This window comes from Oncorhynchus mykiss, chromosome 24 (assembly GCF_013265735.2).
Source record: "Oncorhynchus mykiss isolate Arlee chromosome 24, USDA_OmykA_1.1, whole genome shotgun sequence".
Classification (NCBI taxonomy): Eukaryota; Metazoa; Chordata; class Actinopteri; order Salmoniformes; family Salmonidae; genus Oncorhynchus; species Oncorhynchus mykiss.
In genome coordinates this window covers 2,543,369-2,614,829 of record NC_048588.1, presented here as the reverse complement: position 1 = coordinate 2,614,829, position 71,461 = coordinate 2,543,369, and the positions used below count along the sequence as shown (strand labels likewise).

Sequence of the window (71,461 nt, the reverse complement as noted above, 5' to 3'; positions counted from 1 at the left end):
TGAGCTCCTTGTTCCGACTGGGAAGAATGGACCCGTGATCAGACCTGATGTGGGTGAGGAGTAGTAGTCTCACACTCACAATGCTAAGACTGTGTTTAGAACTCTCTTTCTCAGAGAGCAAAGCTATAGCATTAAGCGGAAAAGCTAGTGTTATTTACAATGTATTTGTCGCATGAATTGTGCACATTACTGTTAACACAAAATGACCGATTTGGACCTTGTTTTCACAGGTATTGGCTGTTACATCCCAGAACCAAATGACCACATCATCCTGAATTTTACAAAATGGTGAACAGTCAGAAGAAGCGCCTGACTGATACTGGTTCATGATTTGAAAAAGTGCTGTTGTCATAAATTGGCCATTACTACCTTACTTTTTTCCTGTTATGGCACATCTTAAGACTGTTTAGAATGGAAAAATAGAGTTTCACCATGATACTGTTATATACCCAAACTACTGTAAAATAACATTCCATTTGTAATTACTGTGTCAAAGGTTAATAAAGTACAAGTAGCTTTGGAGTACCACTTGTATGGGGAAATAAAATGACTGCAACAGTAAACCTGTACGCACGCGCACACAATTATTTCAGAAATGACTACATATTCTTTACTCACGTGTGCGCGTGTATATATATTTTCACCCCAAAAAGTTGCTATCTAGAACCTAAAAAGGTTTTTTGTCTGTCCCCATAGTAGAACCCTTTTTGGTTCCACGTAGAACCCTTTCTGCAGAGGGTTCTACATGGAAATGCAGCGTGATTATTTGATAAACCAAGTTTGTTTTACAAAATGCACTTGGCGGTTTAAGGACTAGTAGTCCACTAAGGTTACAAGCTGAATTGCCTGTGACCTTGGCTGATGGCTGGCAACATTTCAATATTATGTTTGACTGTTCAGTAAAGGGCTTAAAACATACTATGCATATGAGCTTAAATCAGTCTTATCAATCATTGACAGTGATTTCCCCGTGTTATTTCCTGCACACCCACTCTATGGATTGTGCACCTCCTCTGTTGGAATGTCGACAAGTCTAATACAAATACCAAAGAGTAGAAGCATGGGAATACATTTCCAGCTGGTCCTGGAGACAAGATGATTGAACAGGCCTCTGAGGTGGCATAACAAAAGCTTGTAAACACTGGTGCAATATCTGATAATGGAAACACAACAGGGATTTGTAGACAAGTGAAGCACACCATGGGGATATGACACTGACTGCTACTTTTCAAATTACCTGGACCCACTGTGCGTTCTCTGCGCCACCGCTGCCCCGCAGAAGAACTGGCCATGTCCAGCCACCAGCGACCAAAGATTACGAAATGTGTCTGGGTGACTACGACATGATGGGAGATTATGAAAATGTGTTATAGATTGGGTTATCTTTACTGTTGTCGGGACTTGGCACTACAAGTTCTGCTGCAAGGTCACATCACCAACCCGGATAGACCAGACAGCCTAAATAACAACCACACTCCAGACTGGTTGAAAATGCCAGCCCAGTCACCAGCCCCAATGGGGACAGCCTTTTGACAGCTGCAGGAAGTAGGTGTGGTGAGGGTGCTGCAGCACCCACTGAAAAATAATATATCTGTAGCACAGGCAAAATTATCAGTATCACTGCTTTGGCAAAAAAAAAGTAGTTGTATAATTAAGAATCAGATCTTGAAGGATACAATAGTTGGAATTGTAAGTTGTTGGCCTGTCCTTTTCTCTACAATCTTCATTGTAATGGAATCCATAAAGAACAAAACCTTATCCTCAAACATTATCAATTTGTGCGAAGTTATGGGCAAAGACTAAAAACTGGTCATATGGGTTTGTACCTGTAGACTTTCCATCACCACGAAGAAAAACAATGCACAATTGTCACACCCTGACCACAGGGAGCCCTTGTTTCTCGATGGTGTAGTAGGTAAGGGTGTGACTAGGGGGTGTTCTAGCTCTATATTTCCATGTTGGTGTTTTGTATGGTTCCCAATTAGAGGCAGCTGGTAATCGTTGCCTCTGGGGATCATATTTAGGGAGCCATTTTTCCCACCTGTGTTTGTGGGATATTGGTTTGTGTTTGTGTATGTACACCATGTAGTCACGTTTCGGTATTCATTGGTTTGTTTTGCTGAAGTTTCACTTTGTAATAAAGATGTGGAACTTTTACCTACGCTGCGCCTTGGTCCTGTGGATTGTGATGATGTGGCTCATTTGGTAGAGCATGGCGCTTGCAACGCTAGGGTTGTGGGTTCAATTCCCCCGTGCAAAAATGTATTCACTCACTACTGTAAGTTGCTCTTGATACGAGCATCAACTAAAATGTAAGAGGAATGACTTGACAATTTCCTTTTTCACATAAAAATAAGTTGCATTTTTAAAGTATTTCAAGAAACTGGAAAATATATCAAGCCCCGACATACAATATGTTACTAATTTTCAGAACTTACTATACGTAAAGAAAAAAATAATCTAAACGTATGATATGTTACGAATTCTAGCTAGGTGGCTAATGTTAGCTAGCTGGCTAACGTTAGCTAAACTAGGGGTTAAGGTTAGGGTTAAGTTTAGGAGCTAGGTTAAATGGTTAAGGTTAGGGGAAGGGTTTGATAAAAGGGTTAAGGTAAGTGTTGGGAAAGCTAACATGCTAAGTAGTTGCAAAGTAGCAAAAAAGTAGTAAGTTGTTGAACAGTTATCTTATAACACAAACAAACTCATGCACATCATACAAGAATACTCATGCATATAGACACTCACAAGCACACATTTGAAATGTACACACATGCACAGTTATATACCCACACACAAATACTTGGAACGGATCGTTGAACATAATTCTCGTCACTGGAGGTAGGGGATAACACACTATCACATTTCATAACAATTTTAAAACAATGACATGCACTCCAGATCGCCAAATTAGCCAGTAGACGGTATGGGCATACTTGTCTAGAACACATAACCCGTTTATATCGTCATGACAAAATATATATTTCGCTTAGATGTTCTCAATCTAAACAGCGTACCAAATTATTCAACTCCATTTCACCTTCAAGTACCATGTCGCAATGATGTTACAGAAAGGAGCCCATTATGGGCTATTAATTAGCAGGACAGTAGACGCTTGGCAACACTTCTCTGCATTTTGATACTTTGCGCAAGGCAATTGATCAGCATTGTGGATGGGGCCTCCTGAGTGGCGCAGGGGTCTAAGACACTGCATCTCAGTGCAAACTGCGTTGCTACAGATGCTGGTTCGATACCTGTGCCGGCAGCGACCGGGTGACCCATGAGCTGATTGTGGGCTTTTGGTTTCTCTCCCTCTAAAACCAGAAATAAATCATTCTAAATAACAAACTGGTTTTATTTACAAATTAGTAAGAATGTCTCACCCCATGTTCAAGAATGGCCTTTTTCTCGCTCACTTAGCTTATTTGAAAACGAAATCATCTCCAAAATAGTGTTCTTTTTTAAACAAAGCAATTATTATTATTATTAATTAATTTAGAATGATATAAAAGCCCCTTAGATATTCTCATAGATCAATCAGCTCATTTTGAACTGCGGCCTCATCCAGCAAGTGTATAGTTTTCTTAGCAAGTGAGGAGTATTCTCCACCTAGGCGGACTGGGAGAGGATCACGTACAAACGCAATGATATCCAAGAGGCTGATCCGTCTTCAAATCTGGTGGATAAGTTCCTAATTAAAGCCTCAAATTCTCCACGACTGTTTCCCTCTTCCTTGTAACTGCAGATTTAACCCGTACATTTTTTTTCTAATAATAATAATTTGGGAAAGAAATCTCAGATTTTATAGGGCCCCATTAGAGTTGTTTAACCATTATTTTACCAGATATATTGTCAGAAAGCAACATAGTTCACTACTTTCTCTTGTAGGCTACACTAAGGACCCAGGGTAGAGTTAGAGGAGAAGAATTTGCCTATTTGAAAGCTAGAAAAAAAAATGTTGCTCGCGACATGTTTCATTTTTTAAAGTTAGCTCTCATGCTAGAAAAGTTTGGAGACAACTACTCTAGGAGCTGATCCGTCATCAGTATTGGGAAATAATTATAATGTTAAGGAAAGATTTTAATGGAGAAAGCTGAGAGCAGCGCTCCCTTTCTTTTGATCCTATCAGTATCGACACATCCTCCAAAGACACACTTAGCAACCATTCTCTCAGTGTGGTGTTTTGGGAAAGGCATGTTACATCATCAGCCGTTGTAGCAAAGATGCATCGTTAAACACTCTTCAGCCTGAGTTCCATTGCTATCGGGAAACCGGGCCCTGGCTGCTAGCTAGCACTCAATCACGTGGCTAACGTTAACGCCATCATGAAAAGGGACATGAGTGAATCCCTACATCAGGGGTATCAATCCAACTACTATGTGAGAAGGTCCAGTGACACACTGGACCTTTTCCTAGGTGGCAAAGGTTCAGATTGATATCGGCGCTGTGGTACACCCACAATTCCACCTGCTAAATATGTGTGTGACCAATAAAATTTGATTTTGATTTGATTTTAGTAACAAACATAGTCGTCTACGACTTAGGAAACATGTTGCTATATAAAATGCACATTAAATACATTAAATGAGACTAAGATTTTGAATTGCAACTTATTTTGAATGTAAACGTGCAACATTGCATCAGCATTGCTGAAGAACAAAACTGGTTGCATAATTGTCTATGCAAAAAGTGCCTTGAATGACAAAAAAATATTTCAATAAAATAAAGTGCATGTTTTCTGGAAACAAAGGAGAATTGAACTAAAATAATCACCTGAATGCACAGAACGTCACTGTGGGCCATTAAATATGAATGTATAAGTCACTCTGGGCCTTGCCCTGCATTAATGAGAGAAATTACACTTTCTGTCTCCTGACAATAATTTGAACTTTGGCACAAATGGTGTGAGAGAAACAATGAGATTTATTGGTGAGCCACTCCTTTTGCCCCATCTCTTTTAACCATACAGTTTTTCAGGTCCTCATCAATCCATGAAGCCTTACCAGTTCTAACAGTCAGTTTCTTAACAGGTGCATGTTTATCAATAATTGGAAGAAGCAATTTCATAAATTCATCAAGTTCAGTGTCTGGATGCTCCTCACTAATCACATCAGACCAACAAATATTTTTTAACATCATCCACGTAAGTCACAGCAACATTTTTGCATGATCTCTTATACACTATTTTAGGCCCAGCTTTTGGAACTTTGACTTTCCTGGATATAGCCACTAAGTTGTGATCACTGCATCCAATGAGTACGGATACAGCTTTAGAACAAAGTTCTACAGTATTAGTACAAATTTGATCGATGTTCTTGTGCCTGTAGTGTTTGTAAACACCCTGGTAGGTTGATTAATAACCTAAACTAGATTACAGGCAGGTTACAGTAAGAAGCTTCCTCTTCAGTGTACAGCTTGATGAAAACCAGTCAATATTCAGGTCCCCAAGAAAGTAGACCTCTCTGTTTACATCACATACACTATCAAGCATTTCACACATATGATTTAGATACTGACTGTTAGCACTTGTTGGCCTATAGCAACACCCCAAAGAAAAGGCTTTATATGTGCCAAGTGAACCTGCGACCACAACACTTAAATAACACTTGACATAAAATCTTCTCTAAGCATTACAGGGACACGGCTCTGAATATATACAGCTACACCTCCCCCATAAGCATTTCTGTCTCTTCTATAGATGTTATATCCTTGTATTGCTACTGCTGTGTCATCAAAGGAATTATCTAAGTGAGTCTCAGAAATGGCTAATGTACAGTATGAAAGTTATCTGATGTTAGCAAGTTTGATTTAATGAAAAAAAATTCTAAGGCTACATATATTCATATGGGCTATTTTCAGCCCTTTCCTGGGTAGCTTATCAGTGTCATGGCTGGGCTGTGAGGATCAGGTTACCGTGGATCACAGTTCTACAGAGATATCTCTCCCTCCCGCAGAGAGGAAGCGGTATAGAGGGATTGATGGAGGGGGTTTATGATGCCTCATGCACATTGTAAATCTTAAGGCAGCAGACAAATCCTTTGTCCTGTTAGTGTTTGGGGCTGGAATGTCTGTGTGGGGCTTCTGGATAATCTACCTCAGAAAGGTAACATGCAATAAATGGACTTTGGGACATTATATTTAATCAGCCAAAATGGTGGTAACAATGATAGATGGAATAGGAAAATTAATGTAGTTTTTGATATGTTATTAAAAGTTAAATTATAACTTTGTAACGAAAATTTACACTTGAAGAATTTTCATAAAATGTATATAACGTTAACATTCTGTGCGTTGTTTAGAAAATATCCAGAGCAAAGATAATGTAATAGTAAAGATGAACTGTTTTCTAAATGAGTTTTCTAAACGAGATTCTGGTAAGTTCTAATAATGAGCTACACCCCAGGGAACCCAGAAAGCATGTCATAAAGACGGAAACACCCCTTGTGACCCAAGGGGATAAAACTTGCAAGTTAATAATTTACATGCAGTCTAAGTTTACCACGCGCTGCAGCCGAGGTTTACGACTAGTCGTGACCCTGAAACGCAACATGAGGAAGAGGACAAAGGAACCTCTTAACAATCAAGGCTACGGTTGATTACTGTATCTAAGAATACGAATTCAAAAAGAACCAACCAGATATTCTCTTCAGATCATCAGTTGTCTACACGGCCCTCCTACCCAAGCTGGGAGCGTCGACATGGCTAATTAGCCTCCTAAGTAGACTACTCTCACAGAACGAGTGCAAGGAAACAGACAACCAAGAGAAAGGACATTGTGACATTGTGTGGACAATCAGAGACTTACACCCGGCAATGAAGGAGACGCGGCCATCGAACGAAAAGGGCGTTCACCAAACTTATCCCACTAAGCGTACCTCGGGCCTCGAAGAGATACCCAACGGAGACCTTCAACAAGTAAATGCATTCATAATAATTCTGACCCATATGTGCAGCAGTTCGGGGCAAGGTGTTAGGGCTAAACTAAGCATAGTTTACAAATGTATCCCTGTGTGCTTTTCTCTCATGCACTTTCTCTCTCACTCTCTCCCTTTCTTTAAATCTCCATCTTGTGTAACACATATCATATTGTGTTAGTCCGCTAGGGACCTGTTGCCATTGTATTAAGTTCTAATCAATAACCTAGACTGTTTGTGTATGTGTATCTTATATTATAATTTAGCTTGTTAGTAAATAAATAATCAACTCAATTGGTGTGATAGGGAATGATTTACCTAGACCCGAGTTTGTGCAGATTTATGAATTATGCAACGTTCAGAATGAGACTGATGATGAAATTAATTAACTAATGACTGCTGTGAAATCGATATTCTGATATTCTTTGAGTCAATTCGGGAAATGGTAATTCATTAAACTTTTTCCTTGGTGCCCCAGGTTACTGAGTTAATGGTTACAGGATTAATTTAATCAATAAATAGCATGTCATCACATTAACCTCTCTGCGCACCGAACCCGTTAGTTAGCGGGATGAAATTCGACAACATATGGTGATCGCTACATAAATAGTCATATTAAACATTCATAAAAATACAAGTGTCTCACATGATTCGATAGCCTAGAATCTTGCTAATGCAACTGCGTTGTCAGATTTAAAAAAGGATTTACTGAGAAAGAATACGATGTGATTATCTGAGGATAGAGCCCCATAAAAAACAACTATTTAAACCAGCACAGGCGTAACAAAATCACAAACTGCAATAAAATAAATGGTTTACCTTTGATGATCTTCCTCTGTTTGCAATCCCAATGCTCATTGTTACACAATAAATGGTCTTTTGTTTGATAAAATCCATTTTTATAGCCTAACACGAAACATTTTGTGAACCGCTTGTGTCGTGAATTCCGTGAATTCCGCCCTATACCATCTGGACAAGAAGAATACCTATGTAAGAATTCCGACACATTCGATGTAAATACACACACTAAACGTGACTTTTCCAGTCATGTTTGGTTTCATTGCAATCAACTGGTTTGTTTGTAACACAACCGTGCGTTTGTTTGTAACACAACCAAACCTGATGGGTCATTTCGCGGGACGTATTGACTGAAAGAAACCGATTTGAAGACAACAAGTAATGACATCATTGTGCAGCAATGATATGACCGCTGTTTCGTTGATTGACTGTATTTTAACCCAATGACCACTGATCATCTTGAAATCTAGCTGGGTAGATAGCCAATGAGCTGAGGTAAATGGCAATATGTAATGTTTATGTGTTGGAAGACCAACCCATGTAGTAAACTCTGGCGTAAAGAGGTTCATTCGCCATTGAAGATTCATGCCGGAAGGAGCCACGCATGTTACGCACAGCATTGTTTTGGTAAAGCACATCTTCAGCTGTTTATATATCAATCAGTATGGCGACTAAGTCAGGGAAAGCTAAATCTAAGTCTAGATACACAGATGTACACACAATTTTAGAAGAAATTGATCGGGAAAGTGAGACAGAAATTGTTGGAGGGCGATTCATTTAGCTATTGCCAAATGGAGGAATATTTGTTGAAAGGAGAGGACATCGTTTTGGACTGGTAAGTTCTTCTCATGCTAATGCCGTTGTTGAAATTAATAATATAAAATATTATTTGTGAAATGAAATAGCCTATTTGAGGCTGTTGAGGGGAGGGCAGGTCCACAGCAATGGCCAAAGTGAAATGGAGACAGTAGATACAGCTGGTCTGTTGTAATATAATAAAGACGGATCTAGCTGGTCTGTCATAATATAAATGAGACAGTAGATCTAGCAGGTCTATAATAATATATTCAACCTTATGTTCCCTGTACTCTATATATATATGTTTATTATACCTGTTGATACAGGGCTCATATGTGAAACTATTCTAACTGAACATTTTATTTCACAGTGACACTGACTCCGAATGGGAGCCCCCAGTGCCAAGGTGTCCATCCCCCACTGAAGCTGGTTCATCCAGCTCCTGCCACAAGTGGTGTTCATCTGCCCAAATGTATTTCTGCAGGCATGGATGTGCCTCAGGGCCAAAAGGGCACAGCATGGAGGCATCGCTGTGTTTTTTGCAAAATTAAGTCCCCCATGACCTGCACCCCATGCTTGTATACCCTCTGCTTTACAGCAGAAAGAGACTGCTATGGCAGCTGGAATCAGCAGCACAATATTGTGTAGAGGACTGAGGGTCTTCCAAATATTGAAAGTGTTATTTTGTAAATTTATATATTTTTTGTTCATGTTTTTTCTCAATTTCTTTTTTTTTGGGGGGGGGGGGGGGGGGGTGTTAGAATACCATTTTGGTATTTTGTATATAGTTATTCCATTCAAAATGTATAACTTCACCAATTTGGCTACTTGGGTACATTTGGGCTACTTGTGTGGGACACCTGGGTGACTTCATGATAAATGTCATGTAGCACACTCATTTTGGAAGTTATCGTTCTGGAACTTTGCACAAGTACTGTTGCCCTCTTATGTTTTTCACTGAAATTGTCCCCATCATCCTATCTGAAATGTTTGTTTTGTCTTGTTCATTTTAAAGATGAGACAACAATAAAAATGAAAAAAACGTATCTATCGATCTATTGTGTTATATTCTCCTACATTCAATTCACATTTACACAAACTTCAGAGTGTTTTCTTTCAAATGAAACCAAGAATATGCATATCCTTGGTCCTGGGCCTGAGCTACAGGCAGTTAGATTTGGGTATGTCTTCAGGCGGAAATTGAAAAAAGTAGGGGGGTAGCTGTAAGAGGTTTAACAATAACAACGGCATGACATCAGATATAGACATAAAATGGAAAAGAACAAACAAAGCAAGAGAAATAATGTACATTCATCAGTCCATTAATCAATTGGTGTGTGTGTTTGTGCTGCAGGTTTGAAGCTACGTACCCATAGGCTTTGCTCTCTCACCCCTTCCAGGCTTCTGGGAGGGAGGGTGGACAATGAGCCTGTCATAGCGGATGTAAGCAATGTCCCCACACGCTCTGGCTGCTTTCACGGCTGGGATTCTTTCCTCTTCTGGCGCACAGCTTCAGGATAGTCCTCGTTGAGGAATATATACTTCCCTTTCAAGTTCTTGGCTCTCTCCAGAACAGCTACCTTGTCCTTGAACCTATTGGCCTGGGCTTGTCACCTGGGCCAGTGGTGGGTTTTTCAGTCCAATGGGCACGCTCCACCTCAATCTTCCTGTGGTCCATCTTCAATTTCTCAGAGATCATTTCCCTCACTTTGTCTTCAGACTCTGTCCAGGTCTCATGGAGATTCTGCAATTCCGTCCACAACCATTATTCCGCCTTGATTATCCCTTGAGATGTCATTGTTATCATGGATTCAAACACAGAACTGATGTCCTCTTTCAATGACTTACAGATTTCTGTAATCTTGCCATTCTCCTGTTTCAACTCATCGAGCTGACCCAGGGAGAACTGCAAGCTGTCCTTCAGGTCCTGGACCTCTCTGATCAAGTCGTCCATTATTTTATTAGTTGAAACCACCAATATTTGGACAAAACAACTGCCTGTAGAACACTTTTTGTTAATTTAAAAGATCCTTCACCTGTGATAGAGAGACACCACTATCCTCAACGGTACTCCCGCCGGCCTTGGTCTTTGTCATGGCAACGTAAGTTACACTGTTATTTCTAGCAGTTCCACATTTGTTTAACTGTCTTCAAAGAGGTGTTTTCATTTTCTTCATCCTCATCTTCAATCTTCATTCTTCTTAGTCTTTAGCAAGAAAGAACAAGGAGCACATTCCTTTGCAGCGTATTTACTATGATGTCCGGGTAAACCTTCAACATTAAATGTTTTTTATTTTTATATTTGAATTTATTTAACCTTTATTTAACTAGGCAAGTCAGTTAAGAACAAATTCTTATTTACAATGACGGCCTACACCGGCCAAACCCGGACGACGCTGGGCCAATTATGCGCCGCCCTAAGGGACTCCCAATCACGGCCGGTTGTGATATAGCCTGGATGTAATGTGTAATTCAAACAATGAGAGACTTATTTAATTAATATGTTTTTTTTTGTTGAAAAGCATAAATTGTAGCACAAACTGTGGCACATTTTCAAATCACAGAACTATATTTATCAGGAGCTACTGTCTGTTCCAACATGATCACACAAAATAACTTTTACAACTGGTTGAAAATCACTGTCCCAGAAACCAGCCAAAACCACGTATTAAGTGAGAGAACCTCCCTGCTAGCAATTTAGCTGTTAGTTAGTCACTTAGGGTTAGGTATGGGGTTAGTTACTGACTTAGGGTGTGGTATGGCAGTCACTGAGGCAAGGGTTAGGCTTAGATAAATCATTTTAAAAAACAAACACGATTCATATCGCTGCCACTCACAAATTGCAAGCTTGGCGTGTACCTTGTAAATCTCAGGATGATGTGGTCATTTCGTTCTGGGATGTAACAACCAGTACCTGTGAAAATAATGTCCAAATGGTGTGAATAGTTATACAGTATGTGCAAAATGTTTGTGACAGTTGTTGTTCAATTTTATGAAAGTAAATGATTGAAAATAGCTATTTTCTTCACTGTGACCGAAAGACATTACATCATTACTCACCGACATCAGGTCTGATTGTGGTCCCATTCCTCCCAGTCTATACAAGGATCTCCCAGAAAGTTCTCAGTATTGTTCCCAGCCACACCATTCACATTCACCAGGAAGGGGCCATAGTTGGGGTCCTCTGTATAGGGGAAACTGCAAAAACAACAGAGCAATGTATTTAATTTTAATTTGAGATGTGAAATGCCAGAATACCACAATTATTTTTGACAGTGAACAAGGTGCAAAATGCAGTATCACTCCATGCCATGCAATGAATGACACCTTGCACTACATAACATTGTCTGTACATGGTCACTGAAAGGTTCTACACAAGACAATTGCTCAAACATTAATGATTTGAATGCACTTCTAACGATCTACAGCATCTGACAATGACAAAATGACTATCACCCCGTAGCACTCACTTCTCTCAGACCCAATTTCAATTTGCATACCGCCCCAATAGGTTCACAGACGATTCAATCGCCATCACACCCACACTGCCCTATACCATCTGGACAAGAGGAATACCTATGTAAGAATGCTGTTCATTGACTACAGCTCAGAATTCAACACCACAGTACCCTCCAAGCTCATCATCAAGCTTGAGGCCCTGGGTCTCAACCCCGCCCTGTGCAATTGGGTCCTGGACTTCCTGACGGGCCGCCCCCAAGTGGTGATCCACTCCGCTGATCCTCAACGCTGTGGCCCCACAAGGGTGCGTGCTCAGCCCCTTCCTATACTCCCTGTTCACCCGTGACTGCGTGGCCATGCATGCCTCCAACTCAATCAAACCTACAGAGGAGGTGAGGGCACTCAGAGTGTGGTGTCAGGAAAACAACCGCTCACTCTTCGTCAACAAAACAAAGGAGATGATCGTGGACTTCAGGAAACAGCAGAGGGAACACCCCCCTATCCACATAAATGGGACAGCAGTGGAGAAGGTGGGAAGTTTTAAGTTCCTCGGCGTACACATCACAGACAAACTGAAATAGTCCACCCACATGGATAGTGTGGTGAAGAAGGCGCAACAGCGAACAGCGAAATTTGTCTTGTCACCTAAAACCCTCACAAACTTTTACAAATGCACAATTGAGAGCATCCTGTCGGGCTGTCAATCAATCAAATGTATTTATAAAGCCCTTCTTACATCACCTGATGTCACAAAGTGTTGTACAGAAACCCAGCCTAAAACCCCAAACAGCAAGCAAACAGCAAGCAATGCAGGTGTAGAAGCACGGCGGCTGGGAAAAACTCCTAGATCACCGCCTGTATCACCGCCTGGTACGGCAACTGCACCGGCCACAACCGCAAAGGCTCTCCAGAGGGTGGTGTGGTCTGCACAACGCCTCACCGGGGGCAAATTACCTGCCCTCTAGGACACCTACAGCATCCAATGTCACAGGAAGGCCAAAAAGATCATCAAGGACAACAACCACCCGAGCCACTGCCTGTTCACCCCGCTAACATCCAGATGGCGAGTTCAGTACAGGTGCATCAAAGCTGGGACCGAGAGACTGAAAAACAGCTTCTATCTCAAGGCTATCAGACTGTTAATTAAACAGCCATCACTAAAACAGAGAAGCTGCTGCCTACATGCAGACTTGAAATCATTGGCCACTTTAATAAATTGATTGGTCAATAATGTTTACATATCTTGCATTAATCATCTCACAACATACTGTATTTTATACCATCTATTGCATCTTGCCTTTGGTCATCACTCATCCATATATTTATATGTACAGTGCCTTGCGAAAGTATTCGGCCCCCTTGAACTTTGCGACCTTTTGCCACATTTCAGGCTTCAAACATAAAGATATAAAACTGTATTTTTTGTGAAGAATCAACAACAAGTGGGACACAATCATGAAGTGGAACGACATTTATTGGATATTTCAAACGTTTTGAACAAATCAAAAACTGAACAATTGGGGGCCAAAATTATTCAGCCCCTTTACTTTCAGTGCAGCAAACTCTCTCCAGAAGTTCAGTGAGGATCTCTGAATGATCCAATGTTGACCTAAATGACTAATGATGATAAATACAATCCACCTGTGTGTAATCAAGTCTCCGTATAAATGCACCTGCACTGTGATAGTCTCAGAGGTCCGTTAAAAGCGCAGAGAGCATCATGAAGAACAAGGAACAAACCAGGCAGGTCCGAGATACTGTTGTGAAGAAGTTTAAAGCCGGATTTGGATACAAAAAGATTTCCCAAGCTTTAAACATCCCAAGGAGCACTGTGCAAGCGATAATATTGAAATGGAAGGAGTATCAGACCACTGCAAATCTACCAAGACCTGGCCGTCCCTCTAAACTTTCAGCTCATACAAGGAGAAGACTGATCAGAGATGCAGCCAAGAGGCCCATGATCACTCTGGATGAACTGCAGAGATCTACAGCTGAGGTGGGAGACTCTGTCCATAGGACAACAATCAGTCATATATTGCACAAATCTGGCCTTTATGGAAGAGTGGCAAGAAGAAAGCCATTTCTTAAAGATATCCATGAAAAGTGTTGTTTAAAGTTTGCCACAAGCCACCTGGGAGACACACCAAACATGTGGAAGAAGGTGCTCTGGTCAGATGAAACCAAAATTGAACTTTTTGGCAACAATGCAAAACGTTATGTTTGGCGTAAAAGCAACACAGCTGAACACACCATCCCCACTGTCAAACATGGTGGTGGCAGCATCATGGTTTGGGCCTGCTTTTCTTCAGCAGGGACAGGGAAGATGGTTAAAATTGATGGGAAGATGGATGGAGCCAAATACAGGATCATTCTGGAAGAAACCCTGATGGAGTCTGCAAAAGACCTGAGACTGGGACGGAGATTTGTCTTCCAACAAGACAATGATCCAAAACATAAAGCAAAATCTACAATGGAATGGTTCAAAAATAAACATATCCAGGTGTTAGAATGGCCAAGTCAAAGTCCAGACCTGAATCCAATCGAGAATCTGTGGAAAGAACTGAAAACTGCTGTTCACAAATGCTCTCCATCCAACCTCACTGAGCTCGAGCTGTTTTGCAAGGAGGAATGGGAAAAAATGTCAGTTTCTCGATGTGCAAAACTGATATAGACATACCCCAAGCGACTTACAGCTGTAATCGCAGCAAAAGGTGGCGCTACAAAGTATTAACTTAAGGGGGGCTGAATAATTTTGCACGCCCAATTTTTCAGTTTTTGATTTGTTAAAAAAGTTTGAAATATCCAATAAATGTCGTTCCACTTCATGATTGTGTCTCACTTGTTGTTGATTCCTCACAAAAAAATACAGTTTTATATCTTTATGTTTGAAGCCTGAAATGTGGCAAAAGGTCGCAAAGTTCAAGGGGGCCGAATACTTTCGCAAGGCACTGTATATCTTATTATTCCATCCCTTTACTTAGATTTGTGTGTATGAGGTGTTTATGATTAACTTACAGGAGAGTGAGACCAAATCATGGACGCTGGACAGAGTGGATTTCAGTTGTAACAAAAAGGCAGTTTATTGAGTCAAAAGATATCTTGTCCTGCAGTTTTAACGTGCACGGACCTGATTCATATAGCTCAAATGGAGTTAGCTGAAAAAGGGACCTAAATAAAGGTTACAACAGTTTTTATACATAGAATAATGTAGGTGGAGTCTTGTCGTGGTGGTCTTCTGACTGGTCCCAAAGAGTTGGAGGCGGACCTGCTCTAGCCAGAGCAGGAGCCCCATTGATGCGCAGCAGAGTCTTCTGCTCTGGTCACCCAACCAGTAGAGGGGGGATGAAGTGTGTGTGTGTTTATGCAAGAAGGTATTTGTGTGTCAGGGGATCGTAAGATAAGAGAACTGAGAGGGGCAGTTTATGGCTGGGGGTAGGGTACTTCCTGTTTGGACAGGGGTGCGTGCAATGACTTGAGTCAGGCGGCTTAATATATGTGCTTGATATATGAGCCATGTATATGAATATGTGTATATATGACAAATCCCCCTCTTCACATCTATTAGACGTGAAAACTATATAGAAATAGAATATGGAGCAACCAAACAATTTGGTAGAAACCAAATTTTGGAGTCCCCCTCTTCACGTCTTTTAAGACGTGAAAACTATAGTAGAACCGAGAAGGACCCCCTCTATTATGCAGCGAAACTAGGCAATAAGGTGGTGCTCCTAACCTTGTATGGAGTGCATTGTTGGTCTGTAGGTGTAATTCTGCGTTTGGGACGGGAGTGATTGGAGTGAGTGATGTTAGGGACGGTGTCAGGGATAGGGGACTGGATAAGTGTACGTGATGTGGTAGGGTGTGATAGTTGTTCTATTAACCATGTGAAAGTGCCCAGGGACACCTCAAATATCAGTAGGAATATCACAAACAAAGGCCCAGATATTCCTAGCCTTGCCTAGGGAGAGAGAAATATCCCTCTAACTGGGCGAGGTTCCTTTGTCAGGGGAGATGGAGTTTGATACTCCATCACCTGAGTCAGGAGTGTTTTAATTTGGTATCGAATTAGGCTGCTCAAATCAGCTCTGACTTCAGTCAGTGTTCTGGAAGGAGTTGGGGCTGGGGTGCAATGTGTAAGGTGGTGCCAAGGTGCGCCTGATTTACCTTTGACCTGGACTGAGTGTGAAGTAACCTCCTTCACTTCGTACGGTCCAGTCCACCTGGGTTCCAGCCACTTTCTCTTGTGGACTTTAACCCTCACCCAGTCTCCAACTTTTACCTTCAGTGGTGGCGTGTCCCCCGGCAGCTCCCCCTCCTGGACCTTGTGAACCTGGGTAGAGAGTGCTGCAGAGAGAACCGTCAGTTTTTTCACATAATCATACATTACAATTTGTTGTACATCAAGAGCGGGCATATGACCTCCCTCCCTTGGTGGACCAGGCATGACTCTTCCAGTCATTTTCTCATGAGGAGAGAGATGGGTGCCTGCTCCTGGTGAGGCTCTCATAGCCATCAGTGCCAGAGGCAGGACTTCAACCCATGTCAACTTCGAACCTGCACACACTTTAGCTATCTTAGCTTTCAACTTTTGGTTTGACGTTCCACCAGACCTTGAGATTGGGGCCTATACACAGATCCAAATCTGTGGGTTATGCCAAATCTTTCTTCCACCTGTCTTAGGTGTTTGTTACTGAAATGTGAGCCACTGTCAATATACCTGGGTAGTAGTTTGGTTTGTAGCCACTTAATGACTGACCTAGCATCCTCTTTTGCTGTTGGTATTGCCTCTAACCATTTGGACACCTATCTACCTTAACTAAGAGATAGCGTTCTATGCTACTGTCCTGAAAACATGCATTAGGTACTGGGTATGAGCCCATTGGTGTTTGATATGGTTTCTTTGGGTTGTGGCTACCACAAATGTTGCATTCGTCACAAAATAAATCAGTCATTACGTCGCAAAATAAATCAGTCATTACTTTAATTTGAGGGTGCCACCAGATGTGCGAGACCTTTTGAAGGGTCTTTAGTTCCACCAGTCCTTTGTTCTTTGTTCTTTGTTCTTTGTTCTGCTTCCTTTCTGCTTCCTCCCCCTCTTGTTTCTGGAAAAGGACGGATGAGGTGAATTCGTCTTATACAGAAACATCCAACTGCAGATAGATCTGTTGTCAGTTGTGCAAAACCTGTTGATGATCCGGGTGGGAGGAGGTTCATTGGTATGGGTAAAAAAAATATATATATATTTTTTTAGAAAAATTAGATTCGGTTCATCTAACAATTAACTATAACCACACCTCCACAAGACCTATTCGATAATATACAACATATCAATAGGACATTTTACATGCAGATTCAGTTAATCAATTATTCAGCTTCACTTCATACACAACCTGCTCAACAGGACTGTTTTCTATGCAGATTTCAGCTCATCAATTATTCATTTGGTCAACACATTAACAAATCATAAAAAGTTCTATTATGCACAAGATATCTTCTGACCTATGCCTTCAACAGTTTAGTAGCAATTTTAGCAACGATTCATACTCACCCTCAGTACTACTGATCAAAATTTGGTTGTAGGCTAAGATACAATATGCAGATTTTGATTTAACAGGCTCTGCTTACCTTTTATGTCGAGCGCTCTGATCAGTTTCCTGAGGCAAGTTGAATGGCCGTCTCCTAGCGAGAGGTCACTCTTCCGTTTGGTTTGCACCCAATGATTTGTCTCCTCTCACATCAACTTGTCCTAGATCGAATTCAGATGTTGTAAACCATCCTCTGCTACCATTTTTGTTGATGATTAACTTACAGGAGAGTGAGACCAAATCATGGACGCTGGACAGAGTGGATTTCAGTTGTAACAAAAAGGCAGTTTATTGAGTCAAAAGATATCTTGTCCTGCAGTTTTAACGTGCACGTGATTCATATAGCTCAAATGGAGTTAGCTGAAAAAGGGACCTAAACAAAGGTTACAACAGTTTTTATACATAGAATAATGTAGGTGGAGTCTTGTCGTGGTGGTCTTCTGACTGGTCCCAAAGAGTTGGAGGCGGACCTGTTCTAGCCAGAGCAGGAGCCCCATTGGTGCGCAGCAGAGTCTTCTGCTCTGGTCACCCGACCAGTAGAGGGGGGATGAAGTGTGTGTGTTTATGCAAGAAGGTATTTGTGTGTCAGGGGATCGTAAGATAAGAGAACTGAGAGGGGCAGTTTATGGCTGGGGGTTTACTTCCTGTTTGGACAGGGGTGCGTGCTATGACTTGAGTCAGGCGGCTTAATATATGTGCTTGATATATGAGCTATGTGTGTATGAATATATACACATGAATATGTGTATAAGTAAGTAAGTAAGTAAGTAAGTGGCGCCCAAAGTTAAGGTAAGTTAAGGTCAATAGCATGTTTTTCCCTTTATTTGAATCGGATGATTATATGTTCAATGTTCAATGTGATTGCACTTGTCCCTCAGCAAACAAAGAACAAATGTTTTTAATTCTGTAGCATTACTCACCCACATCAGGTCGATGGTACTCCCAGTTTGAACAAGAATCTCATCAGAAATTGTTCTCATTATTATTATTTTTTAATTTTACCCCTTTTTCTCCCCAATTTCGTGGTATCCAATTGTTGTAGTAGCTACTACTTTTTCTTTTACTATCTTGTCTCATCGCTACAACTCCCGTACGGGCTCGGGAGAGACGAAGGTTGAAAGTCATGCGTCCTCCGATACACAACCCAACCAAGCCGCACTGCTTCTTAATACAGCGCACATCCAACCCGGAAGCCAGCCGCACCAATGTGTCAGAGGAAACACCGTGCACCTGGCCACCTTGGTTAGCGAACGGCCTGGCCTGGCACTGCCACAAGAGTCGCTGGTGCGCAATGAGACAAGGACACCTATACCAACCAAGCCCTCCCTAATCCGGGCGACGCTAGGCCAATTGTGTGTCGCCCCACGGACCTCCCGGTCGCGAAGACCGGCCCAGCACTCTGATGGCACAGCTTGCGCTGCAGTACAGCGCCCTTAACCACTGCGCCATCCGGGAGGCCCGAAAATGTTCTCATTATTGTTCCTAGCTACATTATTCACACTCACCAGGAAGTGACCATAGTTGCGGTCCTCTGTGTAGGTGATACTGCAAAAACAACAGGGCTCACCAATGACACCTGACTACATAACATAAATTCACTGACACACCAACTGCCGAGAATCTAACAATGAGACAATTTAACTTATTAATAATCTACTAACTTGAATCCTGCAGTGGTCTCCTGCAGTCTTCTCATGGCACCGATAAGGACCCCTCTGAATGCGACATCAGTACTGTAGGTTTTATTGGGTGTGTTTGAGATGCTGTTGACTACCACCAACTCAATGGAAGACTCTTTAAATTGTCATTTACAATGTCAACTATACTGTAGTGTATAGGTGATAGAGATGACATTACAAAGAGGTAAAGTAAATAAATATATTCTACATTACTTTCAGTCAGGATCCCAGGAACCAGCAACAGCAGAGCTGCTGAGAAAAGATGCCATGATCATACTCATCATGTATTCAGGTTCTGTTGGAAGTGTCCAGGACTCATTTCATACATTACGTTTTATGTTGAACTGGCATCCACTCCTTATCTGGGGAGTTTCTGACAAGGAAAGAAATGTATTTCCTCAAGTTATCATGCCAACTCATTGTCACCATTGTAATGCCAAATACTCAATTGTGATGCCTGCAGTGCCTGTAGAGCAGGGCTGTCCAACCCTCTTCCTGGAGATCTACCGTCCTGTGGGTTTTCAGTCCAACCCCAATATAACACACCTGATTCTATGAGTTAGCTGCTCAACAAGATCTTAACTAGATGAATCAGATATGCTAAATTAGGGTTGGATCGAAAACCTACAGGACAGTAGATCTCCAGGAAGAAGGTTGGGCAGCCTTGCTGTAGAGGATCTTTAGTTTCACTGTTTATCCACCAGGGGTAACCATTAAGTAATTATTTAGATTGAGGGCCACAAAAAAATGAAGGGAAAGTACAGTATTTATGGACACGCTTACGAACCAATCGAGATACGCTCAATAATATATTTTAAATTAGGAAACTGAACCTGTTGATTAAATAAAATATATGAATAATGTCAAACCTAACCTACCTGGATTAACTACCTTTAATTAAGGTAGTTAATCCATCCAAACAAGATCATGCTACCTGTGGTCCATTTGATGTAACCTGAATAGTGGCTCTGGTTATGTATACAAGCGATTGTTAGTAAATAGTGGCTATGGCCATAGAGGTTTCTCTGCAGTGGTGGTCAATTCCGTTTAATATGAGGGAGGACAATATTTTTTTAGGAGCATGGCCTTATTTCTATTACAGCATATTGGATGACTGTCATTCATAATCCATTCATCCAGTTCATAACTTCGTAACATCAATAGGTATAGACTACTACATGATGCTCGACACAGACACACCCACCCCTCCGCGTGCTGCTCCTGCAGCTTTTGCAGTTTGGAAGTGCAGGTAGGTCTTTTGCCAACATCTATTGTGGCATATTAAAACGCTTTCATAGCAGCCACATACAAACAGCATGAGCCCCGTTGATTTTTTGGTAATTCCTTTTCGCATCTAGGCTCTCTCCTCTCACCTTTTCCCTTTGTTTGTATACTCCAGTGCAAAACACATCAGCTGTCTGTGACAAGCTTGAAAAAAACATTCCAAGCCAAACCATCATATCATGACCGCTAACTGTTACACACAGCCTACATAGCCATATAAGCTAACTTCAAGTCAACATAGCTACTAGAATGAATGTGTTAGTAAACCACTACAATCATGCCCTTACAAAAAGTTTTGAAGCTGCAGTAAAAGTGCAGTATCTGCAGTTGACTATGATATTTTGGGTGCAGTGATTGCAGTGTAACTGCAGTGTACTGCATTTATACTGCACTGTAACTGCAGTTACACTGCAAAATTACTGCAGTAAAAAAAAGTGTTATTTTGGACGTAGTATTTGCAGCATAAGTGATCGTACATGTAACTACTGTGTAAGTCTATGGAAGGGGGTGTCAACCACAAGCTTCCTCGCTTTTGTATTGAAGTCAATGCACCAAGAGGAGGATGGAAACTAGCTGTCCTCCAGCTACACCATGGTGCTACCCTACAGAGTGCTGCTGAGGCTACTGTAGATCTTCATTGCAAAACAGTGTGTTTTGCTATGAATGATTTGGAAGCATGCCCTTATTTTATATAAAAATGGTTCTGGCCCCCAATTTAAGTTTTTACATACTGGAATGGGGACCCCTGGTGGAGAAGTTCATTTAAAGAGCCCACTCTATAGATTTATTTAGAATAATATTTGATGTAGGGACATATATGAGGACACAATGGTAGTCTACATAGGGGATTAGGCACAGGACCAGAAACATTGCATTTGAACTCTGGGGCTATCATTCTGGAGGATAATAATGTCTTTAGCTTCATAATGCCCAGTGTTGGGGAGTAGTGAACTACATGTTGGCTGGAGGAGGGAAATGTAAAGGGGGAGATTAAGGAGAGTTTGGATGGAGAGATGAAGGGGGACCTTGTGAAGGATCTGTATGCATGGCTGGAGAAGAGCTGGAGAGGATCGAGAAGGAGGGAGAGAAGATAGAAATAAAGGAGGGGGTGTTGGAGAAGGGAGTGGAGTTCGCAAAGGATGAAATGAAGAAGAGGAAGGAGGAGGTAAAGAGGAAGGAGAAGGAGGTGACAAAGCAGAGAGACGAGGTGGAGAAAGACAAACCGAGGGTGAGGAAGAAGGTCAATGAAGTGGAGAAGAAGAAGGAGGAGGAGGATATGAAAGACAAGGTATTGGATAGACAGAAAGAGAAACTGGAGAAGAGAAAGAAGCTGGACATTTTGGAGGAAGTTGGAAAGTTGAGGTTGGAAAAGAAGAGAAAAGTTAGAGTGGAGGAATAAGATTGTGGATGTGGATGAGAGATTGAAAAACATGACAAGAACAGGAGAGATGATTAAAGAGAAATAGGAGACAGAATTTAAATGGATATGGAAGAGAATGCAAGGGAGGAGGTGAAGAAAGTGAGAGAGGAGTTGGTGGGATTGAAGGAGAAGATAAAAAAGGGAAAAGAGGGGCAGCAAAGGGGAGGGAAAGAAGTGGAGGGAAAGAGGGAGTATGAGGAGAGGAAGGTGGAGGTGGAGCGTGTGAAGAAGGATATGGAGGAGAGGCTAAATATGGAAATAGAGGGGGTGAGGATAGAGACGGAGGACAAGAAAGAGAAAGAGGTGGAGTAGGTGAAGTTAGATATGGAGGAGAAGCTGAAGATGAAGGTAGAGAGGGTGATGGCAAAGATGGAGGAGAAGAAAGAGAAAGAGGTGGAGCTTGTGAAGGCGGGGACAGAGGAAATGTGGACCACCAAGATTAAGAAAGTGAGAGAGTTCCTTGAGGTTGTGGGAGAGAAGGTAAACAAGAAAGGAGCTGGGAAGGAAGGAAATAGAGGAGAAGAGAGAGAAGCAGGTGAAGCGGAAAAAGGTGGAGTTGGAAGAGAAGTGGAGGATAGAGATGAAGAGTCAGATAGTGTATTAAGAGAATGGAACAGAAGACAACAGAGAGAAAGGAAATCGAGAGAAAAGCGGAAGACATGAAGAGATTGATGGAGGAGTTGGAAGGGTCGAAGGAGAAGATGAAGGAGAGTGAGAAAGAGGTAGAGGGTTAAGGACATGGAAAGCAGGGTCAAGAAGGAAATGGAGTTGGTGAGAGAGAAGGTGGAGGGAGAAAATGAGAGAGTGAGAGAGATTACGGAAGGAGAGGAGAGACTGAATGAGGAGAAAAAGAAAGACAAGGAACCAGTGCTAGAGCTGAAAAAAAAGAAAAAAAGGACTGGAGAATGTAAAACAAAACCTGAGTCGTTGGGTGGATCAAGCTTTCCTTTTGATCCACCCAACTACTCAGTTTGACATCCAAATGAACATTCCTCCCGACATTGACAGTAAGTCGGGAAACCAGTGATACACAAGGAAGTTTGATAGTCTCTGACTCATTTTTAGAAAGATATCAGATATCGGATCTCTATTCCCACAATATTTTATTTGTGAGACTGAAGATTTGAAGGGGAAGTTCAGTATTTTACATAGATGGTTCCTCAACCTGACAGTAGTCTATGGGCATGGAGAAACTGTAATCCATGGTTTTGACAATACAAACTTCAGCTTACCTTTGCCTCTGCTAGCTAAAAATCAATGGAAGTGATAGAGGCATGCGTGCAATTTGTTGCAATTAGTTGTAAAGTACTGCATTTCATCTTTATTGACAGTGCAAGTATATATTGTTCCTGATCTGTGTTTTTCTCTGTGTGTGCCCTCTTCTGTTGTGTAAGAGTGGAACCGGTCTAAAACAATGGAGCTTCTATTGCAGTATAATGTCTGTGAATATTTTTGAAAACAAGAAAGGTTGATAGTGATTGTCTCATAGATCTCAGATGAATGTTCTCCATTCTCACAATATTTTCTGGTGTCCATGCCTACAAATATGAATTGTTCTATGAGTACAACCTAATTACCTTGAACTGAAAATATACCTTTTCGGCAAGTTAGAGGGATGAACTACCTTCATTCGTTGTATGTCTAATTAAATATATTTATTTGATTCCGAGTTCTTCATTTAACATTTGTTTAACAGTCTTCAAGAGGTGTTTTCATTTTCTTCATCCTCATCTTCCATCTTCATTCTTCTTAGTCTTTACCAAGAAAGAACAAGGAACCAGTGGTGTAAAGTACTTAAGGAAAAATACTTTAAAGTAGTACTTAAGTAGTTTTTTGGGTTATCTGTACTTTACTGTACTAATCATATGTTTGACAACATTTACTTCACTACATTCCTAAAGAAAATAATGTACTTTTTATGCCATACATTCCTGACACACAAAAGTACTCTTTACATTTTGAATGCTTAGCAGGACAGGCATATCGTCCAATTCATTCACTTATCAAGAGAACATCCCTGGTCATCTATACTGCCTCTGATCTGGCGGACTCAATAAACACAAATGCTTAGTTTGTAAATGATGTCTGAGATTTGCAGTGTACCCCTGGCTATCTGTAAATACAAATACAAGAACATGGTGCCGTCTGGTTTGCTTAATATAAGGAATTTCAAATCATTTTTACTTTCACTTTTAATACTTAAGTATATTTAAAACCAAATACTTTTAGACTTTTACTCAAGTAGTATTTTTCTCTGTGACTCACTTTTACTTGATTTAATTTTCTTTTAAGGTATCTTTACTTTTACTCAAGTATGACAATTGCATACTTTTCCAACACTTCAAGGAACACATGCCTTTGCAGCGTATTTGCTATGGTTTCAGGGTAAAGCCTCAAGCCTTTAAAAGGTAATTCAAACAATGAGAGAAATCTTTATTAACATGTTTTTTTATTTGAATGACAAATTGTATTAAAACAAAACTGTGGCACATTTTCAAATCACAAAACAGTATTGATCAGGAGCTACTGTCTATTCCAACATGATCACACAATAACTTTTACACTGGTTGAAAATCATACTCACAGAAAACAACAAAAACCCACATATTTATCTGCCGATTTAGATGTATTAAGCAAGTGAACTTCCCTGCTAATGAGTTAGTAAGTGACTTAGGGTTAGATATGGAGTTAATTAGTGACTTTATAAGGTGTGGTATGGTAGTGACTAAGGTATGGAGTTAATTAGTGACTTAATAAGGTGTGGTATAGTAGTGACGAAGGTATGGAGTTAATTAGTGACTTTATAAGGTGTGGTATAGTAGTGACGAAGGTATGGGGTTAGATAGTGTTTTAGGGTTATGTATGGTAGTCACTGAGGCAAGGGTTAAGCTTAGATTAGAAAACAAAAGAACAAACCCACCAAAAACAACAACACACCAGGATTCGTACCACTGCCACTTGCAGAGTTTGTGGTGAACTTTGTAAAATTCAGGATGATGCGGTCATTTTGTTTTGGGATGTAACAGCCAATACCTGCAGAAATAATATCAAAATAGGACAATGTGTGAATAATTATACAGTATGTGCAACCTTTTGGTGACAGTTGTTATATTTTATTAATGTAAATAATATAAAATAACTCCTGCATGCTTTTTTTCCTTACTGTATTTCTCTAGCTTTGCAGAGAAAGAGAAAGATGAAGACAGAGAGACGGTCCGACAGATCGTATTGACCGACCAAAAGACATTCCATCACTACTCACCCACATCAGGTCTGATTATGGTCCCATTCCCCCCAGTCTGAACAAGGAGCTCCCAGAAAGTCTTCTCAGTATTGTTCCCAGCCACACCATTCACACTCACCAGGAAGGGGCCATAGTTGGGGTCCTCTGTATAGGTGAAACTGCAAAAACAACAGAATAATGAATTTATTTTAATTTGAGTCATTGTGAAATGCCAGAATACCACAATTACGTTTGACAGTGAACAAGGTGCAAAATGCAGTATCACTCCATGCCATGCAATGAATGACACCTTGCACTACGATACATAATATTGTCTGTTCATGGTCACTGAAAGGTTCTACACAATTGCTCAAACTGTAATGATTTCAACGCACACCTAACAATCTACAGCATCTGACACTGACACAATGGAAGCTAATGATCTACTAACTTGAATCCTGAATTGGTCTGCAGTCTCCTCATGGCACCGATAAGGACCCCTCTGAATGCAATGTCAGTACTGTAGGTCTTGTTGGTGGTGTTTGAGATGTTGTTGACTACCACCAGCTCAATAGAATCTAGTCTGGAAGTGTCTGTTGAAAAACCATGTTGCCTGCAATGTCAATACTGTGGTGATGGCATTGCAAAGAGGTAAACATGTTCTAGAAGTAAACAAATGCTACATTACTTCCTGCTGTGAGGTTCCCAGGATTCGAACTGTTGCCACTCACGGAGTGCGAGCCCGAGACGAACACAGTAAATCTTAGGATGATGCGGTCATTTGGTTCAGGGATGTAACAGCCAATACCTGCAGAAATAATGTCCAAATAGGTCAATGTGTGAGTAGTTATACTGTACAGTATGTGCAACATTTGTGTGACAGAGGTGTTGTTATATATTATGAATGCCATTGTAAATAACATGCATGCTTTTCCCCTCATTTATATCGGGTGATTTGACCCTCAGCAAATACACCACAAAAAAATGAGTAAGAGAGAGAAGAGGTTTTCCATCATTACTCACCCACATCAGGTCTGATTGTGGTCCCATTCCCCCCAGTCTGAACAAGGAGCTCCCAGAAAGTGTTTTCAGTATTGTTCCCGGCTACACCATTCACACTCACCAGGAAGGGACCATAGTTGCGGTCCTCTGTGTAGGTGAAACTGCAAAAACAACAGTGCTCACCAATGACACCTGACAACATAACATACATTCACTGACACACCAACTGCCGAGAATCTAACGACACAGCACCTAACAATGAGCCAATTTAACTTAATAATCTACTAACTTGAATCCTGCAGTGGTCTCCTGCAGTCTTCTCATGGCACCGATAAGGACCCCTCTGAATGCGACATTAGTACTGTAGGTCTTATTGGGTGTGTTTGAGATGCTGTTGACTACCACCAACTCAATGGAAGACTCTGTTTAAATTGTAATTTACAATGTCAACTATACTGTAGTTTATAGGGGATAGAGATGACATTACAAAGAGGTAAAGTAAATAAATATATTCTACATTACTTTCAGTCAGGATCCCAGGAACCAGCAACAGCAGAGCTGCGGAGAGAAAAGATGCCATGAGCATACTCATCATGTATTCAGGTTCTGTTGGAAGTGTCCAGGACTCATTTCATACATTACGTTTTATGTTGAACCGATAGCCACTCCTTATCTGGGGAGTTTCTGACAAGGAAAGAAATGTATTTCCTCTTCCCTCTTTCTCAAGTTATTGTGTAATGTATGTGTAACACATGTTCTGAACTGGCATGTGGCATGAGTGCCAATCTGTTCACAAGTGCTATCATGCCAACTCATTGTCACCATTCTAATGCCAAATACGAAATTGTGAGATGCCTGCAGTGCCTGTAGAGCAGGACTGTCCAACCCTCTTCCTGGAGATCTACCGTCCTGTGGGTTTTCAGTCCAACCCTAATTTAACACACCTGATTCTATGAGTTAGCTGCTCAACAAGATCTTAACTAGATGAATCAGATATGCTAAATTAGGGTTGGACTGAAAACCTACAGGACAGTAGATCTCCAGGAAGAAGGTTGGGCAGCCTTGCTGTAGAGGATCTTTAGTTTCCCTGTTCATCCACCAGGGGTAACCATTAAGTATTTTTTTAGATTGAGGGCCACAAAAATATTAAGGGAAAGTACAGTATATATGGACACGCCTACAAACCAATCGAGATACGCTCAATAATATATTTTAAATTAGGAAACTGAACCTGTTGATTAATTAAAATATATGAATTTTGTCAAACCTAACCTACCTGGATTAACTACCTTTAATTAAGGTAGTTAATCCATCCAAACAAGATCATGCTACCTGTGGTCCATTTGATGTAACCTGAATAGTGGCTCTGGTTATGTATACAAGCGATTGTTAGTAAATAGTGGCTATGGCCATAGAGGTTTCTCTGCAGTGGTGGTCAATTCCGTTTAATATGAGGGAGGACAATATTTTTTTAGGAGCATGGCCTTATTTCTATTACAGCATATTGGATGACTGTCATTCATAATCCATTCATCCAGTTCAATGTAACATCAATAGGTATAGACTACTACATGATGCTCGACACAGACACACCCACCCCTCCGCGTGCTGCTCCTGCAGCTTTTGCAGTTTGGAAGTGCAGGTAGGTCTTTTGCCAACATCTATTGTGGCATATTAAAACGCTTTCATAGCAGCCACATACAAACAGCATGAGCCCCGTTGATTTTTTGGTAATTCCTTTTCGCATCTAGGCTCTCTCCTCTCACCTTTTCCCTTTGTTTGTATACTCCAGTGCAAAACACATCAGCTGTCTGTGACAAGCTTGAAAAAAACATTCCAAGCCAAACCATCATATCATGACCGCTAACTGTTACACACAGCCTACATAGCCATATAAGCTAACTTCAAGTCAACATAGCTACTAGAATGAATGTGTTAGTAAACCACTACAATCATGCCCTTACAAAAAGTTTTGAAGCTGCAGTAAAAGTGCAGTATCTGCAGTTGACTATGATATTTTGGGTGCAGTGATTGCAGTGTAACTGCAGTGTACTGCATTTATACTGCACTGTAACTGCAGTTACACTGCAAAATTACTGCAGTAAAAAAAAGTGTTATTTTGGACGTAGTATTTGCAGCATAAGTGATCGTACATGTAACTACTGTGTAAGTCTATGGAAGGGGGTGTCAACCACAAGCTTCCTCGCTTTTGTATTGAAGTCAATGCACCAAGAGGAGGATGGAAACTAGCTGTCCTCCAGCTACACCATGGTGCTACCCTACAGAGTGCTGCTGAGGCTACTGTAGATCTTTATTGCAAAACAGTGTGTTTTGCTATGAATGATTTGGAAGCATGCCCTTATTTTATATAAAAATGGTTCTGGCCCCCAATTTAAGTTTTTACATACTGGAATGGGGACCCCTGGTGGAGAAGTTCATTTAAAGAGCCCACTCTATAGATTTATTTAGAATAATATTTGATGTAGGGACATATATGAGGACACAATGGTAGTCTACATAGGGGATTAGGCACAGGACCAGAAACATTGCATTTGAACTCTGGGGCTATCATTCTGGAGGATAATAATGTCTTTAGCATCATAATGCCCAGTGTTGGGGAGTAGTGAACTACATGTTGGCTGGAGGAGGGAAATGTAAAGGGGGAGATTAAGGAGAGTTTGGATGGAGAGATGAAGGGGGACCTTGTGAAGGATCTGTATGCATGGCTGGAGAAGAGCTGGAGAGGATCGAGAAGGAGGGAGAGAAGATAGAAATAAAGGAGGGGGTGTTGGAGAAGGGAGTGGAGTTCGCAAAGGATGAAATGAAGAAGAGGAAGGAGGAGGTAAAGAGGAAGGAGAAGGAGGTGACAAAGCAGAGAGACGAGGTGGAGAAAGACAAACCGAGGGTGAGGAAGAAGGTCAATGAAGTGGAGAAGAAGAAGGAGGAGGAGGATATGAAAGACAAGGTATTGGATAGACAGAAAGAGAAACTGGAGAAGAGAAAGAAGCTGGACATTTTGGAGGAAGTTGGAAAGTTGAGGTTGGAAAAGAAGAGAAAAGTTAGAGTGGAGGAATAAGATTGTGGATGTGGATGAGAGATTGAAAAACATGACAAGAACAGGAGAGATGATTAAAGAGAAATAGGAGACAGAATTTAAATGGATATGGAAGAGAATGCAAGGGAGGAGGTGAAGAAAGTGAGAGAGGAGTTGGTGGGATTGAAGGAGAAGATAAAAAAGGGAAAAGAGGGGCAGCAAAGGGGAGGGAAAGAAGTGGAGGGAAAGAGGGAGTATGAGGAGAGGAAGGTGGAGGTGGAGCGTGTGAAGAAGGATATGGAGGAGAGGCTAAATATGGAAATAGAGGGGGTGAGGATAGAGACGGAGGACAAGAAAGAGAAAGAGGTGGAGTAGGTGAAGTTAGATATGGAGGAGAAGCTGAAGATGAAGGTAGAGAGGGTGATGGCAAAGATGGAGGAGAAGAAAGAGAAAGAGGTGGAGCTTGTGAAGGCGGGGACAGAGGAAATGTGGACCACCAAGATTAAGAAAGTGAGAGAGTTCATTGAGGTTGTGGGAGAGAAGGTAAACAAGAAAGGAGCTGGGAAGGAAGGAAATAGAGGAGAAGAGAGAGAAGCAGGTGAAGCGGAAAAAGGTGGAGTTGGAAGAGAAGTGGAGGATAGAGATGAAGAGTCAGATAGTGTATTAAGAGAATGGAACAGAAGACAACAGAGAGAAAGGAAATTGAGAGAAAAGCGGAAGACATGAAGAGATTGATGGAGGAGTTGGAAGGGTCGAAGGAGAAGATGAAGGAGAGTGAGAAAGAGGTAGAGGGTTAAGGACATGGAAAGCAGGGTCAAGAAGGAAATGGAGTTGGTGAGAGAGAAGGTGGAGGGAGAAAATGAGAGAGTGAGAGAGATTACGGAAGGAGAGGAGAGACTGAATGAGGAGAAAAAGAAAGACAAGGAACCAGTGCTAGAGCTGAAAAAAAAGAAAAAAAGGACTGGAGAATGTAAAACAAAACCTGAGTCGTTGGGTGGATCAAGCTTTCCTTTTGATCCACCCAACTACTCAGTTTGACATCCAAATGAACATTCCTCCCGACATTGACAGTAAGTCGGGAAACCAGTAATACACAAGGAAGTTTGATAGTCTCTGACTCATTTTTAGAAAGATATCAGATATCGGATCTCTATTCCCACAATATTTGATTTGTGAGACTGAAGATTTGAAGGGGAAGTTCAGTATTTTACATAGATGGTTCCTCAACCTGACGGTAGTCTATGGGCATGGAGAAACTGTAATCCATGGTTTTGACAATACAAACTTCAGCTTACCTTTGCCTCTGCTAGCTAAAAATCAATGGAAGTGATAGAGGCATGCGTGCAATTTGTTGCAATTAGTTGTAAAGTACTGAATTTCATCTTTATTGACAGTGCAAGTATATATTGTTCCTGATCTGTGTTTTTCTCTGTGTGTGCCCTCTTCTGTTGTGTAAGAGTGGAACCGGTCTAAAACAATGGAGCTTCTATTGCAGTATAATGTCTGTGAATATTTTTGAAAACAAGAAAGGTTGATAGTGATTGTCTCATAGATCTCAGATGAATGTTCTCCATTCTCACAATATTTTCTGGTGTCCATGCCTACAAATATGAATTGTTCTATGAGTACAACCTAATTACCTTGAACTGAAAATATACCTTTTCGGCAAGTTCAAGGGATGAACTACCTTCATTCGTTGTATGTCTAATTAAATATATTTATTTGATTCCGAGTTCTTCATTTAACATTTGTTTAACAGTCTTCAAGAGGTGTTTTCATTTTCTTCATCCTCATCTTCCATCTTCATTCTTCTTAGTCTTTACCAAGAAAGAACAAGGAACCAGTGGTGTAAAGTACTTAAGGAAAAATACTTTAAAGTAGTACTTAAGTAGTTTTTTGGGTTATCTGTACTTTACTGTACTAATCATATGTTTGACAACATTTACTTCACTACATTCCTAAAGAAAATAATGTACTTTTTATGCCATACATTCCTGACACACAAAAGTACTCTTTACATTTTGAATGCTTAGCAGGACAGGCATATCGTCCAATTCATTCACTTATCAAGAGAACATCCCTGGTCATCTATACTGCCTCTGATCTGGCGGACTCAATAAACACAAATGCTTAGTTTGTAAATGATGTCTGAGATTTGCAGTGTACCCCTGGCTATCTGTAAATACAAATACAAGAACATGGTGCCGTCTGGTTTGCTTAATATAAGGAATTTCAAATCATTTTTACTTTCACTTTTAATACTTAAGTATATTTAAAACCAAATACTTTTAGACTTTTACTCAAGTAGTATTTTTCTCTGTGACTCACTTTTACTTGATTTAATTTTCTTTTAAGGTATCTTTACTTTTACTCAAGTATGACAATTGCATACTTTTCCAACACTTCAAGGAACACATGCCTTTGCAGCGTATTTGCTATGGTTTCAGGGTAAAGCCTCAAGCCTTTTAAAGGTAATTCAAACAATGAGAGAATTCTTTATTAACATGTTTTTTTATTTGAATGACAAATTGTATTAAAACAAAACTGTGGCACATTTTCAAATCACAAAACAGTATTGATCAGGAGCTACTGTCTATTCCAACATGATCACACAATAACTTTTACACTGGTTGAAAATCATACTCACAGAAAACAACAAAAACCCACATATTTATCTGCCGATTTAGATGTATTAAGCAAGTGAACTTCCCTGCTAATGAGTTAGTAAGTGACTTAGGGTTAGATATGGAGTTAATTAGTGACTTTATAAGGTGTGGTATGGTAGTGACGAAGGTATGTGTCATGTACTGTCATGTTGTGTCTTGTCTCTGTCCTTTCCCTTCACCCTGTCTCCCTCTGCTGGTCGTTGTTAGGTTACCTTTTCTCCCCCTCTTTCCCCCAGCTGTGCCTTGTCTCCTCCTAACCACCTCGTCACCCCTTTTCCCACCTGTTCCCTTTTTCCCTCTGATTAGGTCCCTATATCTCTATCTGTTTCTGCTCCTGTCCTTGTCGGATTCTTGTTTGTTGTGTTTCATGCCTGAACCAGACTGTCGTCATGTTTGCTGTAACCTTGTCTTGTCCTGTCGGAATCTGCCGGTCCGTCTGAGCCTACCTATGTTTGGTAATTAAAGAAGCTCTGTTTAAGTTAATTCGCTTTTGGGTCCTCATTCACGCACCGTAACAGAAGAATCCGACCAAGAATGGACCCAGCGACTTCGGATCCTCTCCACTCAGCCGTCGGGATCCAGGGAGCGATGCTAGGCAGACACGAGCAGGAATTGTCTGCTGCTCGACATGCCGTTGAGACCCTGGCCACCCAAGTCTCCAACCTCATAGAACAGGTTCACCATCTCCGCCTCGATCCACCGGCCACTTCCAGGGCTTTCGAATCTCCGGAGCCCAGAATCAATAACCCGCCGTGTTACTCTGGGGAGCCCACTGAATGCCGCTCGTTCCTCACCCAGTGTGATATTGTGTTTTCTCTCCAGCCCTACACTTTCTCCAGGAGCACTGCTCGTGTCGCCTACGTCATATCTCTCCTTATTGGACGGGCTCGTGAGTGGGGCACGGCAATCTGGGAGGCAAGGGCTGAGTGTACTAACCAGTATCAGGACTTTAAGGAGGAGATGATACGGGTTTTTGATCGATCTGTTTTTGGGGAGGAGGCTTCCAGGGCCCTGTCTTCCCTATGTCAAGGTAATCGATCCATAACAGACTATTCTATTGAGTTTCGCACTCTTGCTGCCTCCAGTGGCTGGAACGAGCCGGCTTTGCTCGCTCGTTTTCTGGAGGGTCTCCGCGCAGAGGTAAAGGATGAGATTCTCTCCCGGGAGGTTCCTTCCAGCGTGGATTCCTTGATTGAACTCGCTATTCGCATTGAGCGACGGGTTGATCTTCGTCACCGAGCTCGTGGAAAGGAGCTCGCGTTCTCCGTTGCCCCCCTCTCCGCATCACTACCATCTTCCTCTGCCGGCTCGGGTGCTGAGCCCATGCAGCTGGGAGGTATCCGCATCTCGACTAAGGAGAGGGAACGGAGAATCACCAACCGCCTCTGTCTCTATTGCGGTTCCGCTGGTCATTTTGTCATTTCATGTCCAGTAAAAGGCCAGAGCTCATCCGTAAGCGGAGGGCTACTGGTGAGCGCTACTACTCCTGTCTCTCCTTCAAGATCCTGCACTACCTTGTCGGTCCATCTACGCTGGACCGGTTCGTCAGCTTCCTGCAGTGCCTTAATAGACTCTGGGGCGGAGGGCTGTTTTATGGACGAGACCTGGGCTCGGGAACATGACATTCCTCTCAGACAGTTAAAGGAGCCCACGGCCTTGTTCGCCCTGGATGGTAGTCCTCTCCCCAGGATTCAGCGTGAGACGCTACCTTTAACCCTCACTGTTTCTGGTAATCATAGTGAAACCATTTCTTTTTTAATTTTTCGTTCACCTTTTACACCTGTTGTTTTGGGCCATCCCTGGCTAGTTTGTCATAATCCTTCCATTAATTGGTCTAGTAATTCTATCCTCTCCTGGAACGTCTCTTGTCATGTGAAATGTTTAATGTCTGCTATCCCTCCTGTTTCCTCTGTCTCTTCTTCACAGGAGGAGCCTGGTGATTTGACAGGGGTGCCGGAGGAATATCACGATCTGCGCACGGTGTTCAGTCGGTCCAGGGCCACCTCTCTTCCTCCACACCGGTCGTATGATTGTAGTATTGATCTCCTTCCGGGAACCACCCCCCCCCCGGGGTAGACTATACTCTCTGTCGGCTCCCGAACGTAAGGCTCTCGAAGATTATTTGTCTGTAGCTCTTGACGCGGGTACCATAGTCCCCTCCTCCTCTCCTCCGCTCAGGCTTTTGTCCAACGTTGCGAGCGCACCTGGAAGAGGGTCAGGTCTGCACTTTGCCGTTATAGGACGCAGACTGTGAGGGCTGCTAATAAGCGTAGAACTAAGAGTCCTAGATATTGTCGCGGTCAGAGAGTTTGGCTCTCCACTCAGAACCTTCCCCTTAAGACGGCTTCTCGCAAGTTGACCCCGCGGTTCATTGGTCCGTTCCGTATTTCTCGGGTCATTAATCCTGTCGCAGTTCGACTTCTTCTTCCGCGATACCTTCGTCGCGTCCACCCGGTCTTCCATGTCTCCTGCATCAAGCCCGTCCTTCGCGCCCCCGCTCGTCTCCCCCCCCCCCCCCCCCCCCATCCTTGTCGAGGGCGCACCCATCTACAGGGTCCGTAGAATTTTGGACATGCGTCCTCGGGGCCGTGGTCACCAGTACCTCGTAGATTGGGAGGGGTACGGTCCTGAGGAGAGGAGTTGGGTTCCCTCTCGGGACGTGCTGGACCGTGCGCTGATCGAGGATTTCCTCCGTTGCCGCCAGGTTTCCTCCTCGAGTGCGCCAGGAGGCGCTCGGTGAGTGGGGGGGTACTGTCATGTACTGTCATGTTGTGTCTTGTCTCTGTCCTTTCCCTTCACCCTGTCTCCCTCTGCTGGTCGTTGTTAGGTTACCTTTTCTCCCCCTCTTTCCCCCAGCTGTGCCTTGTCTCCTCCTAACCACCTCGTCACCCCTTTTCCCACCTGTTCCCTTTTTCCCTCTGATTAGGTCCCTATATCTCTATCTGTTTCTGCTCCTGTCCTTGTCGGATTCTTGTTTGTTGTGTTTCATGCCTGAACCAGACTGTCGTCATGTTTGCTGTAACCTTGTCTTGTCCTGTCGGAATCTGCCGGTCCGTCTGAGCCTACCTATGTTTGGTAATTAAAGAAGCTCTGTTTAAGTTAATTCGCTTTTGGGTCCTCATTCACGCACCGTAACAGTATGGAGTTAATTAGTGACTTAATAAGGTGTGGTATAGTAGTGACGAAGGTATGGAGTTAATTAGTGACTTTATAAGGTGTGGTATAGTAGTGACGAAGGTATGGGGTTAGATAGTGTTTTAGGGTTATGTATGGTAGTCACTGAGGCAAGGGTTAAGCTTAGATTAGAAAACAAAAAAACAAACCCACCAAAAACAACAACACACCAGGATTCGTACAACTGCCACTTGCAGAGTTTGTGGTGAACTTTGTAAAATTCAGGATGATGCGGTCATTTTGTTTTGGGATGTAACAGCCAATACCTGCAGAAATAATATCAAAATAGGACAATGTGTGAATAATTATACAGTATGTGCAACCTTTTGGTGACAGTTGTTATATTTTATTAATGTAAATAATATAAAATAACTCCTGCATGCTTTTTTTCCTTACTGTATTTCTCTAGCTTTGCAGAGAAAGAGAAAGATGAAGACAGAGAGACGGTCCGACAGATCGTATTGACCGACCAAAAGACATTCCATCACTACTCACCCACATCAGGTCTGATTATGGTCCCATTCCCCCCAGTCTGAACAAGGAGCTCCCAGAAAGTCTTCTCAGTATTGTTCCCAGCCACACCATTCACACTCACCAGGAAGGGGCCATAGTTGGGGTCCTCTGTATAGGTGAAACTGCAAAAACAACAGAATAATGAATTTATTTTAATTTGAGTCATTGTGAAATGCCAGAATACCACAATTACGTTTGACAGTGAACAAGGTGCAAAATGCAGTATCACTCCATGCCATGCAATGAATGACACCTTGCACTACGATACATAATATTGTCTGTTCATGGTCACTGAAAGGTTCTACACAATTGCTCAAACTGTAATGATTTCAACGCACACCTAACAATCTACAGCATCTGACACTGACACAATGGAAGCTAATGATCTACTAACTTGAATCCTGAATTGGTCTGCAGTCTCCTCATGGCACCGATAAGGACCCCTCTGAATGCAATGTCAGTACTGTAGGTCTTGTTGGTGGTGTTTGAGATGTTGTTGACTACCACCAGCTCAATAGAATCTAGTCTGGAAGTGTCTGTTGAAAAACCATGTTGCCTGCAATGTCAATACTGTGGTGATGGCATTGCAAAGAGGTAAACATGTTCTAGAAGTAAACAAATGCTACATTACTTCCTGCTGTGAGGTTCCCAGGATTCGAACTGTTGCCACTCACGGAGTGCGAGCCCGAGACGAACACAGTAAATCTTAGGATGATGCGGTCATTTGGTTCAGGGATGTAACAGCCAATACCTGCAGAAATAATGTCCAAATAGGTCAATGTGTGAGTAGTTATACTGTACAGTATGTGCAACATTTGTGTGACAGAGGTGTTGTTATATATTATGAATGCCATTGTAAATAACATGCATGCTTTTCCCCTCATTTATATCGGGTGATTTGACCCTCAGCAAATACACCACAAAAAAATGAGTAAGAGAGAGAAGAGGTTTTCCATCATTACTCACCCACATCAGGTCTGATTGTGGTCCCATTCCCCCCAGTCTGAACAAGGAGCTCCCAGAAAGTGTTTTCAGTATTGTTCCCGGCTACACCATTCACACTCACCAGGAAGGGACCATAGTTGCGGTCCTCTGTGTAGGTGAAACTGCAAAAACAACAGTGCTCACCAATGACACCTGACAACATAACATAAATTCACTGACACACCAACTGCCGAGAATCTAACGACACAGCACCTAACAATGAGCCAATTTAACTTAATAATCTACTAACTTGAATCCTGCAGTGGTCTCCTGCAGTCTTCTCATGGCACCGATAAGGACCCCTCTGAATGCGACATTAGTACTGTAGGTCTTATTGGGTGTGTTTGAGATGCTGTTGACTACCACCAACTCAATGGAAGACTCTGTTTAAATTGTAATTTACAATGTCAACTATACTGTAGTGTATAGGTGATAGAGATGACATTACAAAGACAAAGATCACAGGAATCAGCAACAGCAGAGCTGCGGAGAGAAAAGATGCCATGAGCATACTCATCATGTATTCAGGTTCTGTTGGAAGTGTCCAGGACTCATTTCATACATTACGTTTTATGTTGAACCGATAGCCACTCCTTATCTGGGGAGTTTCTGACAAGGAAAGAAATGTATTTCCTCTTCCCTCTTTCTCAAGTTATTGTGTAATGTATGTGTAACACATGTTCTGAACTGGCATGTGGCATGAGTGCCAATCTGTTCACAAGTGCTATCATGCCAACTCATTGTCACCATTCTAATGCCAAATACGAAATTGTGAGATGCCTGCAGTGCCTCTAGGGCAGGGCTGTCCATCCCTCTTCCTGGAGATCTACCGTCCTGTGGGTTTTCAGTCCATCCCTAATTTAACACACTTGAGTCTACGAATTAGCTGCTCAACAAGATCTTAACTAGATGAATCAGATATTCTAAATTAGGGTTGGATCGAAATCCTACAGGACAGTAGATCTCCAGGAAGAGGGTTGGGCAGCATTGCTGTAGAGGATCTTTAGTTTCGCTGTTCATCCACCAGGGGTAACCATTAAGTAATTATTTAGATTGAGGGCCACACAAATTAAGGGAATGTACAGTCTATAAGGACATGCTTACAAACCAATCGAGATACGCTCAATTATATATTTTAAATTAGGAAATTGAACCTGTTGATTAAATTAAATATATGAGTAATGTCAAACCTAACAGCCTTTTACAATATCTCCATATGAACTTATGCTATTCATACACATATGACAATATAGTAGATTGGATAATAATTGAAATTTAGATATCCAGGCACTCTGCGTTGTTTCTTGACTAAGAACAACCTTTAGCCGTGGTATATTGGCCAAATACCACACACCCACTGGCCTTATTGCTTAAGCATACACTTGAGAAGGAGTTTGAACTGATAATCTCAAGCCTCACCCAAAGTAAACCTGAATCAGCAGCATCAGCTTCATTGGAACAGGTGCCAGTCTTAAAGGGACAGCGCAAATAAAAAGTTCAGTTGAAGTAAAGAAAAATCACAATCACACTATATTGTGAACCCTGCTATAGAATAGCATCACATTAATTAAGGTAGTTAATCCATCCAAACAAAATCATGCTACCTGTGGTCCATTTGATGTAACCTGAATAGTGGGTCTCGTTATGTATACAAGCGATTGTTAGTAAATAGTGGCAATGGCCATAAAGGTATCTGCGCAGTGGCGGTCAATTCTGTGTAAAATGAGCGAGGACAATGTTTTTTTTTAGGAGCATGGCCTTATTTCTATTACAGCATATTGGATGACTGTCATTCATATCCCATTCACCCAGCTCAAATTAACATTGACAGGTTTTAGCTACTACATGATGCTCGACTTTTCCCTTTACTGACCATGAGGTTGCCTCAACTTAGCCTATGAATGAAAGTTTACAACGCAGGTGCAAAGGTGGAGAGAAATTTGAATAATCAAGTTGACAGACATTGACACACTTCACAATATTGCCAACATCTAGCTGATCTAGGGTGTAATCATTAGTCCAACAGTTGCAAACGAAAGTTTCTCTTTGACAAATTCAGGTATGTTTTTGGGCTCCTGAGTGGCTCAGAGGTCTAAGGCTAAGGCTCATCTCTGTGCTAGAAGTGTCACTACAGACCCTGGTTCGATTCCAGACTGTATCACAACTGTCAGTGATTGGGAGTCCCATAGGGCAGTGCACAATTGGCCCAGCGTCTTCCAGGTTAGGGTTTGGCCGTAAGCCGCCATTGTAAATAAGAATTGGTTCTTAACTGACTAGCCTAGTTAAATATGTTTATCTCCATTCTTTTTGCTTCCTTCTAATAAATGTTTTTCAACAGAATTTGCGGAATGAATACACCCCTGATCACACGCAAACACAGTTCACATTCATATAGGGGTGTGCCGAGTAGTCGGACAAAACGAGTATCGTAACGGATATGGGCAGTTTTCTGGATACAATGATGAACCTAGTATTTTGTTGATCGGAAGAAAACGTATTTTCGGGTGCCAGGAAGCAACTTTGTCATGCCAGTCAGTCACAGAGTTTCTAAACCATACTGTGTACTCTTTGAGTCGTTGTTGTGCGGTCTGAATAACTCAACTGTCTAGTTTACCTGTCTGTAAAGAGAAGTGCGGGCTGAATATTGATCCTGCTGCTCATGTTGGGTAGAATGAAGCTGTATTTCTCCGTCTACTCGCTTCATAATTTCACCCGATCACATTTCTTTGCATGTTTTCGGTCTGATCATTTAGGTCGCTGCTGCCTGCTATTATGATAAATCACATGGCGAGGACGTTTGCTATCAAGCTATCAATGTGCGTAATATCTAACAAGTGGGGAAAGGGTAGGGAAAACACATGAAACGAATGCGCAACTTGGCTACCGGCTGCAAGTTGAGGACACACACACAGAGGCACGTACACACCCACCCCTCCGCGTGCTGCTCCTGCAGCTTTTGCAGTTTGGAAGTGCAGGTAGGTCTTTTGCCAACATCTATTGTGGCATATTAATACGCTTTCATAGCAGCCACATACAAACAGCATGAGCCCCGTTGATTTTTCGGCAATTCCTTTTCGCATCTAGGCTCTCTCCTCTCACCTTTTCCCTTTGTTTGTGTACTTCAGTGCAAAACACACCAGCTGTCTGTGACAAGCCCGAAAAAAACATTCCAAGCCAAACCATCATATCATGACCGCTAACTGTTACACACAGCCTACATAGCCATATAAGCTAACTTCAAGTCAACATAGCTACTAGAACGAATGTGTTAGTAAACCACTACAATCATGCCATTACAAAAAGTTTTGAAGCTGCAGTAAAAGTGCAGTATTTGCAGTTGACTATGATATTTTGGGTGCAGTGATTGCAGAATAACTGCAGTGTACTGCAGGTGAACGACATTTATACAGCACTGTAACTGCAGTTACACTGCAAAATTACTGCAGTAAAAAAAGTGTTATTTAGGGCGTATTATTTGCAGCATAAGTGGTCATACATGTAACTACTGTGTAAGTCTATGGAAGGGGGTGTCAACCACATGCTTCCTCGCTTTTGTATTGAAGTCAATGCACCAAGAGGAGGATGGAAACTAGCTGTCCTCCAGCTACACCATGGTGCTACCCTACAGAGTGCTGCTGAGGCTACTGTAGATCTTCATTGCAAAACAGTGTGTTTTGATCAATTATTTGGTGAAATGTGAATATATTTATTGTAGTTTTATCTTTATACATTTTAAATGTTTCACTATTTTTATTTTATGAAATTCACTGAGGAGGATGGTCCTGCAGTATAGGTTATATGGATCGAAGTCTCTCATAGAATACTATTAAGTTAAGGAAACACAGTACATATATAGAAGGTCATTTGAGTGAACTACAGTGCCTTGCGAAAGTATTCGGCCCCCTTGAACTTTGCGACCTTTTGCCACATTTCAGGCTTCAAACATAAAGATATAAAACTGTATTTTTTTTGTGAAGAATCAACAAGAAGTGGGACACAATCATGAAGTGGAACGACATTTATTGGATATTTCAAACTTTTTTAACAAATAAAAAACAGAAAAATTGGGCGTGCAAAATTATTCAGCCCCTTTACTTTCAGTGCAGCAAACTCTCTCCAGAAGTTCAGTGAGGATCTCTGCATGATCCAATGTTAACCTAAATGACTAATGATGATAAATACAATCCACCTGTGTGTAATCAAGTCTCCGTATAAATGCACCTGCACTGTGATAGTCTCAGAGGTCCGTTAAAAGCGCAGAGAGCATCATGAAGAACAAGGAACACACCAGGCAGGTCCGAGATACTGTTGTGAAGAAGTTTAAAGCCGGATTTGGATACAAAAGATTTCCCAAGCTTTAAACATCCCAAGGAGCACTGTGCAAGCGATAATATTGAAATGGAAGGAGTATCAGACCACTGCAAATCTACCAAGACCTGGCCGTCCCTCTAAACTTTCAGCTCATACAAGGAGAAGACTGATCAGAGATGCAGCCAAGAGGCCCATGATCATTCTGGATGAACTGCAGAGATCTACAGCTGAGGTGGGAGACTCTGTCCATAGGACAACAATCAGTCGTATATTGCACAAATCTGGCCTTTATGGAAGAGTGGCATGAAGAAAGCTATTTCTTAAAGATATCCATAAAAAGTGTTGTTTAAAGTTTGCCACAAGCCACCTGGGAGACACACCAAACATGTGGAAGAAGGTGGTCAGATGAAACCAAAATTGAACTTTTTGGCAACAATGCAAAACGTTATGTTTGGCGTAAAAACAACACAGCTCATCACCCTGAACACATCATCCCCACTGTCAAACTGCTTTTCTTCAGCAGGGACAGGGAAGATGGTTAAAATTGATGGGGCCAAATACAGGACCATTCTGGAAGAAAACCTGATGGAGTCTGCAAAAGACCTGAGACTGGGACGGATATTTGTCTTCCAACAAGACAATGATCCAAAACATAAAGCAAAATCTACAATGGAATGGTTCAAAAATAAACATATCCAGGTGTTAGAATGGCCAAGTCAAAGTCCAGACCTGAATCCAATCGAGAATCTGTGGAAAGAACTGAAAACTGCTGTTCACAAATGCTCTCCATCCAACCTCACTGAGCTCGAGCTGTTTTGCAAGGAGGAATGGGAAAAAAATGTCAGTCTCTCGATGTGCAAAACTGATAGAGACATACCCCAAGTGACTTACAGCTGTAATCGCAGCAAAAGGTGGCGCTACAAAGTATTAACTTAAGGGGGCTGAATAATTTTGCACGCCCAATTTTTCAGTTTTTGATTTGTTAAAAAAGTTTGAAATATCCAATAAATGTCGTTCCACTTCATGATTGTGTCCCACTTGTTGTTGATTCTTCACAAAAAAATACAGTTTTATATCTTTATGTTTGAAGCCTGAAATGTGGCAAAAGGTTGCAAAGTTCAAGGGGGCCGAATACTTTCGCAAGGCACTGTAGCTTGCTGTTGCTCGCTAATGTGTCCTGGAAGATAAACATGGGATGTTATAGTACCTGAAATGCATATGGTCCTATTTGTTTGCTGTGTCTTGGTAAAATTTCAACCCATTCTAAGTCACACAAAATCGTGGTACGGATACAGCTGTTAGACGGCTAACTTGTTCATCACCAAGTTAGCTGTATCTAAACTATTCGTTAGCAAGCTAGTCACCACGCTAGCTAGCTTTTGTGTTTTTTTCATTGAAAGGAAAGGTTTTTACTAGCTACGTAAGCTATTTTTTCTAATCTGTATTTTCAGAAACGATATCTGGCCATCACACCAGGTGCCACCGTCGGAGATAACCCACTAATTGCTAGTTATCTGACTAGACTCCCAAGCTATTTATTTTCTGACAGCTAAAAACATATCATCCCAGCTATGGTGACAAAAGCATCTCCCACCCCAAATGAGGAGAAGCTCTCGGCACGAATATGCTCCTGTGGAAACAAGATATCGGCCAAGGACACCCACTTGGTGTGATCGGCTTGCCTTGGGCTGCAACATGCCCAGGAAGCATCAGCTTCCCCCGGCACCTGTCCACACTGTGCCCTTTTCACCGTAAAGAGCTTCCGTCGCAGGCTCACACGACAAGCTAGCCTGAGTCAACAGGACTCTAACATGGGGGCTGGCATCCCCAATTACTCATCAGAGGCCATGAATATCCCCACAGGGAATCCTGGAGCGACGGCTAGCACTAGGCTGGGACGACCACCGCGATGCCATTGCCCTGTTGTTGGAGGACTCCAGCAACGACCTCACAACCCCCCTGCCGGGCTTCCTGATTGAAGACAACAACAACTCCATGGAGTTTTCCAACAGCCTCCTTTCAAAATCAGCTGACTGAAATGAAAGCCAGGCCTGATGGTGGGAGCACCCCCACCAGCTCTCGGTGTGGACCTGCGGGACATGTGCAAACAAGCTGCGAATAAACGGGTGATTCACTGGCCCAATGCAGTTGCAGAGACCACCACATCCCGCTACAAGGGTAAAAGGATACCCAAAGCCAAACGGACGGCCAAGCAATTACTACCAGTCTTCCCAGAATGCCTGGAGGTTACCCGTGCTTCTCCATTCAAGAACCCTGTCCAAGGTGGGTCGGTATTTGACTGCGTTGACATGGAAGGGATTGCTCACATGCCCCCTATCAAACCACCGGTGGCTTCCCATCTACATCCCAGCCAGAAGTCCTCCATGACCTCGACTGGACCCACCTTACCAACCAAGTAAGTGCGCTTCCAGTCCTCCGCGACAGAGAAGGTCTACAAGTCAGTCGCCACAGCGGTGAGGGCTCTCAGCACCGCCTTCATGCTTTTGGCATACCAAGCTGAGCTACAGGAGAGGCTTAAAGCCGCCGTCCAGGCATCAGGAAGAGCGATGGCGCTCATGATATCCCAGGAGAGGGCACGATGGCTCAATCTATCCACAGTGTCTGATAGTGAGAAGCTGAAGATCCTAGATGCTCCAGTAGACCCTAAAGACCTCTTTGGTCCCACTTCTGTCTGCCCAGGAAGACACAGCCCAGTGCCTCCCCTGTGCCTCGCCGCACCATTGTGCAGGCTGCAGCAGGTCAATCCCCCTCAACCTTTAGGATCCCCAGACGCTCCTTCTGTGGTGGTAGGCCACATAAGCGCTCTCCTGGTGCAGGCCAACCGAGCATACACAGTGTGTCAGGGACTGTCGTACACCCTCCCCTCGACAGGTTTTTACGAAGTGTACTGAGGCAGCCATAGTCCCACTCAGGGAGAGGGGCATTCAGCTGACGACATACATAGACGACTGGCTGCTGTGTGCTCAATCGAGGCAAGATGTCTTGGAACACAGTCAGCTGCTCTTGGAACACCTGACATTTCTAGGTATCAGAATAAACACATTTAAGAGCATTCTGATTCCCACGCAGACAGTCTCTTTCCTAGGTTTGTTTGGATGCACTTCAGCATTCCATCAGTGGATCTTTATGCATCAATGGAGAATAAAGTGTCCACAGTTCTTTTCCCTGAGGGATCGGGATGTACCAATGGGAGTGGCTACACGTCCTCCTGTATGCTTTCCCAACCCCTGGCCCTGATTTCCCCCACCCTAGCCAGGGTACGGACGAAGGGTCTCTCATTTTAATAGCACCACATTGTCCAGAGAATCACTGGCTAGCGGAGATCACACTACTGTGTGGTCAACTGTGGCCCCTCCCTCTGCATCGGGACCTACTGTGCCAGGCGCGCGGAGAGATTTTCCAGGCACTCTGGGCCTGGCCCGTGAACAGTTCAATTTGAACACTGACAGGTTTCCCCAAAATGTTATTTAGACTATTCAGAGTGCTAGAGCCTCATCCACCAGGTCCCTTTATAGTTGTAAATGGCACATATTGGAGGAATGGTGCACTAAATCACAGACGGTGACATTCCAGTGCTCTGTCCCGGTAATCCTGTCGCTTCTACAGCAATAATTAGACAAAGGAAAGGCTTTTTCTACTATTACGGTATATTCAGTAGCAATATTGGCTTGTCATGTTGGTTTTGGGAGCACGGAAGTGGTGGAACAACCCCTTGTTGCTTGTTTTATGAATGGTGCACGTTGTTTGCGTCCGGTGTCCAAACAGCTTGCCCTGTCAGGGGACTTGTCAGGGGACAGTTGTTTTGGATGCTCTATGACAACAGCCTTTCGAGCCCCTGGATCAGGTGGATCTGAAGATGCTTTAATTTAAGACAGCGGTATTACTAGCACTGGCCCCTCTGTCAAGCGTGTAAGTGACATTCATGCACACTCGGTGCACACGTCATGTGCACAACTTGCACCCAGTGACAATAGTGTATCATTACCACCTTTATCCCTAAGATTATTAATCCATTTTTGATGCGTCTTCACCTTGAGCTGGTAGCCCTTTTTTTTTTTTGTTGAAAGACAACCGCTACACCGCTTATTGTTTCTGACTTTACACATGCAGCACGTCCACGGTGGTTAAATGGCTAGCTACACACACACACACACACACACACACACACATCCAAAAAAAAAAGTATTCTGCAACATTGTTTTGTTTTAAATGTGACACATCCAATCAGATAGGGTATTAAGAAGTAACTAGCCCTCTGGGGTAACTGCCCCCCTGTAATTCACATAAAGACCACAAGATGTCACCAAATTATTTCCCCAACACTTTTCCTGGCTGTCACTTTTCTTGCTGAACAAAACATGTCCTATGTGTCATCACAACTTTGAGATATTTCAACAAAACAATTTTGTGGTACATTTTTAAAACGTTGTAGATATATTCCAATGAAGTTTTTTTTAAATATACAAGTAGGAAAGCCTTAAGAGAAATCCACTTCTTTAGAGATAAAAATGTAGATGTTTTTAATAAAGTAGTAATATGTTGGATGAGTGTGTTGTGGGCAACTCGCCGCCCATAAGCTGCTGGCGCAGTGGTCTAGGGCACTGCATCGCAGTGCTAGCTGTGCCACCAGAAACTCTGGGTTCAAGCCCAGGCTCTGTCGCAGCCGGCCGCGACCGGGAGGTCCATCGGGCGATGCACAATTGGCCTAGCGTCGTCCAGGTTAGGGAGGGTTTGCCCGGGAGGGATATCCTTGTCTCATCGCGCACTAGCGACTCCTGTGGCGGGCCGGGTGCAGTGCACGCTAACCAGGTCGCCAGGTGCACGGTGCGGCACATTGGTGCGGCTGGCTTCCGGGTTGGATGCGCGCTGTGTTAAGAAACAGTGCGGCTTGGTTGGGTTGTGTTTCGGAGGAAACACTCCCGAGCCCGTGAGCTCGGGAGTGTTTCCTCCCTGTACAGGCTCGGGAGTGTTTCCTCCCTGTACAGGCTCGGGAGTGTTTCCTCCCTGTACAGGCTCGGGAGTGTTTCCTCCGAAACACAAGATAGTACCGTGCAAGAAAAGGCACTTGTCTCATCGCTACAACTCCCGTACGGGCTCGGGAGTGTTTCCTCCGCAACATAACAATTGGATACAATTGGATACCATGAAATTGGGGAGAAAAGGGGGTAAAAAAAAAGATAACTTAATTTCTGTTGTAAATGTTTCCACTAGTGACTGATACATTTACAGTTAATGTAACTTTATAGCTTTTAGCTATTTTACACAGCATTTTATGTCATATGGCTATCTATGTTTTTAAGAGAGAGCTTTCCAATTGGCATCCCCTGTTTTCAGTCACAGCTGTGGCCTCGATTACGTGTGAGTAGTGCAGGAGGTGTGCTCATGGGTTGTGCTCCAATTACACTGGGGATAGCTTTATTTGTGACTTACAAGTACAAATTAGAATCATGCAATAGCAGAGCATAATAGTTGCCACATCAATGTTAATTAGTTAAGTTATTGTTATTACATGTTATATTCCAATGTTATTTCATGTTATATTCCAAATAATATTTTTTTTTATGAATTAAAAACAACTATTGAAAACCTTTTGCTCCTTAATGTAATTTTATAAAAGACTGCTGGGATTTGAAAACTTGCATTATTCAAATCATATTTAGTGCAATTGTACATAATGGATTGTATAGAAAAGGAACAACAATGAAAATGAATGTGCAAGGGCGTTAAAAAGAGGGACTTTACATAAAATTAAAACTGATTAAACGGATTCACTGCACTTTTGTAAAAAAAACATTTCATGAAATAACTTAAAAAGTGTCAACTCTAGCCATTTATTTCCCTTGATAGTTTATTAGCCTAAACATGACCTTCATCCACACACCAATTATTTTGTGTCAGAATTTAGACATTGTTTTTAGGGGCCAGTTACCCCCTAGTACCCCAATACAGATCTTCTTATGGCTAGCTTGATTGACAGCTAACTACGCTAACTATGCAGATTTGTTCTGCATGCATTGCACATGTGGATAGTTAGCTGTCATTTAACTCATGTAGGATACTGTATCTGTCAGAGAAAAATCATGGACACGTTTATAAAACGTGCACCTCCCTCTTCATCCACTGCGGCTTCCAATATCAACAACAAGGCAAACAACCCGGTCCCTGTCAAGAAAATAAAATAGGACCCGACTTTACCAAATAGGTTTTACATATATAGAAGACAGGCAGGGTGAGCGTAGACCACAGTGCATCCTATGCAACGAGCTGTTAGCTAATGAGAGCATTGAAACCCTCCAAAATGAATAGGCATATGGACACCAAGCATACAACCCACAAATATAATACAGCTGACTTTAAAAAAAAGAAAATGTCAATATCTGGAGGCCTCACAAGATTATTTGAAGAACGTATGCACGGTACAAGAAAAGGCACTTAGTTCGCGCATCATACATTGTGAACCAGCGCATTGGAGTAAGTGCAAAAAAGCCCACACCAGCGCAGAGGATCTCATACTCCCTGGTGCGATTGATATGTGCACTGAAAACTTGGGAGTCAGACGCAAACAAACGTAACACCATACCCCTCCCTATCCAATGACACCATGAGGAGAATATTAGACATGTCTGAGGAAATAACATGCCAGACATAAGAACGCATCAGTGCAAATGGCCATTATGCACTGCAGCTTGTTGAATCCGTAATCATGCAATTCTAAATGGTCTATGTCAGACACGTCTGTGTTGCGATTCAAACTCATAAAAGACACACCCTTGTCCATTTACCCTCGCTTATGCCCTTGGGGAAATCCCCGTCACCATCTTGGGGGGCGGTACAAATTATTAGCCAAGCAAGGAAAGTTCGCAACGTAAGCCCCTCAGACCCCATTTTTAGTCGAGTTTGCGAGTGTACTAAAGTTATACTGCACTCTGGGGCCTGAAACTCCACGTAACTCAACTCGCGACAATTGTACATCCGTAAGAAAAGTCCGCCAAAACTTAAAATCAACATCAATGTAGAAGTCAAGATACAGGTGTAAGTAAAAACTAATGCAAATAAGTTAGAAATTGTGCTACTAATGCATATGACGGAACAAACACGACTCGTAAAAAGTAAATAAGTTTGTTTCGTTATCTTTTGGAAATTGTTGAAATAAAAGGCAACCGTTTTAGCCATCTAGCTAGCAATGGCAATACTTTTTGCATATTTCTTACTGAGATGAAGGTTCTAAAAACATGTTATTGGGTTGAACAATAATCAATACTGATACAGTGCCTTAGACCACTGCGCCACTCGAGAGTTTAAGACAAGGGTTTAGCTATCTTGCAATTAAGAACATTTCCAATAACTTTATTTTCAATAATTGAATTTCTTCGTAACTTTTTGCTTAAGGAGAAACATAAGAAATGGCGCAAGGACATTTCCAATAACGTTTTTGAGGAATATCAACTTTGCTTAACTTTAAATAGTTAAGGAAAAATGGCAGTTAAGACATTTCTTCTTAAGAAGGTGAATCTGGGCCCAGTTCCTTTTGTAGTGCTTATTTTCCCACCACCACTGCAGAGGCTGTCTTTAACACAATGGATATGTACCTGGGCCCAGATTCACACAACCTTTCGAATGAAGATGGGAAGCGTCACATTACCAAGCAATGAAGAGGATCAGCTGGTGGAGCTGTCATTTGATTGCGGACTGAGCATGTGCGGCAGGAACCCTAATGGTTAGAACGGAAAGGTTGCTGGATCAAATCCCCAAACTGACAAGGTAAAACTCTGTCGTTCTGCCCTTGAGCAAGGCAGTTAACCCACTGTTCTCGGGCGCTGAAGACGTGGATGTTGATTAAGGCAGTCCCCTGCAACTCTCTGATTCAGTGTTGGGTTAAATGCAGAAGACACATTTCAGTTGTACAACTGACTAGGTATGAGCGTAGGCGTTGGTAATGTTCTCTAGTTGCGCCGTGATTGGCTCAGTGTTCTGTCACTCATGGGGACACTACGTCACCGCAAACTCCATGGGTAGAGCTCGAAAATTCAAGCCCCTTGAGTGCTGCCATAGAGTTACATTAGAAGTGCCCATCCAAGAAGGCTCAAGGTCATTGGCCACAGATAAAATGACATCAAATCACGTTATATCTACAGTAGCTTTGATTGGACTGATTGGACTAAAAATCTTAGCTAGCAGTCATCATCATGAATCAAGTCGACAATCTACTGGCAAATCCTTTTCAATCCTTGTCATATGAAGGTAAATAATTAAGAGAAATTATAGATTAAAATGTATCGGTGCTCATCGGCCATAAACATTACCCAACAAGTTGGAAATCGCAAATTCAACAATAAGTGAATTGGACGGAATAAGTGGCTAACTGCAAGCATTGCAAAGTAATCACTAGCACGCTATTCAGTGGAGTGGATGTGTGGTTCAAGTCTTGGTTTAATGGTCTCTTTTACAAGTTTAAAAGGATAAACATTCAACATTGGCCATGCTGTCAATCCAGCATGACTTCTGCCGGGCTAAAAAACACGTTTTGAATGGTCATCCAACTCGGAATTGCAAGTTGGGAACTCAGGCCTCTTTCTAGGGCTGCATTCCAAACACTTAAAAGACGCACCCTCTCCCCTCAGCCCTCAAATTAAGTGGACACTCTCCCCTCAGCCCTCAAATTAAGTGGACACTTCTGATGATGTATCATGACGGCTGACGAGTTGACACTTGCAGGGCGAGGGAAGAAAGAATTCAATTTAAATGAACCGGTCTTGCCCCATGGTTGTGTTTTCAGTCATCATGGAACCACTGGTAGCTGTTGCGTGTGCATTATATGAGCTACAGTCAATTATGATTGCATTTCATATCTTGGCTAGAAGACAATGAATGCATCCGCAGACATTGAATGTTAGCCATCCGACTATATCAGGAACATTGAAAATTACAATGTATAAATGTTATGTCAGGGAAAGTTGTTTGCGCAAGCTAATGTTTCCAAAAGCTAACCAAACAAAAACATAATTACTTTTATGATACTTTGTTTGAGCCTTCATGTGCATTAGTAACACAATGTATAACGTATTTACAATTGTTTTTACTTACACTTGTATGTTGACTTCTCCATATTAATATTCTCATATTCTCATTAATCATCGCAAATTGAATTATGGGTGTTTCAGGCCCCCGATTGAACATAATTGTACACTCGCAAACACAATCAAAAAAGAGGGCTGAGGCACTTACGATGCCAACTTCCCATGCTTTGCTAATCATTTGGAACAATGACAAAGATTGCCGCAGGGATTCCCCCAAGGGCATAAGGCGAGGGTAAGTGGAGGAGGGTGTGTATTTTCTGTGTTTGAAATACAGCCTAGACCCCAAACTTGAAGATCACTGACATCATCATGATTCAACCTTGTTTTTTACGAGTTCCCAGTTGTCTTGAAAGTACCATACACCCAGAGAATGACAGACTTTGATGACAAATTTTGATGACAGTTTGCCCACGAAGGAACACTGCGCTACCTTCCTGTTCAAGTGAGCACAGCACAACAAGCGGAGTCAAAACATTTATTGTATGCTGCTGCATAAATTATGCCATATGCCAGGGAGAAAAGTGTACAGTAGCTAAGAAAGTAATACTAAGTGTATGTTGTGTAGTAAGCTGTTAGCAGCCCATGTGCCTCACCGTAATAATGTTCTGGCTTGGTGGTGCACATGTAGCCTATAGCCTGTTTTAGAGAAATGTAATCATCAAATATTGTAAGAGTTTTTATTGTCTGCTTATATGCCCCCTTTATTTATCCCACGGTTCTGACTTGGTGTATAGGGAGAATACTGTAAGAATAGCCCATGTTCTGAATTCTGTCGCTGTACATTTCAATAGTGCTGAACAAGTAGGTACAGTTGAAGTCGGAAGTTTACATACACTTAGGTTGGAGTCATTAAATCACGTTTTTCAACCATTCCCAAATTTCTTGTTAACAAACTATAGTTTTGGCAAGTCGGTTAGGACATTTACTTTGTGCATGACACAAGTAATTTTTCCAACTATTGTTTACAATTGTTCACTTAATTCACTGTATCACAATTCCAGTGGGTCAGAGGTTTACACTAAGGTGACTGTGCCTTTAAACAGCTTGGAAAATTCCAGAAAATGATGCCATGGCTTCAGAACTTGCACAATTGGTGGCTGACAAAATATTTTTTTGCCCCACTGTATATCCACAGTAAAACGGGTCCTGTATCGACATAACCTGAAAGGCCGCTCAACAAGGAAGAAGCCACTGCTCCAATACCGCCATAAAAAAGCCAGTCTACGGTGTGCAACTGCACATGGGGACAAAGATCGTACTTTTTGGAGAAATGTCCTCTGGTCTGATGAAACAAAAATTGAACTGTTTGGCCATAATGACCATCGTTATGTTTGGAGGAAAAAGGGGGAGGCTTGCAAGCCAAAGAACACCATCCCAACCGTGAAGCACGGGGGTGGCAGCATCATGTTGTGGGGGTGCTTTGCTGCAGGAGAGACTGGTGCACTTCACAAAATAGATGGAATCATGAGGGAGTCAAATGATGTGGATATATTGAAGCAACATCTCAAGACATCAGTCAGGAAGTTAAAGCTTGGTCGCAAATGGGTCTTCCAAATGGACAATGACCCCAAGCATACTTCCAAAGTTGTGGCAAAATGGCTTAAGGACAACAAAGTCAAGGTATTGGAGTGGCCATCACAAAGCCCTGACCTCAAGCCTATAGAACATTTGTGGGCAGAACTGAAAAAGCGTGTGTGAGCAAGGAGGCCTACAAACCTGACTCAGTTACACCAGCTCTGTCTGGAGGAATGGGCCAAAATTTACGCAACTTATTGTGGGAAGCTTGTGGAAGGCTACCTGAAACTTTTGACCCAAGTTAAACAATTTCAAGGCAAGGATTCCAAATACTAATTGAGTGTATGTAAACTTCTGACCCACTGGGAATGTGATGAAAGAAATAAAAGCTGAAATAAATCATTCTCTCTACTATTATTCTGACATTTCACATTCTTAAAATGAAGTGACCTAAGACAGGGAATCTTTACTAGGATTAAATGTCAGGAATTGTGAAAAAAATGAGTTTAAATGTATTTGGCTAAGGTGTATGTAAACTTCCGACTTCAACTGTATATTGGCTGCGTCCGTCCTAGCTCGCTCATTACTGTCTTAATCAAAATTACGGATTGCCTCGAATCCACTTGTCGACCCTTATGCCATAGTGTGTTAACCTCAATTGTCAGTAGAAACCACATTTGTTTAAGCAAGTCAGCCATATTAGCTATGTTTTTTTCAAAGGCAGAGATATGAGACTGAATTAATTGTTTCACTGCCAGGCAAGGCTCTGCTGATAGCCAGGTGCAGCAGTGGTAAGGTGTTGGGACAGCTTTATGTAGGCCCTAACAGTTTGTTTGCACCGTTTGTTACCGTTATAGTGCAATTAATGTATTGTTTAGTGTTGTGGCTTTGCTGCCATGCTTCTAAAAAACATTTGGTTTGATTTACATAGTAAAATCGCCACTGCATGTAGGCCTATTGGATTTGTTGGCATTAACTCGTTTACAAGACTCACAGTTTTAATAAGAAAGATGAAACGTATTATGTTTAATTATAAATTTGAAATGAGATTTATAGTAGAATACATTTTTCACCCCTAGATGCAATACCCTTGACTTGACTATAGCCTCGGGTTAAAGAACTGCCAGTCACCCAAAGTAGGCTTCACCATGCTCTCTCGCACAAGGGTAATGGGCATCAGGCGCTACATACTGACAGCACCATTTGTACACAGTCAGCTCAGTTGAGGAAGCGGTCTAGTCTACTTTGCGCCACATGAAAATGATTGCGGTCATATTTTCTTCTTCTGCACGAGCATTTTAGAACGCGCAAATCATTCCGGATACTAGACCGAGTCAACAAAATATCTATTGTATGTTATGATGACTGACTTCTTCTGAAAAGAGAGGTAAGCGATAGCATTAGCAACTCTGAGTACGTTAGGCTATCTAATGGCTAAAATAAATCAAATATTAAACGTCGTCGACTCAGTCATGAAAGTTTTGGTAACAGTTTTAAATAACATTATATGCCCCAAACTTGGCTATGGCTACGCTTCAATTCGTGACTTAATTTTGTACGCATGAATGTTAACTAGGAACATTTTCTCTCCAAGGACACCGTCGTCAGGGCTGTCTGTCACTGTCTTTTATTATTTTTTGATTTTTTTTTGTTTGTTTTTGGGGCTGTCTGTCACTGTCACCAGTCGACTGAGCTCTTTTTATGCAACGGAATATGTGTATTTCGCCATTGCACATATCTTTCATTGAGCAACAACGTAGCCTGTTTCGCTTGCCCACATTGCTACAATGTATCAAATCAGAATTGCTGGGAGTGCGCATGGCACAGTTTTGTTGCGTAACTGAGGAGTAGCCTACGATTCAGAATTTTAGCCTAACGTTTTTGCTCGTTGAAGCAGTTCTATCTACTGTACTTAGTGTCTCTCCAATAGTTCCTGTAAAGAAATGAGGAATCACCCAGTTTACATTTTAATGACTATGCAAAGGGAATTGAACTATGCCAATCAAATTAGGTGTGTGTCCAGAAAAATATTATGCCCTTGTTCATGATTAGGGTTCCCACATGGCCGTCCATGTTACAGCGCTTGTTTACAGACAACAGATTGAAGATGGAGGCGACCACCTGAGCTAGAATACAGCTCACTAGTGAATAAAAAAAAAAGTATAGAACACCCAATTATTGCAGGATATCTCGGTGTTAGGAGAATCTAACAACACTGTGCCGAAGTGTAGTTGGATGGAGGCACCCATGTATGGATCTGTGCAACACGTACTGTAGCAGTTTCTTTTTTATATAAAGGATTCTTTCTCGCTGATGAAAGATACAGACCATTATGTGTCGAAAGTGGTATTGCAAGCATGATTATTTACGTTTTTAAACGTTCAAACGCAGCGTCGAAATTGTAGTTCACAGGAGCCAGTCGTGGGCGAATTGGGTATGGCCACACCATTCCAATCCCGATTCCAAAGGCAAATACAGAAGCCAAACCATAAAAATAATCCATATTACAACCGATGTGTTGTGATAATTGTGTTGTTTCCACTATAACCTGTTAGTTCATATGCCTTGCCACCGTGTTACATAAGCCTAAGTGCGAGACAAGAAGAAACCGTAACCACGTTTCCATCCACAGTTTTTATGCTAGTAAATCATACAGGATTTTAAAAAACATGGCAGTTGTGATGGAAACAGTTAGTTTCGATACTACAGAATTTGTTCTTTCAGCTTGGTGGGATCATTTTTTGTCTGTAAAATTAATTATGCAAGTGGAAACGCCTTTATGTGCAAATATTGATATAATAACCATCATATCAAAGTTCACTTGGAGTAATGTGTTGATATGGTGTGTGGTCCTCCTCTCACTATGACTCTGAAAACCATGCAGTTTATTAGGCTACAGATGACATAACTTATGATGAACATTAGGGATGCACTGATATGACATTTTTGGCAGATATTCAATATTTTCCTTGCAATAAAACAGTACCGATATTTAAAATGTTTGCGTCCTTTTAAGCATTCTAGTACAGTTCAATAGTTAACACACACATGGACGCAGCGGTCTATGTCACTGAATCTCCGTTCAGAGGCGTCACTACAGTCCCTGGTTTGAATCCAGGCTGTATCACATCCGGCCGTGATTGGGAGTCTCATAGGGTGGTGCACAATTGGCCCAGCATGGTTCTGGTTTGGCCGGGGTAGGCCGTCATTGTAAATAAGAATTTGTTCTTAACTGACTTGCCTAGTTAAATAAAGGTTACACACACCACACCAAAAGTTATTTTGTTTGTCAAATCAAATTAAATCAAATCAAATTTTATTTGTCACATACACATGGTTAGCAGATGTTAATGCGAGTGTAGCGAAATGCTTGTGCTTCTAGTTCCGACAATGCAGTAATAACCAACAAGTAATCTAGCTAACAATTCCGAAACTACTACCTTATAGACACAAGTGTAAGGGGATAAAGAATATGTACATAAAGATATATGAATGAGTGATGGTACAGAGCGGCATAGGCAAGATACAGTAGATGGTATTGAGTGCAGTATATACATATGAGATGAGTATGTAAACAAAGTGGCATAGTTAAAGTGGCTAGTGATACATGTATTACATAAGGATGCAGTAGATGATATAGAGTACAGTATATACATACACATATGAGATGAGTAATGTAGGGAACATTATATTAGGTAGCATTGTTTAAAGTGGCTAGTGATATATTTTACATCAATTCCCATTATTAAAGTGGCTGGAATTGAGTCAGTGTGTTGGCAGCAGCCACTCAATGTTAGTGGTGGCTGTTTAACAGTCTGATGGCCTTGAGATAGAAGCTGTTTTTCAGTCTCTCGGTCCCAGCTTTGATGCACCTGTACTGACCTCGCCTTCTGGATGATAGCGGGGTGAACAGGCAGTGGCTCGGGTGGTTGATGTCCTTGATGATCTTTATGGCCTTCCTGTGACATCGGGTGGTGTAGGTGTCCTGGAGGGCAGGTAGTTTGCCCCCGGTGATGCGTTGTGCAGACCTCACTACCCTCTGGAGAGCCTTACGGTTGTGGGCGGAGCAGTTGCCGTACCAGGCGGTGATACAACCCGACAGGATGCTCTCGATTGTGCATCTGTAGAAGTTTGTGAGTGCTTTTGGTGATAAGCCACATTTCTTCAGCCTCCTGAGGTTGAAGAGGCGCTGCTGCGCCTTCTTCACGATGCTGTCTGTGTGGGTGGACCAATTCAGTTTGTCTGTGATGTGTACGCCGAGGAACTTAAAACTTACTACCCTCTCCACTACTGTTCCATCGATGTGGATAGGGGGGTGTTCCCTCTGCTGTTTCCTGAAGTCCACAATCATCTCCTTAGTTTTGTTGACGTTGAGTGTGAGGTTATTTTCCTGACACCACGCTCCGAGGGCCCTCACCTCCTCCCTGTAGGCCGTCTCGTCGTTGTTGGTAATCAAGCCTACCACTGTTGTGTCGTCCGCAAACTTGATGATTGAGTTGGAGGCGTGCGTGGCCACGCAGTCGTGGGTGAACAGGGAGTACAGGAGAGGACTCAGAACGCACCCTTGTGGGGCTCCAGTGTTGAGGATCAGCGGGGTGGAGATGTTGTTGCCTACCCTCACCACCTGGGGGCGGCCCGTCAGGAAGTCCAGTACCCAGTTGCACAGGGCGGGGTCGAGACCCAGGGTCTCGAGCTTGATGACGAGCTTGGAGGGCACTATGGTGTTAAATGCCGAGCTGTAGTCGATGAACAGCATTCTCACATAGGTATTCCTCTTGTCCAGATGGGTTAGGGCAGTGTGCAGTGTAGTTGAGATTGCATCGTCTGTGGACCTATTTGGGTGGTAAGCATATTGGAGTGGGTCTAGGGTGTCAGGTAGGGTGGAGGTGATATGGTCCTTGACTAGTCTCTCAAAGCACTTCATGATGACGGAAGTGAGTGCTACGGGGCGGTAGTCGTTTAGCTCAGTTACCATAGCTTTCTTGGGAACAGGAACGCGAAGCGAGGCGGCCATCTCTGTCGGCGCCGGAGAGATTCATTTTACGTATGTCCCCATTACCAGAAAACACAATAAAAAACAATTTCTTTCACTTATTTGCTGAGCTGTTTCGTTGTTCATTTGTTCAGTCGTTTCATTCTCAACCAGGATTTCATCATACATGTCAAGCTGTGAAGTTTCAGCTATGTCTGTCCATGGACACTCTTCCTCGGTGCACACTGTCACTGTGTCCTTTTCCATCTTGTCCAGCTGTGTATGTAACATTTCACGTAAACCCTGTTTCTTGTCTACATCGAAGTAGCGGTCCTTGTACCTAGCATCGAGCATGGTGGCGACACAGTAAAGAGGCTCAGAGAGAATGCCACCGAATCGCTTGTTCACAGCCTCAAGAGCTTTTGTAAGGTTTAACGTTGAGCAGGCATTTCAATGCCATAACAGAGGGTGTCATGTCTGCTGCAGGCACAGTTTATTTTTAAAAATGTATTTTACCTTTATTTAACTAGGCAAGTCAGTTAAGAACAAATTCTTAGTTTCAATGACGGCCTAGGAACAGTGGGTTAACTGCCTTGTTCAGGGGCAGAACGACAGATTTGTACCTTGTTGTCTCGGGGATTTGAACTTGCAACCTTTCGGTTACTAGTCCAACGCTTTATCCACTAGGCTGATGAGCTTTTTTTTAAGTCAGTTGTTCGAATGGCACTAGGAGTGTGTTCATGTTTCAAACATGTTCTCAAATGTCATTGAAATCGCAGCAGTTGTTTGAGAACCAGCACATTTTTGAGCATGCAATATGGCTTTCCTCAGTACGAAATCCTCGTCGACCCACTGTGCTGTCAGAGTCAGCATGCTCATGGGTCTGACATCGCTGGTCCAAATGTCAGTCGTGAAGATAATAGCATTGACGCCCATAGCAAATAGCTCATGGATGTACGTTTCAACAGTACTGTGTAACTCCGGTAGGGCAACATCTGAAAAATAGTGTGTACCAGGGCTCGACCAGCTGACGAAAGTCGACATCATCCACGACAGAAGACTGTTGATTGTCAAGGGCAATGAATTCCATTGTCTTGGCGTTAATGGATTTCGCCTTTGAGTTGTCTCGCTGAAATGTTATTACTCTTTCAAATGACTGCTCGACTTGAACTTGTTTAGTAGTTGGAAGTGCGCGCTTAGTATTTTTCTGCTTTTGTTCTGTGTAGCACCTTATTTTTCGTGGCATCATTACGTCATCTACTCACGTTAAATAGGTATTCACGTCAGCTTTGACATTGGTTTTGCACATCGGCGTTAAACTAGACATCAGGCCGATGTTGGCATTTTTAGCTACCGATATATCGTGCATCCCTAAGGAACATCACAGGGTGGTGAAAGTGCACTGTGATCTTGATGCTCCTTTCCAATAAATATCGAGGGTCTTATTCTGGTGACATGATTATCGATGCTTGACATCCGTTTGACAAATACAAATATTCTTACCCTTCTCCATAATAATCTCAGACTATACCCGCACAGCCTAACCGTGCTGTATCTGCGAGCTGTTGGCTAGAGCGCAGGTGCCAAGACCAAAGTAGGCAAGCCAGGGGGAAAAAAGCCATAATTATGGCAACCTATGTGTTGTGATAATTGCGATGTTTGCTCTATAACTTGTTAGTTCATATAGCCCTAAGGCTGAGACAATAAGAAGACAGTGGCAGAATAAATTCAACCATATCTTTTGTTTCATCGCAAAAACCGTAGAGAAACATCTGTCTGGTTAAGTCCACAAAACATATTGCATGTAACAAACAGTTACAGCATAATCAAGCAAGTACATTTTCCTGTTATTTTCAGACTACTAACCATGGAGAGTTGTCGCAAAGAAACCAGGCGCAGCCTCCATTAATCCAGCACCATTTCAACTTTAACAGACTAAGCATAGGTGATTCGATTAATACAGTGACAGCTAAAAGATACCAAAAACAATTTAGTCCAATCAACGTAAACTAAATATGATGTGGCTGTCCATTGTACTGATTTCTGTGTGTGTGTGTGTTTGCAAGTAGAAAAAACCATCTTGATTCACCCCACTTGTTGAGATAAATCAGCAATGCCATCCTCCTCTTTTCATGTTGCTTAAATGGTCAATGACTCTGTCATACAGTACATGCTTTTAGTTTCTGTTCTAGGCTACCTGGCTAAAATGCTTGCTCGCTAGCCTAACTTCCTCTCATGGGCAACAATGTGCTAGGCCTATTACATTTAGCTCCATGTTGAACTTCCATCATCGCAGGCCAGGGGCACAATGTATACGTTTGTGGTTGGATCACAATCGACATTATAATCATTAGCCAGTGCGGAGAATTAAGTCCAAATCCCTTTCTCCATCCATGGCTAATTTAGGAATGGGCCAATTTTAGCTAGCCACCCACCGGATCGCAACAACACAACGAGATGCATTGACGTTTGGCTTCTGATGTGATTGGTGTGAAGCCAAATCCAAACGGGCTCCCCTTGACACTTGCATCCATGAATACACGCCACTGCACATTGCAGAGATAAAGATGGCTGTAGTAGATGGCTTTGGCTAGGTCACTGCTGTTTGACTTGACTTGACACTTTTCCATACCCTAGCTTTAGCTGAAATGACAACCCTGTGACCTTGTCCTTTAACACAGATAATGTAAACGTCTTATGGGGCACACCAGTGCATTAATAGACTCAGACTGCAGAAGAGGCTGGTGGTAGGAGCTATAAGAAGACGGGCTCATTGTAATGGCTGGAAATGAATAAATGGAACCGAGTCAAACATGTGGTTTCCATTTGTTTGATTCCGTTCCATTAATTCCATTCCAGCCATTACAATGAGCCATCCTTCTATAGCTCCTCCCACAAGCCTCCTTTGATAGACTGCCCATATGTTCCAAAATTGTTCCAAAATTGTTGACCTTCCTTAGGAGTGGCTGAGATTCCATATATTGAGGGAGGACCAAAGAGAGTGGGAGAGTGATAGGTGGATAAATGAAAAGGGGGAGGGCCTTACACAGTGTAAATTAGCTGTGCTGAGTAGGGATTGGACAGGGGTAATGGTGTGGTGGTTTGGGAGAAGACTATGTTCCGGGCCTCTCTCTCACATTGCCTCTAGGAGTGCATATCTCTTATTTCTGTCATGACTCAGCTTGTTTGGCCAGTCAAGAGCAAGCAGCTGGAAAGTGGAGCAGCACAGTCTAGCCTATTAACTACATGTCTGATCCTGAGAGAACACAGAGGAAACGCATTGGGACTGGGACAAACTTTTCATAGGTTTGGATGGGTATAGTGTTTCCTTTCCTTCATGTGTGTATGAATGCTTTTTAGTGAAATTAGATTTGTGTGAATATGCTAATATCCGAGTGATAACCTACTGGGCACACATTGGTTGAATCAACAGTTTCCACATAATTTCGATGAAATTACGTTGAACCAACATGGAACGTTGAATTGACGTCTGTGTCCAGTGGGAACTAACACTTACTTAGCTTCGATGTAACTAAGACAGTGTTGACAATGTCAAAAACACTTACTGTGTAATTGACTTACTAGGTGACTTTGTGCTTTTGAGGTCATTGATATGATATACTGCACTAAGTTGAGTGTCATGTTGCATTGCAGGTTCACGTTAAACTACAGTAAACCAAGACCCACGGGAAACAAAGACTTAGGATCAGGAAGTGGAAGCACTGTTTAAGTTTCCTCAAGATGTAAACTAGTTGGAACAAGTGAGTCATGCATTCAAGCTTTCTTCTGAATAAATTACTTTGTTTCCTTGTATGCACAACCAAATTAATCAATGAAATTAGAGACAGTTATTGGCTCATTTACTGATTTCTTTCCTTTGACAGTGTTGAAAGCCTACTAGGAGGATGTGGCAGTGTTGGATCGGCTCAGGGGTCCTCAGGAGGAGATGCCGAGGCACTCTCAATGATGTCCTCTCCAAATCTAACATCTCTATTTTACAAAGAGGTAAGAAAAACTGTCTGTGTAGCATAACAGTATTGTTATCTCTGTATAACAATTGTAATAAATTGAGGGAGGGAATATTTACAGCATACTGTATGTATTATGTATTCCTTATAACCACTGAGAATTAAATGGCGTAGTGACTGTGTTTGTCTTTAGATGTGAATCTCAGCAGACTCGCAAGCAGAGTCCTCACTTATAGGAAGATGAGCTCATGTCACAGGTGAGTCAACATTCTCTTCCACAGACGTGCACATTTGACAGAAACACCAAACCAACTGCTCATTACCCAGACATTGACATTTTACAGTTCCACCCCTACATACAGTGTAGACAGACAACACAGGGGCAGTTTCCCAGACACAGATTAAGCCTAATACTGGACTAAAAAGTGCTAGTCTTAGTGCTCGATCAGTATTGTGTGTGTGTGTGTGTCCTGGAGACTTGCTACCTGTTGTGACCCGTAAGTAGAGAAATAGTCAGTGTTGTTGAGTGAGCCTCTCTGTGTCCACCCCCACAGACAGCTGAGGCTTCCAGGAGAACTATGGAGGAGGTTGAAATCCTCCTCCTATTCAGCCAGTGGATTTCATTCAAGATTTATTTGCTCCAGTCTAGTCCATAATCAAACAGGTAAACCGAGTTTGTACATATGTCCCATCACGTAAGGTTGAAGCCTGGTCCTCGTAATTCACACCATCTGTTGTGTAGGTCCCCGCTATGTATTACGAACTATAAGGAAAATAAGTATGCAATAAACAGACAATTATTAAAAAGCAACAAAAAGCAAGGTGTTCCATAACTGCATGTTCCTTACTGTTCTGTACTTACTGGTCTGTTATAGGGTGTTTACGTAGATTATAAGAAGATAGTTAATCCTACTGTAGGTAATGTGTGGCCATACTAATCCTTCAACGAGAGGTTTTGCCATAGGTATTTCAGCAATCTTGATGCTCTTGATAATTCAAGAGAATGTGTTCGTTCATTGCTGTGTTTAAATACTGGTCCTTTCCTTCACAGATCCCATTGAGATCCACAAGAAGAAGTTGACCTTATGGTTCAACCACCTACCTCAGGAAGAGAAGCAGTTCGGGGGCTACTTCACCCCCGAGACCATGCACGTGGAGCCGCTCATCCTGGAGAGGAAGCCAGAAGATAGGAAAGGGCCCTTAATCACCCCTCTCCTCAAGCCATCCCAGGCCCCCCAGAGTGCCTCGGTCACCATGGAGCAGCTCTTTGAGCCCACTCAGCAAGGAGGCAGGGAGCAGGGCCTTAACGTGCTGCTGTACGGGGCGGTCGGGACAGGGAAGAGCACAGTGGTGCGGAAGCTGGTTCTAGACTGGTGTGCCGGGCTCACTTTGACCCAGTTCAAACTACTGGTGCCCTTCTCCTGTGAGGACCTCTCCCAGTTATCCAAGTCCACATCTCTGAGAGACCTCGTCAGCAGGAAATACCTGCACCTGAAAAAGATCCCCATGCTGAGTGGAGAGAACGACCAGGCCAAGGATGTGCTGTTTCTGTTTAACGGCATGGAGAAGATGAAACTGGACTTCCGCATTAGCTCCACAGAGCTGTGCAGCAACCCAGACGAGGCCCTCCCCTCTGGGGCAGTGGTGGTGAACCTGCTCAGGAAGTACCTGCTGCCTGAGGTATTGGCCCACAACCTACATTTAGTCAGTTGCATACAGTAAAATGTACTGTGTGCTAAGGAAAGTGCTGTTTAAGCAATGCAGATGCTGCCATAAAATCAAACAGAAAAATACAGTATGTTACCATTCAAGGTTATCAACTTCAATCAGGTTCAGTATGTCTATTTCCAACCCCAGCAAGTTGTGATGAAACATTTTTAGTAATGTACATGTATTGATAATTTAACACCATTTTTTTTTAGGCCAGTATTTTGGTCACCACAAGGTTGTCTGCCCTTGACCACATCCCTACAAAGTATGTGAAACGCTACGCACAGATATATGGCTTTAATGACCCAGATCGCCAGCGAGCATACTTCACAAGCCGACTGCTGCAACAGATTGGAGAGAAGCCGAGAAACCAGGAGGCCCAGTCCCTCATCGAGCTGCTTTACCTCAACCTACAGAGGGAGAGCCAGTTGGCGGCCGCCTGCTTTTTACCTTCCTATTGCTGGCTGACTTGTGCCATACTCCACTTTTTACATTTCACCGATGCCCAGGCACCCATACGTACGCTAACTGGTATCTATACCAGCTTTCTGAGACTCAACTTTGGAGGGGAGGTGCTGGACATGGGTGGGGCTGTATCTTCTCCAGATGGCCAGAACTCATTGATGCTCTATGTAGTCCGCACTGTGGGCAAACTGGCCTTTGACGGAGTCTCCAAAAAGCGCACTTCCTTCTCCGAGGAGGAACTGGAACAGTTTGTGGGGGGTAAGACCAAAACAGATGAGGAACTGCGTCAGCTGGCCGTGTTCCGCACTGACGTCCTCGACTTCTTCCTGGTGCCCTGCGTCGAGACCAAAAGGTCAGAGCTTGATGAAAAGGAGAAGCGCTACGTGTTTGCCATTCCCGCCATGCAAGAGTACCTGGCTGCCCTGTACGTCGTCCTCGGCGAGAACAAGACGGCTCTGGAGAAACTGAGCAAAGAGGTGACCGTGGTCATCGGTCAAGTGGGTGAAGATGTCAACACGCTCATCAGCATCATCTCCAAGTTCATCCCCCTCAGGGTCTTTGCTGTTTTCAACCTGCTCAAGCTCTTTCCCAGCCTGTTTGAAAAGATCAGCAGCCGCAGCAAGGGCCGCATCGCCCGCACCATGGCGGCAGAGATGTTCCGCAGCGAGGACAGCTTCAACGAGGACGTGCTGGACCAAGTGGAGCAGAGCCTGCTGGGAGTTCACGGCCCCCAGCCCCAGGAGCGCCTGGACAGCCGGGCCTTCGAGCTCTACCCCATCTTCATGGGCGGCCTGCTTCACTACGAGAACCGGGTTCTGCTGGAGCAGCTGGGCTGCAGCATCAAGAGCACCACGGTGGCTCAGATCACACGGACCCTCAAGAGGCACTTGGCGGCGGAGATCGTGAAGTGGCAGCCCCCCGAGGAGCTCATGGACCTGCTGGTGCTCCTCTACGAGTTCCAGAATCCCCGGCTCACGGCAGAGGTCCTGCTCTCCATCCGCAGCATCAAGCTGTCCACCGTGCGTATGACGCCCCTCAAATGCTTTGTCCTGAGCTCTGTGCTGGCCTGTGCACCCACGAGGTACCACCTGGAGGAGCTGGACCTTTCTTCCTGTCACCTGACCAATGACCTGCTGACCATGCTGTGGCCCGCCTTCCGCCACACGCACAACCTCAAGTGAGAGAAGGTTTGAATTCTGGGCCTTTAGTCAAGTAAACTTTTTTGTGTTAGGATTTATTTATAATTTTTTTTCAAAGTTCTCACCAACTCACAAGATTGACCTCTTGTATCTTTCCATGGTAAGAGTCACTACTTACCACAGTAAAAAGGTCATATCACTAGTGTATTTTTACCTATTACGTTACATATACCCTCTGTTCACCTCATTGAATTGTTATCATTTTCAGAATACAGGTGGTAAATCTAAATCTAAGTGGACCACAAAGCCTTAATACCTCAACAATCACCTCAACAATCTTAACTCCTCTATTTACTGAGAGATTTCCAAACATGCAGGAATATTAGCCTTTTTGGCTTTTATTGCTAGTTAGTGTTTGCGAAGGAGGCCTTAAAATCATTAACTGCCAAGTGACATATCAGGTCCCTAACTTGATCCATCCAGTGACATTCATGGGTTTATTAATGGTAGGTTTGACATTATAGCCTAAATATGTTTGACTTGCTTGTTTGAATTGGGCATTGAGAACAGGGTATTCTCATGCTATTAAAGGAAGGCGCATTGGTAGTAAAGGGAGACTTTATTACCCATAATATATCCTTTATCTATTTTAGTGTTATCAGGTTATTCAGTCTTGCCGGCTTTTTGGTTGTGGTTGTAAAAAAATTAAAAAGCATGGTGTTACTTCATTAAGAACTGCAACATGGAGTTTAATCTGTGTTCAATGTCTTTTTAATCTGGAGTTCACAAGTTTTATAGGAGTGTAATCTGTGTTCAATGTTTGTTTCTTTGTATTTAATAGTCGTTCTATTGACAGTACCTGAGGTTCGTGGATTGCAGGCTAACGCATGTGTGTGGGCGTGTGTTTGTGATAGCTGTGTATGCTTTTTTTCTTTCTCCGTTGTCTTCAGTCTCCAGTTTAATAGCCTGGGTCCTGAGTCCTGCATTCTCCTGCGAGATCTACTACTTGACCCCAACAGTACTATTAGATCTCTACAGTAAGACGCTGACTCTTTTACCAAGCTTATGACCTTATTGCCTTTTCTATGGCTCAAAAGGTAGGTATTGGTAATAATAAAACTTAACTCAAAGGAATTTACCACTTACCTTAAGTATGATAACTAATACTTTATCAGTAAATATTGCCATATTTATTTGCTTTGGTCAGAAAGGGACAATTTCTCTCATTTGAGAATTGGCTCACTTTACACTTCAAATAAGAGATCCAAATGAGGGTTGGTCTAATGTCGAACTAACAGATATGCTGCTTCAACCAGCCTTCACTTGTCCAGTCTGAATGCTGATACAGTGCCCTGTGACTGTCCCTCTGTAGCCTGTGTGATAATCCGCTGTTAGAGTCCGGGGCTCGCTGTCTGCTGGACGCCCTGCTAGGGAACCAGTCTCTCAGACAGCTGTCCCTGATGCACACGGGCATGGGCGACAAGGGGGCCTGCGAGCTGGCCGAGAGGCTCAAGCATCACACGGGCCTGCAGGAGCTCAACGTGGCCTACAACAACATCGGGGACAACGCTGCTCTGACCCTGGTGGACGCCTGCAGAGAGCACCCCAGCATCCACACTGTGCAGTAAGCTAAGCAGCACCGTACCCACATGTCCCGGAATTACAGTATATGGGGTTAGGCGGGGCAATAAATTGTTCTGTGGGGGCCAGATTTAGCTCGTGGGCCAACAGTTGCAGACTCCTATATACAAACAAAAAATGAACTTGCATGACTCGACCACTATGGTTTCTTTAATACTTTTATTTAGGCTATTTTCTTTTCATCATGCACTTATTATGCATTGTCTTTGTATGAAGTGGCGTTTGAATGTGTCTATATGTAGGTTGTGTATAAATCTATTCCATTGTGTTTCACAGCTTGTACCTGAATCCTCTCAGCAATGTGGGGAAGCAGTCCTTGTACGTGCGAGGAGTCCCGCCGGATCAGGGCGGCACGGGGCGGCGCGTGAAGGTGCTGGCCTCGGTCACCGAGGGCTCGAACATCTCGGAGGACTGGCACCCCATTCTGAGCGTCATCAGTAAGAATGCCTCGTCCTGGGAGCGCGAACGCGTCAGGGAACAGCTGCAGATCTTCCTCCGAGACCTGGAGTGGGGTAGGAAGCAGGCACCAAGCTTCTGGAAAAAGATGCACTTCCGCAGGGTGGAGAAGGGCGTCAGGCAGACGCTGCAGATGCTTCAGAAGGACATCCCGACGAGGACCGGTGGGAGTACCAAGTAATGTTCAAGCCATGTCTGCGTTTTTTATTTTTATCATGAGCCATTCATGAGTATGTTCCAGTCTTCCAACCAGAGCATAAACCCATGTATCCATCGCCTTGAAGAAATGTAGCAAGTGAGATGTGGGACAGCCAAATCTATGCAAAATGAACGGAATAAAATATATGAAATGGTATGAAACTGAAAGTGTCCTTTTCAAGACTACGTAGGAATGTGTTGCATGATCAGTTATGCAGAATTATGCACATAGCCATATTTGTTTTGGGCCTCCTTATGTACCTGTGTGCAAAATGTGTAGTATCTTGTATTTTCTCCTTGTTTTTTGCTTGAGGATGTGTTTAATAAATATATTCAGGCAGGTTTAAAAGGAAATGTGTTCCGTTTGTGTTTATTATTAAGTGTTTTGCTGTTTTAATAGGAACAAACAGTTGATAAAGTCAACGTGGATCGATACTTAAATACATCTAGTGTTGCATGTACTGCGAAAGCCATTGGTTGCAACACTTTTCTATGACCTTCACTAGATGAAATGCTCCAAGCAATGGCTTCGATGTCCTCATGGGACTTAAACATTATTCGATTTTTTTCTAAATAGCAGGCTGTGTGCTGTGCTGCATCAAACAATTTGCTTACTCAAAAAAAAATATATATATTTTCATAGCAGTTTACCTATTGATGTACTTGAAGCTTGTCCTTCATTCATTTGTACTGGATACTATTTTGTGTGATAGAACTGAATATGGTATTCAGTGCTTGTATTGGAAATGATAGACTTGGACTGTTTTGCTCTAGCACAGGATAGAGGAGCAATGTGAATCTGTTGTATGTGCGCATTTCAATTAAAAAGTCAAAATCAATGTCATTACGTTAAGTATATTTTGAAATTCATTACATCAGGTTTAGAATGGACAATGATGTACTCGAGGTCCCCACAACAACACATTTAAACCATGTCCCTAACCTAGGTCCTCATAGTATTTCCAGATAGGCTCATTGCTGTTTTAGTCTCATTGTGCCCATAATCAACCATTATTTCACCTGCAGTGTAGCACTCATGACCCCGATGGCCTTACATTGACAGTATAGCCAATACATTCAACTTGTTGGTATCAACTCAAGAGTTGTTCAAGCTCGCAAACCATTGTATGATAACACTTATCTAAGAAACCTGGGGAGTGTTTAGTTCTGTGATGGGTTACCAGGTCTGGTCACAGGTTAGCTAAACATTAAGCCTAGGAGGCCTAGTGTTATGGTGGAGGAAGAAGGCGTTACCATCTCGAATGCTGACAAAACAGAGGAATCTTAACGTCCAAGAGAGTATAATGTTTAATGTATACGTTTTGGCACAAAGCCTTTTCTCAAGACCAGTCTCCATTGTTAAGACACCGACGTGCTTCTCCGCTTCAGTAGGCTGGTCTTGCTTCAGAATTCGAATGAGTACACGGGATTTGTATATTCAAATAGCATTTTTCGTTACAATAGCCTATAGGTATGTTCTGACAGGCATTCTCTCTTTGAGTCAGTGTGAGTGTGTTCTAACGTGTGTTTAATCATTGGTGATTAAAAGGTAGCCTTCTGTGTTATGTGACAGTGCTGGAAATGAATGTCTCTACCTTTTACAAAGTAACAAGTTTGATTTTAAAATGAAAATGACTGGATTATACGTTTGAGCGTTTTTTGGGGGATGAATAATGAATTCTGAACCGCTACCCCATCAGCATACATTGACTGCTGTATCCAAAATAAACATGTTGATAGTCAACATACAACATGGGCAGTCCTTGCTAGGTCTACCGAAAATAGAGAATGAAAAAAGGCAGCAATCCTGTAATAAAAGGCCCTCTGATAAAAGCTGTCCGGTCCATCCACAGCTAGAATAATGACAGTCAGCAGATAGCTGGGAACATGACACTGCAGATATCACCACTAACAACCTGACAGACTGCACAGACCTCTCCTTGCCAAGAGATTGAATGTAGGTATGTGTTGTCAGTGTGTGTGTGTGTATGGTGTGTGCAACAGTCGAGCAGGAAGGGATGAATTCTGCATATAAATGAGAAATGTTCATAAGGGCTGGCATGCTGTGGTGTGTGTGTGTGAGTATCCTCCTTCTCATAATAATAGTCAGGTTAGGATATTCATGGTGAAAGATGGAGCCAAACCTTAGAATAACATTACATTAATAAGTAATGAATGGAATTGACTGTGCCTATCAAATGCTATATTGGGACACGGGTCCTCACATGAAATCTTTGAGCTAATGATCACCTGTGACTGTGCCCATTGATGCTCATGCATCCGGACAGGACCGGGGGAAAATACAGTGCCTTCAGAAAGCATTCATACCCCGTGACTTTTTCCACATTTTGTTGTGTTACAGCCTGAATTCATAATAGATTTTTTTAAAAATTTTTTATCTCAGCCATCTACACACAATACCTGCTAATGACAGAGTTAAAACATGCTTTTTAAATTATTTTCACATTTTTTGAAAATAAAATAGAGAAATATCTCATTTACACCCCTAAGTCAATACTTTGTAATTACAGCTGTGAGTCTTTCTGGGTAAGTCTAGAAGAGCTTTCCACACCTGGATTGTGCAACATATGCACATGATTATTTTCAAAATTCTTCAAGCTCTGTCAAATTGGTTGTTGATCATTGCTAGACAACCATTTTCAGGTCTTGCCATAGATTTTCAAGTAGATTTAAGTCAAAAACCTAACTCGGCCACTAACCGACTTCTTGGTAAGCAACTCCAGTGTAGATTTGGCCTTGTGTTTTAGGTTATTGTCCTGATGAAAGGTGAATACATCTCCCAGCTGAGTTAATCAGCTTTTACTCTAGGATTTTGCTTGATGGTTGTACAGTCATAACAAATTAAACTGAAGGACCTCGGCATCACTTTGGACCCTGTGATCTCTTTTGACAAACATATCAAGACTATTTCAAGGATAGCTTTTTTCCATCTACGGAACATTGCAAAAATCTGAAACTTTCTGACCTTACAAATAATTGTATGTGTGAGGTACAGAGATGAGGTAGTCATTCAAAAATCATGTTAAACACTATTATTGCAACCAGAGTGAGTCCATGCAACATATTTGACTTGTTAAGCAACTATTCACTCCTAAGCCTATTTAGGTTAGCCATATCAAAGGGGTGAATACGTATTGACTTTAAGACATTTCAACTTTCACCTTTTGTTAATTTGTAAAAATGTTTAAAAAAAACAACATAATTCCACATTGACATTACAGTCGTGGCCAAAAGTTTTGAGAATGACACAAATATTAATTTCCACAACGTTTGCTGCTTCAGTGTCTTTAGATATTTCTGTCAGATGTTACTATGGAATACTGAAGTATAATTACAAGCATTTCATAAGTGTCAAAGGCTTTTATTAACAATTACATGAAGTTGATGCAAGGAGTCAATATTTGCAGTGTTGACCCTTCATTTTCAAGACCTCTTCAATCCGCCATGGCATGCTGTCAATTAACTTCTGGGCCACATCCTGACTGATGGCAGCCCATTCTTGCATAATCAATGCTTGGAGTTGGTCAGAGTTTGTGTGGTTTTGTTTGTCCACCCGCTTCTTAAGGATTGACCACAAATTCTCAATGGGATTAAGGTCTGGGGAGTTTCCTGGCCATGGACCCAAAATATTGATGTTTTGTTCCCCCAGACCACTTAGTTATCATGTTGGCCTTATGGCAAGGTGCTCCATCATGCTGGAAAAGGCATAGTTCGTCACCAAACTGTTCCTGGATGGTTGGGAGAAGTTGCTCTCGGAGGATGTGTTGGTACCATTCTTTATTCATGGCTGTGTTCTTAGGCAAAATTGTGAGAGAGCCCACTCCCTTGGCTGAGAAGCAACCCCACACATGAATGGTCTCAGGATGCTTTACTGTTGGCATGACACAGGACTGATGGTAGCGCTCACCTTGTCTTCTCTGGACAAGCTTTTTTCCAGATGCCCCAAACAATCGGAAAGGGGATTCATCAGAGAAAATGACTTTACCCCTGTCCTCAGCAGTCCAATCCCTGTACCTTTTGCAGAATATCAGTCTGTCCCTGATGTTTCCCGGGAGAGAAGTGGCTTCATTGCTGCCCTTCTTGACACCAGGCCATCCTCCAAAAGTCTTTGCCTCACTGTGCGTGCAGATGCACTCACACCTGCCTGCTGCCATTCCTGAGCAAGCTCTGTACTGGTGGTGCCCCGATCCGCAGCTGAATCAACTTTAGTAGACGGTCCTGGCGCTTGCTGGACATTCTTGGGCGCCTTGAAGCCTTCTTCACAACAATTGAACTGCTCTCCTTGAAGTTCTTGATGATCCGATAAATGGTTGATTTAGGTGGCAGCAATATCCTTGCCTGTGAAGCCCTTTACGTGCAAAACAATTGTAATTTTTTTTATTTCACCTTTATTTTAACCAGGTAGGCTAGTTGAGAACAAGTTCTCATTTGCAACTGCGACCTGGCCAAGATAAATCGTAGCAATTCGACACATACAACAACACAGAGTTACACATGGAATAAACAAAACATACAGTCAATAATACAGTAGAACAAAAGAAAACAAAAAGTCTATATACAGTGAGTGCAAATGAGGTAAGTTAAGGAAATAGATAGGCCATGGTGGCGAAGTAATTACAATATAGCAATTAAACACTGGAATGGTAGATCGGCAGAAGATGAATGTGCAGGTAGAGATACTGGGGTGCAAAGGAGCAAAAATAAATAAATAAATACCAGTATGGGAATGAGGTAGGTAGATACTGTAGATGGGCTGTTTACAGATAGGCTAAGTACAGGTGCAGTGATCTGTAAACTTCTCTGACAGCTGGTGTTTAAAGCTAGTGAGGGAGATGTGAGTCTCCAGCTTCAGAGATTTTTGCAATTCGTTCCAGTCATGGGCAGCAGAGAACTGGAATGAAAGACGACCAAAGGAGGAATTGGCTTTGGGGGTGACCAGTGAGATATACCTGCTGGAGCGCGTGCTACGAGTGGGTGCTGCTATGGTGACCAGTGAGCTGAGATAAGGGGGGACTTTACCTAGCAGAGACTTGTAGATAACCTGTAGTCAGTGGGTTTGGCAACGAGTATGAAGTGAGGGCCAGCCAATGGTGGGTAGTGTATGGGGCATTGGTGACAAAACGGATGGCACTGTGATAGACTGCATCCAGTTTGTTGAGTAGAGTGTTGGGGGCTATTTTATAGATGACATCACCGAAGTCGAGGATCGGTAGGATGGTCAGTTTTACGAGGGTATGTTTAGCAGCATGAGTGAAGGATGCTTTGTTGCGATATAGGAAGCCGATTCTAGATTTAATTTTGGATTGGAGATGCTTAATGTGAGTCTGGAAGGAGAGTTTACAGTCTAACCAGACACCCAGGTATTTGATGACAATGATGACGGCACATGTTTCCTTGCAGGTAACCATGGTTGACAAATGAAGAACAATGATTCCAA

The 71,461-nt window shown here is 42.5% G+C and overlaps 4 protein-coding genes across 9 annotated transcripts in view; 2 read left to right on the top strand and 2 right to left on the bottom strand.

Moving 5' to 3' along the window:
* LOC118944084 (transcobalamin-1-like) overlaps positions 1-563 on the top strand; it is a 17,900-nt gene extending 17,337 nt beyond the window's left edge. For both annotated transcript variants that reach the window (XM_036961869.1, XM_036961870.1), the window contains exon 5: positions 231-563. In XM_036961869.1, the coding sequence (XP_036817764.1) occupies positions 231-292 (62 nt within the window). In that variant the 3' untranslated portion in view covers positions 293-563. The remainder of the gene's footprint in view (positions 1-230) is intronic.
* A 23,803-nt stretch (positions 564-24,366) lies between these two features.
* On the bottom strand, positions 24,367-27,035 carry LOC110503547. The gene is made up of 7 exons (XM_036962008.1): positions 26,682-27,035; positions 26,449-26,581; positions 26,181-26,320; positions 25,846-25,965; positions 25,609-25,750; positions 25,197-25,336; positions 24,367-24,967 (listed from the first exon to the last, which is right to left on the bottom strand). Exons 1-7 carry the CDS (start codon positions 26,752-26,754, stop codon positions 24,825-24,827), a joined length of 891 nt encoding a protein of 296 aa, XP_036817903.1. The 5' UTR covers positions 26,755-27,035; the 3' UTR covers positions 24,367-24,824.
* A 4,653-nt stretch (positions 27,036-31,688) lies between these two features.
* Positions 31,689-37,297, bottom strand: LOC118944099 (transcobalamin-1-like). The gene is made up of 7 exons (XM_036962009.1): positions 36,781-37,297; positions 36,513-36,652; positions 36,178-36,297; positions 35,941-36,082; positions 35,529-35,668; positions 35,001-35,299; positions 31,689-31,990 (listed from the first exon to the last, which is right to left on the bottom strand). Exons 1-6 carry the CDS (start codon positions 36,813-36,815, stop codon positions 35,157-35,159), a joined length of 720 nt encoding a protein of 239 aa, XP_036817904.1. The 5' UTR covers positions 36,816-37,297; the 3' UTR covers positions 31,689-31,990; positions 35,001-35,156.
* A 12,675-nt stretch (positions 37,298-49,972) lies between these two features.
* Positions 49,973-66,847, top strand: LOC110503546 (NLR family member X1). 5 transcript variants are annotated; one of them, XM_021581925.2, is made up of 11 exons: positions 52,605-52,841; positions 59,608-59,732; positions 60,081-60,187; positions 60,311-60,431; positions 60,588-60,651; positions 60,949-61,058; positions 61,446-62,074; positions 62,317-63,746; positions 64,659-64,745; positions 65,081-65,332; positions 65,626-66,847. In XM_021581925.2, the coding sequence occupies exons 4-11, from the start codon at positions 60,332-60,334 to the stop codon at positions 65,984-65,986; spliced, it is 3,033 nt and encodes a 1,010-aa protein (XP_021437600.2). In that variant the 5' UTR covers positions 52,605-52,841; positions 59,608-59,732; positions 60,081-60,187; positions 60,311-60,331; the 3' UTR covers positions 65,987-66,847. The 5 variants fall into 5 exon arrangements, with proteins under 5 accessions (XP_021437602.2, XP_021437603.2, XP_021437600.2 ...); XM_021581926.2 differs by having other exon boundaries at positions 59,608-59,742; XM_021581927.2 differs by lacking the exons at positions 52,605-52,841; positions 59,608-59,732 and adding an exon at positions 49,973-50,171.
* The last annotated feature ends 4,614 nt before the right edge of the window (positions 66,848-71,461 follow it).

What these genes read in the sequence shown, in the direction of transcription:
- LOC110503547 (XM_036962008.1), bottom strand. Translation starts at nt 26,754, where the DNA reads ATGATGAGTATGCTCATGGCATCTTTTCTCTCCGCAGCTCTGCTGTTG. An exon ending in TCCTGGGATCCTGACTGAAA is followed by an intron (nt 26,582 to 26,681) that starts GTAATGTAGAAT and finishes CAATTTAAACAG; the next exon opens with AGTCTTCCATTGAGTTGGTG. An exon ending in GAGACCACTGCAGGATTCAA is followed by an intron (nt 26,321 to 26,448) that starts GTTAGTAGATTA and finishes TTGTTTTTGCAG; the next exon opens with TTTCACCTACACAGAGGACC.
- LOC118944099 (XM_036962009.1), bottom strand. Translation starts at nt 36,815, where the DNA reads ATGAGAAGACTGCAGGAGACCACTGCAGGATTCAA. An exon ending in GAGACCACTGCAGGATTCAA is followed by an intron (nt 36,653 to 36,780) that starts GTTAGTAGATTA and finishes TTGTTTTTGCAG; the next exon opens with TTTCACCTACACAGAGGACC. An exon ending in CATAATCAGACCTGATGTGG is followed by an intron (nt 35,300 to 35,528) that starts GTGAGTAGTGAT and finishes TTATTTCTGCAG; the next exon opens with GTATTGGCTGTTACATCCCA.
- LOC110503546 (XM_021581927.2), top strand. Translation starts at nt 60,332, where the DNA reads ATGTGGCAGTGTTGGATCGGCTCAGGGGTCCTCAGGAGGAGATGCCGA. An exon ending in GGAAGTACCTGCTGCCTGAG is followed by an intron (nt 62,075 to 62,316) that starts GTATTGGCCCAC and finishes ATTTTTTTTTAG; the next exon opens with GCCAGTATTTTGGTCACCAC. An exon ending in CCCAGCATCCACACTGTGCA is followed by an intron (nt 65,333 to 65,625) that starts GTAAGCTAAGCA and finishes TGTGTTTCACAG; the next exon opens with CTTGTACCTGAATCCTCTCA.